The sequence below is a fragment of the Lithobates pipiens genome, unplaced genomic scaffold (genome assembly GCF_037356315.1).
Source record: "Lithobates pipiens isolate NorthernLeopardFrog02 unplaced genomic scaffold, aLitPip1_a1.2 Scaffold_18, whole genome shotgun sequence".
NCBI lineage: Eukaryota > Metazoa > Chordata > Amphibia > Anura > Ranidae > Lithobates > Lithobates pipiens.
The window spans coordinates 500,064,132-500,136,220 of record NW_027507758.1 but is presented as its reverse complement, the minus strand read 5'-3'; the positions used below and the strand labels follow the sequence as shown (position 1 = coordinate 500,136,220).

At 44.8% G+C, this 72,089-nt stretch overlaps 1 protein-coding gene across 1 annotated transcript; it reads right to left on the bottom strand.

Moving 5' to 3' along the window:
* Nucleotides 1-43,995: 43,995 nt before the first annotated feature.
* LOC143988799 (F-box only protein 25-like) lies at nucleotides 43,996-70,212 on the bottom strand (the record flags this gene model as incomplete). The annotated part of the gene is given in 3 exon segments (XM_077488662.1): nucleotides 43,996-50,004; nucleotides 63,282-63,308; nucleotides 70,069-70,212. Coding segments are annotated over 3 exon segments (261 nt in total), but the record flags the coding sequence as incomplete, so codon positions are not given.
* Nucleotides 70,213-72,089: the final 1,877 nt, after the last annotated feature.

Sequence of the window (72,089 nt, the reverse complement as noted above, 5' to 3'; positions counted from 1 at the left end):
CTGAAGTGCACCGCTAAGGTAGTGGACCTTAGGACTGACTGCTGTGGATTGTACCCAGGGAGATTCAGGAAGCAGGTCTACTGGATCACTAACACAGATCCCAGTGGGAGCTAGAGCATAGATTCCCCAGGGCACGGAGTCTAAGAGCCAGCAGGTGTTCACCAGAGCCTCCAGTGGCGAGGATGTACTGCGCTGCAGTCTGGCTACAGGTCGCTGCCCCTAGGGTCTCACAGCTCACGCTCACGGTAGACTACAGGAGAAGAAAACAGCAGGCTGGAACAACAAGGATCGTAAAGGGATAAGGCAGAGGTCAGGGCAACTAGCAGACAGGAACAACAGAGTACACACCAAAGGTTCAGGGTCACAGGCAGACAGGGATAGTTGGGGACATGCCAAAAGGTGAAGGTCACAAGCAGACAGGAATAGTCGAGAACACGCCAAGGTCAGTAACAGAGACAAACGTAGAGCACACGGCAAACAGGAAGCCAAACACACAGTGAATACACAATGGTTGATCAGCCCTGCTGGCTTGCAGTGCTCAGATTAATATAGGGTTCCCTGATAGGGCCTGGGGTGGAACCATGCTTAGAGGAGAGGTTATGAAAACCACCAGGTGAAAGTGGCTGGCCTCTTAAGAAACACATGGAGAGGGTAGGCTGACAGACACACATCACTGCATAACCATGACACCAGGACTTTGTAGCAGTATCATGTTGCCAGTTTAAGAATCTTCTGCAGAGCGGCCGCCTCATAGTACCTATGCATGGAGGGGACTCCCAAGCCCCCAAACCTCTTTGGACGTTGCAGTGTGCGAAAGGCCAAGCGGGGCACCCCATCCTGCCATATAAACTTTATGAAAAGGCTGTTGAAAGCTGAGAAGAAATATCTGGGATGCGCTATAGGCACCATCTGAAGATAGAACAGAATTCTTGGCAGTATATTCATTTTCAGGATACTGACTTGGCCCATCCACAAAAAAGTGGTGCGATCCCATTGTGAGAGGTCTGCTTTAATCTTGTTAAGTAAGGGGGTGAAGTTACATGTATATAGTTGTGCATACTTGCCTGGAAGGTAAATACTTTAAGGACGAACAGCACCATGTAAAGGAAAAGGATGTTTGTAGTTAGGAGCGCATCGCACGGGGAATAGCAAGGGGGAGGATCTCTGATTTACTGTAATTAATTTTAAAATTGAAGAGAGAGTGGAATCTCCATAATTCCACCATAATATTAGGAAGGGAGATCAGTGGATCCGTGACGTAAAACGTTATCGGAGTATGCCGAAAGTTTGTGTTCCGTCGGCCCCACCATGAGCCCCTTAATGTCAGGGTTGGATCGTATCATATTAAGTAGCGATTCCAGGGTGAGGGCAAACATCAGGGGGGACAGAAGGCACCCCTGTATTTTCCTGTTCCTTATAGGGAAGGGGTCAGTGAGCTTCCCGTTTACTTTAACCCAGGGTTCTGGGGAATTGTATAGGGAGCCTATCCACCTAAGCATGTTATGCCCCAGACCTAATATAGACAGCACTGCCTGGCGATAAGCCTAGTCTATCCTATCGAAAGCTTTTTCAGCATCTGTGGATAACAAGAGACAGGGTGAACTGGGCCGCCGCAGGTCCGCCCAGTGAATCAGTTGAATAGCCTGATTGGAGTTATCCCTGGCCTCCCTTCCCATTATAAATCCCATTTGATCTGGGTGAATTACCGTTGGTAAAAAGGGGTTTAAGTCGATTAGCCAAGAGCTTCGCTAATATTTTGATGTCAGTATTCAATAACGAGATCGGCCTATAGCTGCTGGGAACGGATGGATCCTTCCCATCCTTCGGGAGGACTGCAATATGTGCTAGCAGTGCCTCCTTTGGAACGGAAGTGCCGACGCCAGGGCATTAAAGTATGCGCACATGCGATCAGACAAAGGGATGAAAATTTTTGGTAATATGCATTAGTGAACCCATCCGGGCCAGGACTCTTTCATAATGGAAGGTCTTTAATAACTGCTTCAATCTCCATTACAGCCACAGGCCGATCAAGCTGTTCGCTAAGTTGTGCCGATATTTGGGGGGCTAGCGTTTCTTCTAAATATTGTGATATACATTCTGCTTTCTGCAAGGGCATGTAGCCCGGTAGTGTGGCATGGAGCTGGTAAAGTTGGGCATAGTATTCTCTGAATGTGTCTGTGATTTTGGAGGATAGTCCTGTTGGGGAGCCTGCGGTGGTTATTAATTTATGGACGTGGCCGGACGTGCGTTGTCGTTTAAGGGCCCTAGCCAGAAGTCTACCGCATTTATTGCCAAACTCATAAAATTTATGAGAGACATACCTCAGTCTATCTTGAGTCCGCATTTCTAGCAAATTGGACAGCTTTTCCCTAAGGGACAAAAGCTCCTCATACTTTTGGGGAGTCATTTGGCGTTTATGTTCAAGCTCTGCGAAGCGTAGCTGGGTCAGTAGGGACTGAAGTTCCCCACTGCATGCCTTTTTGAGTCTAGATCCCTGGGAAATAAGTTTGCCCGAATCACGGCCTTATGTCCCTCCCATACAGATGCCATCCCTGTCTCTCCCGGCATGTTCTCTTTAAAATATAGAGAAATGGTATCTGAGACCTGCTGTTGTGCAGCTGCATCATCCAGCAGGTTTTCGTTTAACCGCCACGTCCAATGACGGACATCTGGGGAAAAGGGAGCTAGGGAGAAGGAGATGGGTGCATGGGCGGAGATTTCAGCATTCCGATTGAGGCACTGGAGAGCGACTCTAAAAAGCATTGATCCACCAATGGGAGATCCATCCGCGTATACAAGTTATGCGTGGCAGAATAGTAGCTAAAGTCTTTTACGGTTGGGTGGAGCACTCTCCAGCAGTCGACCAGATGATTAGCATGTAGGGTCTTGCGGAATCGTTTGAGAAAGGAGAACGAATGTGTTGAATGACCGGAGAAGGTGTCCATCTGTGGGTCGGGGCAGACATTACAGTTTCCCCCCCACCACTAGTCTCCCTTCGCGAAAAGTGGATAGCGCATCTAAGAGCTTTTGTAGAAACTCTAGTTGACTGGAGTTAGGAGCATAAAGCGCCACAAGTGTGAGCTTACGGTCGAACAGAGTGCATTTCAGAAAGACAAATCTGCCGTTGGGATCTGCATAGTGGTCCAGGGGAATCAAAGGACAATCGTATACGAATATTAACCCTGCAGCTCCTGTTTTCCACATCAAGTTGGTCTAACAGAGAGTCAATACGTTGATCTTTCACAGTGAAGTGTGTCTGTAAGGCTTGTAAGGTGGGCGGGCGTGGGGAGGGCTAAGATGTGGGACCTTAGATCCCCATCCCCGAGGGTCATCTGTGATCCCTTATGCTCAGGGGACATGCGGGGGGGGGGATCTGGGGGCTGCAGGAGGGATGGATGGCCATTTACATGGGAGCCCTGGGGCGGCCTGTGGAATGTATCATTCTGGCTCTCCCTGTCACCATGTCAGCCTGGGCTGCTGAAGGGGCTCCCCTGGGAATCCGGTGAGGAGGGTGGAGGAGGTGATGGAGGCGGATGGTGCGGTAAGTGGATTGGGGATGCCGCGGCCTGAGAGCACTCACCCGGCACCATCTTGGATTTGGCTTTGTGCTGGATCAGAGTCGGGGGGGAGTCCTCTGGGGCTGCGGGGATTGCTTCCTCCACCCTGGCATCTCGTGTGGGTCTCGTCCTAGGGCTGTATGCTGCTGTATGCAGCGCTGTGTGAAGTGGGTCAGATGGAGCTCAGCTCACACACGTCTGCTTTCTTCCATGCTGTGGCCACGCCCACCACACTTAAGGATTTGTTCTTATGTAGCCCTTACCCTCGTAGGAGCCACTGGATATGATGGGTTCTCTGCTCTGCAATGACTCTTCAAACTGCTCACTTCCCACTGACACAACTGTTTGTAAGTTGGAGGCTGCTTACACCTGTGTAACTTAAGCCTACTACAACAGTACACAAAAAATATGCCACAAGCAACTGGATAGTAGATTAAAAGGATGTATTATGGCAAGGTGGTTAAACAATGCATGAATTAGTAACACATTTAATAGGGTGCTGTGCTAAATAATGTGAAAAATTACCCATAAGATGGCCATCAACTGGAATGCAGCATTGCAAAACCAAATTTTATATAATACAAGCTGTGTTAAAAGTAGCATCAGAAGCTAACCAAAAATAAATGTCCTTGAATGCACTTTGTGCATACAGCCCTTTAAATGGTGGGTGTATGCATTCCTGAGAAGGGGTACTCCTGGAGGTGGCTACAATGAACCTGGTGCCTAATTGTCAGTAGAGTTGGCTATCATGGGGGCCCTTCTGTAAGGTAGTGCACGTGAAGTTGTCCCTATAAGTGTGTGCTATAGAGGGCTGATGGGCTGCTAAGTAAGAAGCTGTTTCTATTGCATTAACTGTGCATAGCAAGGAATTAAGCTTTGCAGTTCCACCCACCACTCCTGAAATGCAAAAGATCCGGTCCCATCAGCTTGGTGGTCAGTTGTCTCTGACATCTTAGCCCTCATGATCAGACTCTCATTGGCAGTAGGCAGTGATCCAGCAATCGGTCTCCCCAACACTGGTCCCAAGACACAGCGACTCTCTGTTTCTCAGTCTCTCAGCTCTCGGGATGCTCAGAACACACTCTGAAGTGGGTTCCTACACTCTGGTTCCCATGCTGCTCTTTCTCCTCTAGCTGTCCCTCTGGTGGAGTGCTGGCGGGTCCAAACAGAAGGTCTGTACACTCTGGAGTAAATTGCCTGGGAAAAGTTCTGTCTCTTCTCCTTTGCTACTGGGTATTAAAGCCTGCAGCCTATCTAGTTGCATTGTGCAGCACTTTTAGGGGAATGTCATGTCCCATGATCATCCTCCAGCCTTCCCTGATTGGTCCACTGCTGCTTTTACATGTCGGGAGGGGGGGAGCAGGGGATTTCACACAGAGCCACTCCTGCAGCACAACTGGTGGCTGTGAGAGCAGAACACAGCCAGCTCTCTGATCCTTAGCACAACCCGCTCCTCCACACAGCTGACAGCACACCCCATGGGGGGAGGGCAGCATAAAAAACATAGCCAGCAGGTAGTACCCTACTACACAGTTTTTGCACATGGGAACGCCACTCAGTATGTATTAACTGAGCCAGGAAAACAAGCCTAGCAGCCATGATGCATTGGGGTCTAATTTTGTTCTGATTTATGTAAGATTATTATTATTATATAGGATTTATATAGCTCTAACAGTTTGCGCATGTCTGCGTATGGGAAATCCAGTCAGTATGTCATAAGTGAACCAAGAAAACAAGCCTAGCAGTCATATGCATTGGGGTCTTCCCTTATTCTGACTAATGTAATACTGTTCCTGTATTAGACTGGCATTATTCTTGTATCTGCTGTATTCAAGTAAGATGTGTTTTTATAATGAATATTTTGAACAATATGTCTTTGGCTTAGACTGGAAACCTAAATCTATTAACAGGTCTTCTTTTCCTCTAGGATTTGATTCACACCCTTATTTGTGGTTAGAGATATGTAGTTATTGCTTTTGGCAAAACTGGCACATAGTGTTCTATTGTTGAGCTATAACTGGAAGAACTGTGGTTGGTCGTACCCACTGGCATATGACAGCTACTGAAATGTGCTAAGGCTTGGCAGGTGTACGACAAGAACTCTGCTCATCACTATGGTTACTTCAAAAGAGAGACACTTATAGTCTTGGAAATGGTCCATGGTTTGGTTTTCCATGATGTACACAGAATAGTATGTACTTAGAAACAATAATATACACACAGTATCCTATAGTGGAGTTGAAATTATTGTAACTAGTAATTAAAGAACATAAAGTGGACCTATTATCTAATATAGCAGGGGTGGACATACAATTGTGCAGGCCCTTGGTGGCCCAGAAGCCCTTTTATTCTAGTTGTGGGTCCCCTTTCCACTGTCACTTTTATGTGAGTAGTGATGAATTCTAGGGCAGGTGAGAAGAAAAATCATTCTTCATGATGCTCTAACTATGGTCCTGTAATATTCAGGTGGTGTTTTGCACCAATGACTTCCTTCACTGCCTGCCTGACAAGCACTGAGATTCGTACAATTCTTTTCACATTTTCTCTCAATACCATCTGGCCTGTTTAATAAAGGGTGTGTACAATGTCTGACTCGAGCTGTAAATTTTTGGACTGTCAAAAAGTTTATGATATCACAAAGGCAACTCTTCACCTTTATCTATCTACTGATATATACAGTGGGGCAAAAAAGTATTTAGTCAGCCACCAATTGTGCAAGTTCTCCCACTTAAAGAGGAGGTCCGTTTAAAAAAAAAAAAAAGTCAGCAGCTGCAAACACTGCAGCTGCTGACTTAATAAACACACTCACCTGTCCAGGGCGCCCGCGATGTCGGCCGCCCGAGGCCGACCCGTCCCTCGGCTCTCGGGTCCCGGCGCCGCCATTTCCTCTAAGGGAAACAGGCAGAGGAGCTTTATGGCTTCACTGCCCGTTTCCTACTGCGCATGCGCGAGTCCCGCAGCTACTGTGCATGCGCGAGTCCCGCAGCGCTTTCTGAATGGGACGCGCTGTGTTCTGGAACACACAGTTCCCAGAACACAGCGCGACCCAGGGGCGGACTGACAACTCATGGGGCCCCCGGGCAATAGAAGATCATGGGGCCCCCTTGGTCTCCACACTCAAGTCAAACCTGCACAGGGAGACACTGGAGAGAGAACATACACACAGGGGGACACCAGAGGGAGAACGCACACACACACAGGGGGGGACACTGGAGGGAGAATGCACACAGGACACTTACACAGCACACAGGGGGACATGCACACAGGACATGCACACAGGGGGACATGGACACAGCACAGGGGACATGCACACAGGGGGACACACACAGCACAGGACATGCACACAGGACACTTACACAGCACAGGGGGACATGTACACAGGAGGACGTGCACACAGCACAGGGGGACATGCACACAGGGGGACACATGCACACAGCACAGGGGGACATGCACACGGGGACACGCACACAGCACAGGGGGACATGCACATAGGGGGGACATGTACATAGGACATGCACACAGCACAGGGGGACATGCACACAGGGGGACACACACAGCACAGGAGGACATGCACACAGGACACTTACACAGCACAGGGGGACATGCACACAGGGGGACACGCACACAGGACACTTACACAGCACAGGGGGGGATATGCACACAGGAGGGACATGCACACAGCACAGGGGGACATGCACACGGGGACATGCACACAGCACAGGGGGACATGCACACAGGGGGACACTCACACAGCACAGACGGACACGCACACAGGAGGGACACGCATACAGGAGGACATGCACACAGCACAGGAGGACATGCACACAGGACACGCACACAGGAGGACACGCACACAGGGGGACATGCACATAGGACACACACTTACACAGCACAGGACATGCACATAGGACACTTACACAGCACACAGGGGAACATGCACACAGCACAGGAGGACACAGCACAGGACATGCACACAGGACACTTACACAGCACACAGGGGGACATGCACACGGGAGGACACGCACACGGGAGGACATGCACACAGGAGGGGACATGCACACAGGAGGACACGCACACGGGAGGACATGCACACAGGAGGGGACATGCACACAGGAGGACACCCGCACACAGCACAGGGGGACACTCGCACAGGCGGACACGCACACAGGAGGGACACGCACACAGCACAGGAGGACATGCACACAGGAGGACATGCACACAGGGGGACACGCACACAGGGGGACAGGAACACAGGGGGACACGCACACAGGGGGACACACACACAGGACACACACTTACACAGCACAGGACATTTACACAGCACACAGGGGGACATGCACACAGGACATGCACACAGCACAGGTGGACATGCACATAGGGGGACATGCACACAGCACAGGGGGACATGCACACAGCACAGGGGACATGCACACATCACAGGAGGACATGCACACAGCACAGGAGGACATTCACACAGCACAGGAGGACATGCACACAGGAGGACACGCACACAGGGGGACACGCACACAGGGGGACACGCACACAGGGGGACATGCACACAGGACACACACTTACACAGCACAGAACATGCACACAGGACACTTACACAGCACACAGGGGGACATGCACACAGCACAGGAGGACATGCACACAGCACAGGGGGACATGCACACAGCACAGCGGGACATGCACACAGGACACACACTTACACAGCACAGGACATGCACACAGGACACTTACACAGCACACAGGGGGAATCGCACACAGCACAGGACATGCACACGGGAGGACACGCACACGGGAGGACACGCACACAGCACAGGAGGACATGCACACATGACACTTACACAGCACAGGGGGACATGCACACAGGACACTTACACAGCACAGGGGGGCATGTACACAGGAGGACGTGCACACAGCACAGGGGGACATGCACACAGGGGGACACATGCACACAGCACAGGGGGACACTCACACAGCACAGACAGACACGCACACATGACACACACTTACACAGCACAGGACATGCACACAGGACACTTACACAGCACACAGGGGGAATCGCACACAGCACAGGACATGCACACAGGAGGACATGCACACATGGGGACACGCACACGGGAGGACACGCACACGGGAGGACACGCACACGGGAGGACACGCACACGGGAGGACACGCACACAGGGGGACATGCACACAGGACACACACTTACACAGCACACAGGGGGACATGCACACAGAGGGACATGCACACAGGGGGACATGCACACAGGGGGACATGCACACAGCACAGGTGGACATGCACATAGGGGGACATGCACACAGGACATGCACACAGCACAGGGGGACATGCACACAGCACAGGAGGACATGCACACAGGACACTTACACAGCACAGGGGGACATGCACACAGGACACTTACACAGCACAGGGGGACATGTACACAGGAGGACGTGCACACAGCACAGGGGGACATGCACACAGGAGGGACATGCACACAGGGGGACACATACACACAGGGGGACACGTACACACAGCACAGGGGGACACTCACACAGCACAGACGGACACGCACACAGGAGGGACATGCACACAGGGGGACATGCACACAGGACACACACTTACACAGCACAGGACATGCACACAGGACACTTACACAGCACACAGGGGGACATGCACACAGGACACACACTTACACAGTACAGGACATGCACACAGGACACTTACACAGCACACAGGGGGACATGCACACAGCACAGGAGGACACGCACACAGGAGGACATGCACACAGCACAGGGGGACATGCAGACAGGACACACACTTACACAGCACAGGACATGCACACAGGACATGCACACAGCACACAGGGGGAATCGCACACAGCACAGGACATGCACACAGGAGGACATGCACACAGGGGGACATGCACACGGGAGAGGACACGCACACCGGACACACACTTACACAGCACACAGGGGGACATGCACACAGCACAGGTGGACATGCACATAGGGGGACATGCACACAGGACATGCACACAGCACAGGGGGACATGCACACAGCACAGGAGGACATGCACACAGCACAGGGGGACATGCACACAGGACATGCACACAGCACAGGGGGACATGCACACAGCACAGGGGGACATGCACACAGGACATGCACACAGCACAGGGGGACATGCACACAGGACATGCACACAGCACAGGGGGACATGCACACAGCACAGGGGGACATGCACACAGCACAGGGGGACATGCACACAGGGGGATACACACAGCACAGGACATGCACACAGCCAGGAGGACACTGTGGGATGGAGGGACCCGGGGCCCATGCATGACACTGTGGGATGGAGGGACCCGGGGCCCATGCATCTGTCTGTACCCCCCCCCCCCCCCCATCACGTGTGGCGGCCCCCTGGTGTCTCGGCTTCACTCACCGAGTCACTGGATGCTTGCTGAGCCTGAGTCCTGAGACGCTTCTAACAGCGCGCTGCTCCCCGCCGGCCCCTCCACTCTTTTCGTCGGTCCCAGGTCAGGTGATGTCACGATGCATACAGTACAAGCACCTGGCCTGGGATGGACGGGGGAAGGAGGGGCCGGCGGGGATCAGCGCACAGTTAGCATCGGCATGTAATTCAGCCGCTGTTAGCATCGGCATGTAATTCAGCCGAGTCCGGGCCCCTAATGTCCGCGGGCCCTCGGGCGGCGCCCGAGTGACCGACTGGTCAGTCCGCCCCTGGCGCGACCTATTACCCAGAAGACGCCGCGACGAAGAGAGAAGACAGAAGATCTCGGCGGAGGAGGAAGAGGAAGATTAGGAGAAAGTGCCTAGCAACAGGCATTTCTGGTAAGTAAAAAAAAAAAAAAAATTTCATTTTTTTTTTTCTTTTTTTTCAGGGTGGCCCTCCACTTTAAAAAGATAAGAGAGGCCTGTAATTGTCATCATAAGAATACCTCAACTATAAGAGAGCTAAAATGTGGAAACAAATCCAGACAATCACACTGTCTGATTTTTGAAAGAATTTATTTGCAAATTATGGTGGAAAATAAGTATTTTGTCAATATCAAAAGTTAATCTCAATACTTTGTTATATATCCTTTGTTGGCAATGACAGAGGTCAAAAGTTTTCTGTAAGTCTTCACAAGGTTATCACACACTGTTACTGGTATGTTGGCCCATTCCTCCATGCAGATCTCCTCTAGAGCAGTGATGTTTTGGGGCTGTCACGCTGGGCAACACAGACTTTCAACTGCCTTCAAAGGTTTTCTATGGGGTTGAGATCTGGAGACTGGCAAGGCCACTCCAGGACCTTGAAATGCTTCTTATGAAGCCACTCCATTGCCCGGGCGGTGTGTTTGGGATCATTGTCATGCTGAAAGACCCAGCCACATTTCATCTTCAATGCCCTTGCTGATGGGAGGAGGTTTGCACTCAAAATCTCATGATACATGGCCCCATTCATTCTGTCATGTACATGGATCAGTCATCCTGTTTTCTTTGCAGAGAAACAGCCCCAAAGCATGATGTTGCCACCCCCATGCTTCACAGTAGGTATGGTGTTCTTTGGTTGCAACTCAGCATTCTCTCTCCTCCAAACACGACAAGTTTTGTTTCTACTAAACAGTTCTACTTTGGTTTCATCTGGCCATATGGCATTGTCCCAATCCTCTTCTGGATCATCCAAATGCTCTCTAGCAAACCTCCGACGGGCCTGGACATGTACTGGCTTAAGCAGGGGGGCACGTCTGGCACTGCAGGATCTGCGTCCCTGGCGACGTAGTGTGTTACTGATGCTAGCCTTTGTAACGTTGGTCCCAGTTCTCTGCAGGTCATTCACTAGGTCCCCCCGGTATATATACCTGTGTATACATAGTTACCAATACCCTCTGTATATAGGGTGTAGTAGGCTGTTCCAAATATCTTGGAGAACTAACTACATATCTTTCGTGGATGTAGGTTGCCTCAAATCCTTCGGTCTCTTCATGTAATCCCAGAAAGAATTGACAATGTTGAGATCAGGGCTCCCTGTGGGCTGTGGGGCTGCAATATAAATTGGGGGCCAACCACACGCCTGCCTGATAGTATAAGATGCTATAACAGACAAAGGGGACAAAGATCTGGTGAGTGGGGACCTGAGTGGGCGAGCACTGAAGTCACTGGATTTTCTGAACAAGCACTAAAGTCACTTTTTAACCTGATTTCGCTATCCACTTCATACTTTCTGAGACCTGTTATACACTGACTGAGCACTTAATTTATGTATTTTTTTCATATAGATTTTTTAAGCTATTTTGGGATACAATAATAGCTGAAGGTGCATTATTTTGCACATGATTTTGCACTTGCCTGCACATTGCACTTTCTGAACCCTGGAGAACTGTCTTTTTGCACATAATTTGAGACCTCAGATCTCATATTTACACAAAAATGCAATAAAAATAAAAAAAGACGTTTGAAAAAAAAAGTCCCTTTAAATGCTATGGGCGAAAGTGAAGTTTTGACGTCGCTTCTGCTCTGCAATGGTATGGAGCCGGGCAAGAGTCATCTTCCCCTCACTCAGCTCCATAACACAGAGGGGACAGGATCTGATCGCCTCCGCCAGCCCTGGTATGCGGCGGAGGGCACCAGAGCGTGGTGGGAGGGGGGCCCCCCTCCCGCCACTGCTAAAAGTGAACTCACGGCGAATCAGCCGCTGAGACCACTTTTATCTGACAGCGGACCACCCACTGAAGAAGTGGATACCGGGGTTACTGCAGCTAGTTGCTGCCATAACAACGATACTCCACTTTAAAATGCAGCCATATAATGAGGGAGGGCAGTCCGTAACTGGTTAAAGTGATTGTAAAGTTAAAATGTTTTTTTAAATTATAAACATGTCATACTTACCTGCTCTGTGCAATGGTTTTGCACCATGCAGCCCCGAGCCTCCTTTTCGGGGGTTTCCTTCTGTGTTTCTGGCTCCTATTGCCTTCAGAGTGCCCCCCATAGTAAGCCGCTTCCTATAGAGTCACCCATGTGGGCTCAATCTTTAGCGCCAATGTGTGCTTCTGTTGACACATGCACTATGGCATGGCCCCACCCCTCTGGCTCCCTCCTCACAGACTGAGATCGACAGTAGCAGCAGTCAATGGCTTCGCTGCATCTGAGTCCAGTGAGGAGAGAGCAGCACTGCTGCTCTCAGGCACAGTGCTGGATCGAAATTGGGGTAAATATATGGGGGGGGGGGAGCTGGTCACAGAAGTTTTTTTTTACCTTAATGCATAGATTGGATTAAGGTAAAAAAACAGATTTTACAATTACTTTAAATCACTTCCTTCTCCTGCCCAGAGTAGAGTGCAGAGGCTCGGTAGTAAGTGCCACATAGTTCAGACATCAGTAGTAAGTGATGCGGAGTTCAGACAGCAGTAGTAAGTGACACAGAGTTCAGACATTAGCAGAAAGCGATGCAGAGTACATCATTTAGAAGTAAATGACTCCGTAGTAAGTGACCCAGAGTAGAGGTCAGTGGTAGGTGACGCAGAGTCCATTAGTGACGCAGATTTCTTAGGTCAGTAGTAAGTGATGCAGAGTACAGAAGTCAGAAGTGAGTCAGAGGGTAGTAGTAAGCGATGCAGATGGCAGGGGTCAATTGCAAGTGAACCAGAGCACAGGGGTAGGTAGTAAGTGATGTAGAGGGCAGGGGTCATTTGTAAGTGAACCAGAGCACAGGGGTCAGTAGTAAGTGATGCAGATGGCAGGAGTCAGTAGTAAGTGATGCAGAGTTCAGGGGTCAGTTTTAACTGAACCGAAGTACAGGCGTCAGTAGTAAGTGGCAAAGTTCAGAGGTCAGTAATAAGTGATGTAGCATTCAGGGGGTCAGTAATAAGTGATGCAGCATTTAGGGGGTCAGTAATAAGTGATGCAGCATTCAGGGGGTCAGTAATACGTGATGCAGCATTCAGGGGGTCAGTAATAAGTGATGCAGAGATTAGTAGTAAGTGACGCAGAGGACATAGGTCAGCAGTGACACACAGTTCAGAGGACAGTAGTAAGGAGAGTCAGTATATAACCACCAAGATGACCAAAATTTAGGCTAGGGCTAACTCCTGCTTTTGGCAGGGTCCTAACACATGTTTAGCTATTGTCCTGGATTCCATCTGTTCTTCTGGAACATAAACTGTTGTTGTGACACAGCCTGGGTGCTGGGGAGCATGTCCTCCACAAGCACAGCCATGTAGTGGGGGAGCACTTACAATGTTTACCGATTCCTTCTTGGCATAGGTTGCTTCCCTTAGACTCACTGATGCACTATGGGCACCGAATCCTCCCTTGTGCGTCATACAGATGGACCATCAGAAGGCCCTCACTTGACCTAACCGGCACCACCAGTAGCCCTTTCCGTACTTCCATACCTTACAGCAATGGATCCTAAAGCAGCCACACCCAGCATAGGTTTTAGCATCTGAAGATGTTCCACACAGTGGAAGTATTTTAACTCTTTTACTGAAATTATGTTGGCTTAAATATATTCAGCCTTCCAGTCATCCCATTGGTGATGGCACATTCCTTAGTTGCAAACAGATAAATAACAGCAGAGATGAGAGCCCAATTAAGGAGCTGTCCATACCATTAGGAATTTTGCCAACGTCATCTACATCCCATGTTTAAAGGATGTGAGTAGTCCTAGTCCCAACAGTTCTGCACCTCTCCTTCCTTACTTCCCCAAGGGGAAGCTCCTAAAAGCTATAGCCTCAAAGATAACAACTTTGCATGCCTTGGCCTATGGATAGCTTCCAATGACCAACTCTCCCTAGGTAGACTCCCACCAGACTATTTATGCAGAGCCTGTTTACCAACTAGCATTAGGCAGGGCTAACACCTCCTCATTATAAATGGTACAACCCACTCACTATTCTGGGTAGCTGTAGTAGTTAAACTGCCTACTCTTCACTAGAGTATTTAAGGCCTTAAAGTGGAGGGCCACCCTGAAAAAAAAAATACATAAAAAATTAGAAAAAAATCTTTAAAAAAAAATGAAAAAAAAATTTTTTTTTTACTTACCATAAATGCCTGTTGTTAGGCACATCATCCTAATCTGCCTCTTCCTCCTCCGCGGAGATCTTCTTTCTTCTCTCCTCATCGCGTTGTCTTCTGGGTAATGGGTCGCGCTGTGTTCTGAGAACTGTGTGTCCCAGAACACAGCGCGTCCCATTCACAAAGCGCTGCGCGACTCGCGCATGCGCAGTAGGAAACGGGCAGTGAAGCCTTAGAAAGAGGGACAGGTCGGCCTCGGGGCAGCCGACATCGCGGGCGCCCTGGACAGGTAAGTAGGCTTATTAAGTCAGCAGCTGCAGTGTTTGCAGCTGCTGACTTTTAATTTTTATTTTTTTTAACCGGCCCTCCTCTTTAACTATTGCGATATTTAGTGGCCAATTTGTGGAACTACACCAGGCACTCCTGTGCATCTACAATCACACTTCAGGGCTGCTACTGTTAATAAAGTAAGAATATTAACCTGTAGACACAATCGGACATTACAACTACAAAATCTGTCAGATTTTTTCCGACTCATTTTGGCTCAAACTTGTCTTGCATACACATTGTCGCATAAAATTGTCGGAAAATCTGATCGTTCAGGACTATAAAGAGGGCAGTAGCCAATAGCTTTCGTCTCATAATTTATTCTCAGCATGCATGGCACTTTGTCCGTCGGAATTGTCTACACACGAACGGAATTTAAACGATTGGATTTTGTTGTCGGAAAATTTTAGATCCGGCTCTCAAACCTTGTGTGTGGGAAATTCCCGCGGAAAAAGTCAGATGGAGCCCACACACGATTGGATTTTCCAACAACAATATCCGATCGCACATTTTCTATCTCACTTGATCAAAAGCTAGTTATAAATTATTTTTATTTTCTATCTGCTAAGTATCTGAATAGCAGGTTCCTGTATTACTCTTCATAACAAAACTGGAGGATGTGCAGTGCCCTCTACTACTTTGTACTGTGATGTGAGTCCAGCTCAATGAATATGTTACAGGACAGGGAAGCATTGGGCTGGACTTATCAGCATGCTACCGGTCCAATCTCAGGCTGGGGTTGGTCCTGAACCACATGGTATTAGGGTTGCCACTTCATCCCTTTAAACCCAAACACATATGAATTACACAGATTCTGAGGCTAATTTCATGCAGATAAGGCACCAAGTGTGTTTAATTACCACCTTAATCAGTGACAGAACCTGTGTAATTAACCACTTCAGCCTCGGACCAATAAATACCTTAAGGACCAGAGGTCTTTTTCCAATTTTGCACTGCGCTGCTTTAACTGGTAATTGCGCGGTCATGCAATATTGCACCCAAACGAAATTTGCGTCCTTTTCTTCCCACAAATAGAGCTTTCTTTTGATGGTATTTGATTGCCTCTGCGATTTTTATTTTTTGCGATATAAATGGAAAAAGAGCGAAAATTTTGAAAAAAAATGATATTTTCTTCTTTTTGTTATAAGAAAAATCGAATAAACTAAATTTTAGTCATACATTGAGGGCAAAATTTATTCAGCCACATGTCTTTAGTAAAAAAAATGTCAATAAGCGTATATTTTTTGGTTTGCGCAAAAGTTATAGCGTCTACAAACTAGAGTACATTTTCTGGAATTTACACAGCTTTTAATTTATGACTGCCTATCTCAGTGTGTGTTGGGTTGTAAAGGGATGAGGTGGCGATTACGTGGTATAGCTTAGCTGTTCTACACTTGCAAGGAGGTCCAAGGACCATCAGTGATGTTTGGCAGGGACAGCTGGATCACAAGACTGGCTGGACAGAATTACAAATCCTTTGGCAGGTAATGCATTAAAGGGGTTGTAAAGGTAAATGTTTTTTCACCTTAATGCATTCTATGCATTAAGGTGAAAAAACATCTCACACTGCCGGCGCCCCCAGTCCCCCGTTTTACTTACCTGACCCCTCGAAAGTCCCACGCTCGCCCCCGCCGTCCTCTTCGCCGCTCAGCCTGGCCGCTGATTGGCTGGAGTGGATGGATTGAAAGCAGGGGAGCCGTTGGCTCGCACTGCTGTCAATCACATCCAATGATGCGGCGCTCCGGGGGGCGTGGCCGTGTGATACAGCGAGCGACTATAGCCGTCGGCTGTATCACAGGAGCGCGCCCACAGGTGCTTCTCACCATGCAAGGGAGCTCGCGTGAACATGAGAAGTACCTGCGGGAAGAAGCAGAGACAGCCGGCGAGGGACCCTAGAAGAGCAGGTTCGGGGCCACTCTGTGCAAAACGAGCTGCACAGTGGAGGTAAGTATAACATGTTTGTTATTTAAAAAAAATTACCTTACAATCCCTTTAAGGCAGTGCATTTAGCAACATGCTTTGCATTACATTTAATACATTTGCCTACCTTTACAAATGGCTCAGGTAGACTCACTGGCTACCAGAAAAAGAAGCATTACTAAGGAAAGAATACATCGGTGGCATGAGTTTTTTTCCTGATTTTTTTTTTGTTTGTTTTACAGATATTTCTGTAAATTCATCTGAGTGTTTACTGGTTATTGTGCTTCTTTCTGCCACCTATGGAGACAAAGAAATGTTCTCTTAGACATCGGCTGGAAATCACACAGATATGGCTATCAGAGGGACTACTGATGCATTACCAATTGATGTCCTTTCATCTGAAGCAAGCGGTCATCTTTTCCACATGCAGAGTGAAATAAAGGTCCAGCGCACCTTCGGTGTCATCCAGAGACTGACTCCAGGCTAGATAGTTTTACAGAGGCCATTAAGGTGCATCGCTGCAAAAAGCGTGTCCGTGTTCCTACCAGTTATTACACCCATAAAAAAAATCTATTTTTTTCCCTCATTATTTTCTTTGAGGTTTTCTATATACCGCCTGCATTGAGCATCCTTCAAGAAGAGGAAAGCTTTACCAAATGCTTGATGCTTATTGTTAAAAAATAACTTCAACACATATGTGGGCTCCTTGAGGTTAGGGACTGATATGAATGTGAAATGTACAGGGATAGGGACAATTGTAGACACTCACTCAGGTTGAACTGGATGGACTGGTGTCTTTATTCAACCTTACTATGTAACTATACATCAGTTTAAGATCAAATTTGGGTTCTGTGCCCTCCCTCCCATTGAGGCCCCCATAGCTGTATTTTATGCCTGATTTTTTTTTTTTTTTTTTACTTATCGTCTGGCCAGTAGTGTGATGTACAGGATCCTCCTCAGTCTTCTGGTTGTGGACAGTCCTAAATGATGCAGAGAGTAGCAATTATATGATAAAACCAGCACCACTCTTTGCACACTGAGTGCTCAGGGGGTAGGACCATGGCATCCTATACTCCTAGTGTTTCCTCTGTCTTCTCGGCTGAGTAATACTACATGTCAATTAACCTGAAAAACTAGGAAATCTTGGTGCAAAGACAAGGTCGTTTTGGAAACAGCTCCAAAATGAAGCGAGTATCGTTGGGAGAGCTGTTTTTTAATTTTTTTTTTACATTCAGGTATATATAGTTAGTTCAGAGCTGGGTTTTTATGCAGTCATGTCTTCACTAAAAGTCATGAAATGCAGCTTATGTAAGTACCTGATGTTCATTCAACATCAGCCTGCCCTGTACAGCAGAGCTCAGGCTGGAAGCACCGAGAGCCAATTAGGTGTGCTGGAGGCACATCTACAGATCAGGAATATGCAGCCAGGAGGAGAGAGCAGGGTCATCAGAGGGGTGAACTGGTATTATTACTTGCCTTTCCAATCAGAGGCTGGAGGCAGGTAGGTGACCAGGCTGTGTTGCTTAACTGCAGCCCTGAAAAGTCAGGTCACATGGCTGTGCTGTGTGGAAAAGAAATTGATACGATTTGGCAGCTAAAGGATCTTCAAAATATGAACTTCAACTGTGTATTTAGTTCTTTGCCTGGAATTCAGCTTTATCATAACTTTAACCACCTTAACCACTTCAGTCCTGGAAGGATTTACCCCCTTTCTGACCAGAGCACGTTTTGCGATTCGGCACTGTGTCGCTTTAACTGACAATTGCACGGTTGTGTGATGTTGCACCCAAACACAATGGCGCGCACGTGCCCACAATGCTGCTTCTTAAAGGGGACGTACCTGTATGCCCATTTGCGCAACCGTGTTATTGTGCCGATGTCCACTGGTCGGTAAGCGGTTAAAATTTCACTATGGCCAAAATAAAAATGACATATATGATGCAATCTGTCACTTAACACAGCAGTCTGTAACATAGTTTATTACCTGGTTATTCAGCCAGTAAGTCTGTTGTTTTTCAGCTTCCTTTAGCAGGACAAGCTGTCCAGCAAAGGTGGCAGTTAGAAGCATAAGATAAACCATTTACCATTGACAGGAGTGCTTACAATGGTTACATATTATTATTATTATTATTTTTTAAAACCTTTATCCCAAAAGGAAAAAAAAACAATTGCTGTAAGTTAGCTGGAGTTGGGCTTTATATTGTTAGTGACTAATGTAAATCTACAAGCCCATCCAACACCAACTTCTCTCCTGATTGAGAATGCTGTTACCCGAGGGTGGCTACAATTACTCATCCACTGCATATGTGGAGGAGCAACATAGCCACCCTCAGGTAGCAGCATTCTCTGTAAGACAGCAGATGAAAATAATGGATTTTGTTTTTGGATTTAGTTAAATTATAGACCAATCATTTCTTTGTCAGTGGCCAAATGTACAAAATCAGTAGGGGATCAAATACTTTTTTCCCTCACTGTAACCAACGAGGAATAGAAATTGTTGAAGAATCAACCTTTATCAAATGTATTAAAACAATAAAAAACAATAAAAAACAAACACTGAGACACTTAAAAAACTATAATAGCCATTATTCTAGTGATTGTTCAAAAAAAAAAAACAGTACAGTTAATTCAAAAGTCCAAAAGATTCAATGAAGTAAGCAAACTCCACCCTGCATGTTTCACCCAGTAGAGCATTCGGGCACCTTCTTATCAAGAACAGTGAAGGTATGGTCAATAGGACTGCAGAAAAAAACAGCCAACCACCGCTGGCAATAAGGGATCACAGCTCACATGCAATAAAGCTGCAAATCCTATAGGTATCCTCTTTGTTCAGCCATTTAGTAAGTCTGTGACCAAATTGTCTGATGACTTTACAATTCAGCACAATGCTCAAAGAATAATTCTTATTCCACGGAGAGCAGCAAACTAATATAATGCAGAAGATGGAAGCAGTTATGTGGAGGATCATGTAGGATCAAGAGCTTTACTACATACAAGAAATTTGTCAGAACAGGAAGGTCAGACTTTTATCTGAAATCAAACTCAATATTTCTAGAGGCCTTAGTTCTCCAGTCATCATAAAAAGAGGCCTTTAGTAATAAATATTTGTTTTTATCCTGCATTTGTGCGGTTTATTGACATTATTTGTCAGGAAAATGAAACTCACTGAAATATTTATCTGTCTGGCCTTGGCAGAACATGTGCACAAAACTCACTAACAACCACTGCTGAGCCAAAAATCACAATGTAATGTGTGCAAATGTCAGCTGGGATTTTCCAGGAAGCGGACCACTATATTTCCTTAATAATCAGATGGTGCGTAGCATGAAATGTCTAGAGGAGAAATGATTTTGACTAATACAGGCAGTTTTCCCCTTTGGGAGATGCCATATGGGTGATTTTAAGTACAACACTCCTCTTTACAGAAAAAGCTGCACGCAGAGTTTTTGAGAATTGATCAATCTACCCCCCTCCTGTGACAGCGATTCCCCTGTCGCAAATCAGGGAAGGAGAAGACGTGTATTGCTTTCCTGAATGTTGCATACGAAATCACCCACCTGGTATCTCTTTTAATTGAATAAATGATGTGAAGTGAGGGTTATGCCAATTCGACACATTTTTTTCTTAATATAATATCAGCAGGATAAAGGTCTTATTGACTCTATGGTGGTTTGGCAGTTATTTAAGTGAAACTCAACACAAAAAGTAAAACATTTATATCTTATAGGGAGCTTCTAGACATGTTAATTATGCATAACTACTACCCTGAAATCTTTAAATTTTCCCTGGAATTCCTCCTGAAAAAAAGACCTGTGCATGTCCTGACATATGACACCTCTTTCTGTGGCCTCGTAGCTGTATATCTGCAATGTGAGATAATTTAAGAACTCTTGCCTCTGATGCAATATCACTACTGTGCTGCTGGTCACTTTTCTTGCTGGAGAGGAAGATGTACCTGAGCACCTGCAGTGAAAGCATCTGCCTGCTTCTGCTTCCACCACCCCTCCTGATGCTTCTAGACCAGTGTTTCTCAACTCCAGTCCTCAAGGCGCCCCAACAGGTCATGTTTTCAGGATTTCCCTCAGATGAAATGGCTGTGGTAATTAGTAAGGCAGTGAAACTAATCAAATCACCTGTGCAAAATAATGGAGAGCATGAAAACATGACCTGTTGGGGCACCTTGAGGACTGGAGTTGAGAAACCCTGTTCTAGACCATTACCAAATTTCTGGATGAGACACTGAAAATAAAGTTAATGGGTAACTCCACTTTTGTTGAGAAAAAAACATTCCCCTCTGGGTGACCAATGTACAGTGCAAGGATTATAACAAACTTTGTTGCAGATTCCTACCTTTTGTTCTTCTGAAGAAGACCTTGTATGTTTCTCTGTGCCTCTGTTCTAAATAGGTCTAATGGGAGTGGTTTCATAATTAACTGCCAGGTGTGGAGCTACTGGGCACTAATGAGGAAATCTACTAGGCCTACATCACTTTAGACTGGTTTCTTTTGAAAGTAACTCTCCAAAAAATTAAAAATTTTTGTTGCAAGGGATGCCTGAAATCTGACTTGTATCTTAGGCAGACTTCTGGGAAAATTGGTGAGCCAATCACACGAGCAGGAAATGATGTTTCTGGGAAGTGGTCAGTACGCACTGTGTACAGAAAACTCCAGGTAGCCATATTGCAATGTATTCCCAGAATATTACTTTGGCTGCTTGATTACGAAATGATTAGTGTTCCCATTATATGAGCTATATTATTTTTTCTTTATTTGCTATTTTTTTTCTCCACGAAAGTGGAGTTACCCTTTAACTATACATATGCAGAAGCAGATTTACAGGACACAATCGCTGTGTTTAACCGCTTCCTGACCACCTCACGCCGATATACGTCGGCAGAAGGGCACATACAGGCAGAATCACGTGCCTGTACTTTGCCCTTTAAGAGGCGCTGGCTGCATGCTCGAGTGCCTGCGGGAAGTTCCGTGAGTCGGGTCGTGGGTCCCGCAGACACGATTGCCACGGGGATACTAGCAATCGCCTCATGGAGAGGAAGAACGGGGAGATGCTATAGTAAACAAGCATCTCCCCGTTCTGCCTAGCAACAAGTTACACTGATCTCTGCTCCCTGTGATTGGAGCAGAGATCAGTGATGTGCACAACACAGCCACGCCCCCAATGTTAGAAACACGCCCCTAGGACACACTTAACCCCTACACTGCCACCCCCTGGTTAACCCCTTCACTGCCAGTGTCATTTACACAGGAATCAGTGCATTTGCATAGCACTGATTGCTGTATAAATGACAATGGTCAGAAAAATGTGTCAACAATGTCCGATGTGTCCGCCATAATGTTGCAGTCAGGATAAAAATTGCTGATCGCTGCCATTTAAAAAAAAAAAAAGAAGAAAAATGCCATAAAATTCTCCCTATTTTGTAAACGCTGTAACTTTTGCGCAAAACAATCAATAACTGCTTATTGCAATTTTTTTACCACAAATATGCAGAAGAATACGTATCGGCCTAAACTGAGGAAAAAAATAGTTTTTTTTATATATTTTTGGGGGATATTTATCATAGCAAAATGTAAAAAATAATGCATTTGTTTCAAAATTGTTGCTCTTGTTTTGTTTTGTTTATTTGTTTATATTTGTTTGTTTGTTTAAAAATAAAAACTGCAGGGGTGATCAAATACCACCAAAAGAAAGCTCTATTTGTGGGAAAAAAGGGACGTTAATTTTGTTTGGGTGCCACGTTGCACAACCGTGCAATTGTCAGTTAAAGCGACGCAGTGCCGAATCGGAAAAAGTGCTCTGGTCAGGAAGGGGGGAAATTCTTCTGGGGCTGAAGTGATTAAAGCATCCACTGCGACAAAATGTATTATTACATTCTATTTTATACAGAAGATAAGAAAGGAGTTGATGTGAGATGTTATTAAAAACTAGTGAATAGAATAATGTTACATTTCATATGTCATCAGCTATGTCTAACAGTTCTGAAACTAAAACCTTGAGAAGGAAGGGGGAGAGAGAGAACTTCTAGGAAAGCTGTGTGTTAGTTTGTGTACGTAGGTGAAGGACACAGAGACAGTGCAACGTTAAAAGCAAGATGGAGTCTCTTGTGCTTAAAAGGGGTGCATCCTATGCATTAAGGTGAAAAAACACCTGCCAGTGGCTGTTTTACTTACCTGAGCCCTGAATTTTCCCACAGCGAGGACACGCTGTCCCTCTGCCCGGGGTTCTCGGCACTTGATTGGATAGATTGATAGCAGCGCAGCCATTGACTCCCGCTGCTGTCAATCAAATCCAATGACACGGGCGCCAGGGCTGAGTCATACATTCTGCGGCTATGGATGCCAAATGATGGACTCGGGAGCATGTCCGCAAGATAAACCCCCCCATCTACAAGTATGGAATTGTTCCATTAATAGTACATTTATTTTACAAGGTCTTATCTCTATATCCTAGAAGAGCAGTATGGACTGTTAAGCATACATCAGACACATATGATCGTGACATGGTCACATGGTCCCAGCTGCTGTCCTTGATCTGGATGCGATTCCTCACCTCAGCCCTGGGGGAGATCAATGTTCCTGTCCTTTGTATCCCCTGGACATAGGTTGGGCTTCACTTTTGGGCTGGATTGTAAGTTAGCCTCCCTTTATTTGAGAGATAGTTCTCCCTCTATAGGTTATCCCATATTTATAGATATCCTTAATTTAATTTCAGAGCAATTTTACTCCTGATGATTGGCATGAGCCATTAAACGTGTGTCGAGTATATATCCCAACTGATGCCCAGACAAGTTTGGCTCACCATTAGCAATTGCTTGTGTAGCACTGATATCCTTGTCTTCTGATGTGTATTAGCATTATAATGAAAGTCTATGGATGGTTCTATAGCTTAGTGTTTGGCGCCACCTAGCGGCCAAATACTGAAAGTGAACTTAAATGATATTTGGCTTTCAAGCATTGAACTATTTACAGGAAGTGACTGTCATTTACATTGGAGAGTTGATCCCTTTACCCAGGATGCTGAGTGACCTACCCATGGACACCATCTCTTGCATTGCATGCTGGGTAGGAGATAAAAAGACCCTGAACAGCCATTTTAGGGCTCTGGAGAACGCATGGCCTGTCTGTAAGGACTTGTGCAGAGGCCTCCCAGAGGAAGCGACCTATTGCCAGTGAAGAGCGCAACCCTGCTCGGTTGTGTGAGTGACCTGAAGTGCCAGCAACTCAGAGATCGGATTGAGAGTATCCAGAGACACTCGTTTGAGCATCGGAAGACCAGGTCCACCTGTCGGAACGGGACGGAGTGATGGAGCTGGCTGACGCAGAAGCAAGCTGCAACTACTGGATCAAAGTTACCATACCAAGGTTCCGATCCAGTTGGTGAGCAGGTTGTTACCCACCGTTTTCTAAACTTTGTACCTAGTCAGACTTATATACAGGCCTCGCTGGGATACTTAGTGCCACGGAGGAGGAGTATAGCAACTGACACTAGGCAGGAATAAGGCTGGAGTTACCAGTGCTAGCGAAGATCAGAAGATAAAGACTGAGTACTTTAAGTGAGGTCCCACACATAGCAACAAAAGTAGGGGGAGCTCATATATATATATATATATATATATATATATATATATATATATATATATATTGTTTGTAACTGTTTTACCAAAGTTCATTGTCCTGTCAATCTATGTTGGATGACAGTACAATTGTTGTAACCACCTATTTACAAATATATATATAGTAAAATATACTTTGGTTAAGCACCTCTTTGTGTGGAGTATTGTTTTCTCTCAACAGGTGGAGCCAGTGGATCCCGGGAGGACAATGCTGGTATATTGTGATATATTATATTGTACTGTATTGTATTGCACCACAGCTGTGTCAAGGGGACTGAGGCAAGTTAGTGGGGTTTTGTTACTAGAGTGCAGGCCTAAATCAAATCAGCCACTCCTTCGGGAGTGCTACACTTATGATTATTGGTTTTATGAATGGATGAGTGTGTCTATGTATTTGCATTGTTAACCATGTTGTATTCTATTCTGTATAATACCTGTATATTTAAAGAAGTGTATGTAAACAAGTGTATCGTAGGTTATTGTGTCCTGTATCCCAGACTGACACATTTCATGATGTGATTTTTATTATATAAATAAATGTAATGTGGGTAAAGAATTGGGTATATGGGCTGGTATGATATTATTATATATTTATATATATATATTCTTTTTTTTTTTGTGGTTGAACTGGATGGACTTGTGTCTTTTTTCAACCTGACTAACTATGTAACTATGTAATTAAAGTATTCATTCAGTGACATGCCTCAATTAGAGTACCATTTTCCTCTCTCTCCAAATGTTGTATATATATTAGGGATGGAGGCTTTGCCGCTGCTACAGATAGATTGTGTCGGGATGCATCACATTGTCACAAAGTGGCACATAATTGTGAAGTTGAAGGAAAATGATAAATGGTTTTCAATTTTTTTTACAAATAAATATCTGTAAAGTATGGCGTGCATTTGTATTCAGCCCCCTTTACTCTGATACCCCTAACTAAAATCTAGTGGAACCAATTGCATTTAAAAGTCGCCTAATTTGTAAACTGAGTCCACTTGTGTGTAATGTAATCTCAATATAAATATAGCTGTTCTGAAAAGATTATTGAACAAACAGCATCATGAAGGCCAAGGAACACACCAGACAGGTCAGGGATAAAGTTATGGAGAAGTTTGAAGCAGGGTTAGATTATAAAAAATATCCCAAGCTTTGAACATCTCACAAAACACTGTTCAATCCATCATCTAAAAATGGAAAGAGTATTTCACAACTGCAAACCTAACAAGACATAAACAAGACCCCCCACCTAAACTAACAGGCCAGGCACAGAGCGCATTCACCAGAGAAGCAAGCCCATGGTAACTCTGAAGGAGCTTCAGAGATCCACAGCTCAGGTGGTAGAATCTGTCCACAGGACAACTATTAGTCGTGCACTCCACAAATCTGGCCTTTATGGAAGAGTGTCAGGAAGAAAGCCATTGTTGAAAGAAAGCCATAAAAAGTACTGTTTGCAGTTTGCAATAAGCCATGTGGGGGACACAGCAAACATGAAATTTAACTTTTTGGTCCAAAAGCAAAACGCTATGTGTGGCGAAAAACTAACACTGTACATCATCCTGAACACACCATCCCACCGTGAAACATGATGGTGGCAGCATTATGTTGTGGGGATTCTTTTCTTCAGCTAGGACAGGGAAGCTGATTAGAGTTGATGGGAAGATGGATGGAGCCAGATACAGGGCAATTTTAAAAGAAAACCTGTTAGAGCAGAGGTCATCAACCCTGTCCTCAGGGCCCACTAACAGGCCAGGTTTTATGTATTACCTTGGGGAGATGCAGACTAGAATACTGCAATCACTGAGCAGCAAAGTATATCACCTGTGATGTATTTCAGTTATCTTGCAAACCTGGCCTGTTAGTGGGCCCTGAGGACAGGGTTGATGACCGCTGTGTTAGAGTCTGCAAAAGAACTGAGACTGGGGCAGAGGTTCACCTTTCAGCAGGACAGCAACCCTAAACATACAGCCAGAGCTACAAAGCATATTCTTGTGTTAGAATGGCCCAGTCAAATCAGGATAAGGAAAGACTCATCTGGAAAGCTGCCATGTAAAGACCAGCTCAAACAACAACAACATAGTGAGGAATCTAGATTGGTAATATGAGGTAAGAATAAGGAAAAAAAACAAAAAAAAACAACGACAAGCTAGTAAAAATGGGGTAAACTTTTCTGAGCATCACTGAAGAAACGATGTCCATCCTCCTAAGACACTAGTGAAAAAACTGGAGGCATGCTGGTAATAGGAGGAGTTATCTTTGGCTGGCCAATACTCCTGTAGGCAGCAGTATAACTTCACAGTACAGTGCCTTGAAGAAGTATTCATACCCCTTAGCTTAGGCTCCACCCTGTAAGGAAAGCCATCATCGGGTAATACTATCCTCAATGCAGAGTTCCTTCCCATCCAGCATCATTGGTAAAGCCAATATTTGCGTTTTAAACGCAATTGCTCAAAACAGGAAGATTTTGTAAGTGAGTTAAAAGCTTTGCAACAATGCCTTTTAAAAAGAGGATATAGCAAGACCTCATTGAAAAAAGCTCATCAGCAGGCCAATGGGCAAAATAGGAGCTCCCTAATACATAAATCTAAAATAAAAGCAGAAAACACCAACACAAGATTAATTACATGCTATTTTTCACAGGAAAGCCAGGTTTGGAAAATTATGAATACATTTTGGTATCTTTTAAGGGCAGATGAAACAGTTGTGAAACATATAAAAGAATATGCAGAAATTACTTTTAGGATGTCTGATGGTACTGCCCCATGTGTAAAATGCAACTTTTGTCAGTATATCTAGCAAGTACAACAGATTATGTTGCCTAATGGCAGGATTTACAGACCTCGCTTGTTTGCTAATTGACAAACGATAGGAAACATATTATATATGGATTGCCAATGTGGAATGTTCTACGTTGGAAACACCAAAAGGCAATTTTTTTCATAGAATTAGGGATCACGTGGGACTGGTTAATGCAAAGAAGTTTGAGAGCCCAGTAAGTTGCCAAGTGGGGCTATACCATCAATTTTATGCTACAAAGATGAAGTGAGCTTTGGAGTATATCCTCCTAAATGAGATGGGGAAAGGGGGGTGATGTAGATAAATTGTAGACATGTGCATTCGTTTTCGTCCAAATGCATTTTCAGGTATTTTCGTTTTTGTTTTGACAAACGATAACGAAAGCACAGAATCCGAAAAACGAAAGATCCGACATAAATAAATGCTTTATTTTCATTTTCCTTGTTACAACAGTTCAATATAGAATAGGAGATTTGACGTGACTCTGACAATAACAATCTGTGTCTATAGAACCTGTGGTCGAATGTGCCTAACCTTACCTATTAGTCCAAGATTATAAAGAGAAAATATTCGACAGAGAAAAAAGATTTGACAGAGAGAAAAGATTCTGCAAGTTACTGTCATACATTATTAAAATCGCTGCTCCCCGAAAAAACGTCAGTTTTTAAAACTTTTTTTTGCATTGATACATGTCCCCTGGGGCAGGACCCGGGCCCCCAAACACTTTTTAGGACAGTAACTTGCATATTAGCCTTTAAAATTAGCACTTTCGATTTTGAACGTTGGAGTCCCATAGACTTTAATAGGGTTCTAAAGTTCACAGGAAGTATGCTATATACTAGCTCCGTCGAATCTTCTTTATACATTCGACAGACACCATAAGCCTTCAAAGACAGATTCGACCGTAATTCATGTGGATTTTCAGACGAATGCAATTTTTGAACGAAAAACAAAATAAATAAAAACAAATTTCAGGAGTAACTAAATAAATAAATTTTTTGGACGAAAACGAAATTCCGGAACAAAATATTTTACTCTGCACATGTCTAATAAATTGCTTCTACAACGAGAAACAGCAATAGAAAATAGCAATAGCTAATGTGCATTTTAACCACCTTCAGACCGGACCATTTTGCTGGTAAATGACCAGAGGTCTTTTTACAATTTGGCACTGCGCTGCTTTAACTGGTAATTGCGCGGTCATGCAATGTTGTACCCAAACAAAATTTGCGTCCCTTTCTTCCCACAAATAGAGCTTTCTTTTGATGGTATTTGATTGCCTCTGCGATTTTTATTTTTTGCGATATAAACGTAAAAAGACCGCAAATTTTGAAAAAAAATGATATTTTCTACTTTTTGTTATTAGAAAAATCCAATAAACTCAATTTTAGTCATACATTTAGGCCAAAATGTATTCAGCCACATGTCTTTGGTAAAAAAAAAGTCAATAATTGTATATTTATTGGTTTGCGCAAAAGTTGTCACATCTACAAACTAAGGTACGTTTTCTGGAATTTACGCAGCTTTTAGTTTACGACTGCCTATCTCATTTCTTGAGGTGCTAAAATGGCAGGGCAGTACAAAACCCCCCCAAATGACCCCATTTTGGAAAGTAGACACCCTAAGGAAATTGATAAGTGGCATGTTGAGCCCATTGAATATTTTATTTTTTTGCCTCAAGCGATTGAATAATGACAAAAAATAATATTTTTTTTTTTTTTTTTACACAAAGTTGTCACTAAATGATATATTGCTCACACATGCTATGGGCACATGTGAAATGACACCCCAAAATAAATTCTGCTGCTTCTCCTGAGTACGGGGATACCACATATGTGGGACTTTTTGGGAGCCTAGCCGCGTACGGGGCCCCGAAAACCAAGCACCGCCTTCAGGCTTTCTAAGGGCGTAAATTTTTGATTTCACTTCTCACTACCTATTACAGTTTTGAAGGCCATAAAATGCCAAGATGGCACAAAACCCCCACAAATGACCCCATTTTAGAAAGTAGACACCCCAAGCTATTTGCTGAGAGGCATTTTGAGTCCATGGAATATTTTATATTTTGCCACAAGTTGCAGGAAAATTACAAACTTTAATTTTTTTTTATTTTTTTTTCACAAAGTTGTCACTAAATGATATATTGCTCACACATGCTATGGGCATATGTGAAATGACACCCCAAAATAAATTCTGTTGCTTCTCCTGAGTACGGGGATACCACATATGTGGGACTTTTTGGGAGCCTAGCCGCGTACGGGGCCCCGAAAACCAAGAACCGCCTTCAGGTTTTCTAAGGGCGTAAATATTTGACTTCACGCCTCACTACCTATTACAGTTTTGAAGGCCATAAAATGCCAAGATGGCACATAACCCCCACAAATGACCCCATTTTAGAAAGTAGACACCCCAAGCTATTTGCTGAGAGGCATGTTGAGTCCATGGAATATTTTATATTTTGCCACAAGTTGCGGGAAAATTACAAACTTTTTTTTTTTTTTCACAAAGTTGTCACTAAATGATATATTGCTCACGCATGCCATGGGCATATGTGAAATGACACCCCAAAATAAATTCTGCTGCTTCTCCTGAGTACAGGGATACCACATATGTGGGACTTTTTGGGAGCCTAGCCGCGTACGGGGCCCCGAAAACCAAGCACTGCCTTCAGGCTTTCTAAGGGCGTTACAGTTTTGAAGGCCATAAAATGCCAAGATGGCACAAACCCCCCCCCCCAAATGACCCCATTTTGGAAAGTAGACACCCCTAAATTTAGGGGTACACTAGTGAGACTAGGTAATAAATGGCGGGTGCCCTGAAACTATAAAAAAATAACTAACCAACCAGCGTCACCTGTAACAGTTATATGGTGATCACTGGTGAAAGGGTTAACTAGGGGGCAATCAGGGGGCTTTATGCGGTAGTATATGGGGGTCCCTGGCGCTATAAAAAGCTGCGGCGAACCTAAATACCTACCTGCCTAACTAGCGTCACCTGTGACACTAATACAGTGATCAGAAAAACGATCGCTTATTAGGCTGGGTTCACACTGGAGCGATGTGGGAACGCCACGAATGCGCGGCGGGTTCCCGCATCACATGCCTCCCGGCGGCAGTTCACACTGCCCTATGCGAACTGCTGGGAGTGTCAGTGAAATGTTAATGACACCCCCAGATCAGTTCGCATATCGCAGTGCGATCTGCAAACTCGGATCGCATGGTGTGAAAACCCATGCGATCCGATTCTGCTGCGGACCAAAAAAAGGGTCCCGTGCGAGTTTGCGGCGGGTGCGACACGAATTCAGCCATACTATCTGTATGGCTGAACTCGAATCGCACAGAGATCGGATGTGATTTGCACTGCAGTGCGGTGCGAATCACATCCGTTCTCATAAACCGCTGCAATGTGAACCCAGCCTTAGTGACACTGGTGACGGGGGGTGATCACGGGGTTAAACCTTTATTGGGGGGGTTAGGGGGGTACCTTAGAACTAAAGGGGGCTAACCCTAACTGCCCTAACAGTTATTACAGTCACAAATGACACCCGCCGGGTGATCAGGGGGTTAAACCTTTATTAGGTAATAAATGGCGGGTGCCCTGAAACTATAAAAAATAACTAACCAACCAGCGTCACCTGTAAGTTATATGGTGATCACTGGTGAAAGGGTTAACTAGGGGGAAATCAGGGGGCTTTATGCGGTAGTATATGGGGGTCCCTGGCGCTATAAAAAGCTGCGGCGAACCTAAATACCTACCTGCCTAACTAGCGTCACCTGTGACACTAATACAGCAATCAGAAAAATGATCGCTTATTAGGCTGGGTTCACACTGGAGCGATGCGGGAACACCATGAATCCGCGGCGGGTTCCCGCATCGCATGCCTCCCGGCGGCAGTTCACACTGCCCTATGCGAACTGCTGGGAGTGTCAGTGAAATGTTAATGACACCCCCAGATCAGTTCGCATATCGCAGTGCGATCTGCAAACTCGGATCGCATGGTGTGAACACCCATGCGATCCGATTCTGCTGCGGGCCAAAAAAAAGGGTCCCGTGCGAATTTGCGGCGGGTGCGGCGGGTGCGACACGAATTCAGCCATACTATCTGTATGGCTGAACTCGAATCGCAGAGATCGGATGTGATTTGCACTGCAGTGCGGTGCGAATCACATTCGTTCTCATAAACCGCTGCAATGTGAACCCAGCCTTAGTGACACTGGCGAGGGGGGGTGATCACGGGGTTAAACCTTTATTGGGGGGGTTAGGGGGGCACATTAGAACTAAAGGGGGCTAACCCTAACTGCCCTAACAGTTATTACAGTCACAAATGACACCAATGCAAAAAAAAAAAAGCAATTGGTGTCACTGTGACTGGGGGGGCAGGGGTAATTGGGGGGTGATCGGGGGGTAAAGGGGGGGTGTGAGTGTGCCTGGCATGTTCTACTGTGTAGTGTAGTGCTTGTGCAACTCACCGATGCTCTCTCCTCGGTGCCGGAACGAAAAATACCGACACGGAGGAGAGAATACATCACTTCCTCTCCTGTGTTTACATTACAGGAGAGGAAGTGATGTCACGGGACATTTTCATTCGTCGGGAGCGATCGCGAGGGGGTGGCCATGAATGAATGGCCGTCCCCTCGTCCGGGATCGCTCCCGAACGAATACCGACCGCCGCAGGCATCGGGCCCCCGACCCGCGGGCAGGCAAGGACGTACATGTAAGCCCTTATGCCTGCCCGTGCCATTCTGTCGACGTACATCGTCGTGCGGCGGTCGGCAAGTGGTTAAGTGTAGAAAATGTATAATTAAAGTTTCTGTAAAGTTCATCTGATGATTGTTCCCTTACTTTTCGATGTGACTGTGGGCTCCTGGGGGGTTCTTTTGGCACGTTATAGGTTCGGTGGAGTGGGTGGTCATACGGATGTCCGGGGCGCCACTCTAGGTACGCTGGTCCTTTGCCCCTGCTGGCAGTACCTCATATTTAGGTGGTGTCAATGCTGCTTTCCCTTTTCTTTTTCCTGCTATGGTCTTCCTCTTTTCACTGTAACTCTGCCTTTGTATGTTTATTGTTTCCCCTGGATAGCTCTAATATTGTCCCCTTTATTTGATTTCCCTATTCCCATTCATTTGCTCATGAGAATTGGGAATGGGTGTTCTAATGACCAATTCCAGCTGTGCATACCTTAAGACTGGCTGGGATGTGTTGGATACTAGCTTGCCGTTTGGTGGACTATTCTCACTGTACAGCCAGGGTGGTTGCACAATTGGTATTGGCATTTTCTGCTTGCAGTGTGGCATTTTAGAGGCGGGTGCTTAGTTGGCAGGCTGCTGTTGTCTAAGGAGGTTCTCTCTCTCTTGGGCAGATAGGGGAGATTGTTATTGGCGATGTTCCTCCCCTTGCTTTCTTTCGCTGGTCTAGTGTCAGCTCTGGATGGGAAGGCTCGATATAGTTGCGGGCTGTTTGTGAATGCGCAGGAGCCGCTGTAAGGGAATAGGGAGTTTCCAAAATGGCCATGGGGGTTCCTTGCATGCGCAGAATGCCACCGCCATTGGATCTGTGTGCCTCCTTCTCCCTCTAAATTAGAGACAGCTGGGATGAATTGGGGTCAGCCAATGGACATCCGCATCCTGGCAGTGATGTCAGACGCTGCCAGGATGGAGGGGATATTTAAAACCCTCAGGGTGGAGGTGGTGTTGCTGCGGCCACTCGCCCTGTCTGATACCTGTGGGAGTTCATTCTATGGATTTAAGTAAGTTGATTCATGAGAAGCTGAGTCCAGGCAGTTTTCTATACTTAACCTGTTTTGGTACTAATTTGATTATCATTGTTTACAGGGGTTATCCCCTTGGGAATGATTATCTGCTTGGATCTTCCCTGTCCTATTGGTATCAACGTGAGGTAGAGGAAAAGGAGTTTGTTCATTTCTGATGAAGGAATTGTTAAGGTAAAAGGAGCATATCAGATTATTTGCTTCAAAGGGGCTTAGACTGTGCGGATGGATTAGTTATGATGGTCTGTCTTTTTTCAGCTGGCTTAGTCCCCCTCAAGCTTGTTATTATCATTTAAAGTACCCATCAGCAGTATCAATCTCTTGATTTCCTGACCTCCAAATAAAAACAGGGTAGGTTAAGTTGGATCCTACAGGTATTCCTTGGTTGATCTAATTTAAATATAATTGCCATATTTGAATATAATTGTGCATGTTCCTGCAGGGTTTGATTGTAGGGGTTTATCCCCTCTATGGCACACTGATATTCTGCCGGACCACCTGATGGGCCTGAGAGTCCTCTGGGTCCTACCTACACTTGGGGGTAAGAGTGCAGTCATTGGATGACTTAATCACTACTGTATTTATGTAAATATATTTACAGGGGGTAGCGATGGGGACTAAGTGTGCCCCATCATATGCCAACCTGTACCTGGGGGGTGGGAGCGTGAGGTGTTTGCGTCTGACTGTTAATCAATGTACCTGCGCCACACTTTTTATGGTGGCGCAGGTACATCGATGACATACTAATTTATTGGACAAGGACGCCGGAACTTCTTGTGTCATTCATTGAGAGGCTAAACCTTAATAATTATAATTTATCATTTACACTTAATTGTCACGTTAATACTCTTTCTTTTCTAGATTTGACTATACGCATAGATTAAAATGGAGAAATAACCACCAACCTTTACCATAAGGACACAGGGGGTAATTCTCTGCTGCATTTCTTCAGTGCCCACCCCTCCAATCTAATTAAATCCATCCCTAAGGGACAATATTTGCGAGCCAAACGGAACTGCAGTAGCATAAAGGATTTTGAAGCAAAAGCCTCTTGCCTACAGAAGCACTTCTTGGATTGAGGTTACAGTAAGAAATCTCTAAAAAGGGCCTACAGCGATGCAAAAGATAATCCTCCAGACTTACTATTATTTCAAGGAAAAACTACAACACCCTCCGAGTCACAAGGCATATGACCCAACACATAGTATAATAATCAACATCAAGCTCTAAAATCCATTCTGAGCCTTTTTTTATGAGACGATCCATCTCTAAGCCATTTGTGGAATCAGAGCCACATCTAACATTTAAATGTAATCAATCTTTAAGAGACATTCTGGTGTCTAGTCATTTCTCCCTCCAGGAAAATAAAGATCCATGCGGGTCTCTTCCTCGCGGTACTTTTCAATGTGGAAATTGTGACTTGTAGATTCATCCAACCAGGGAAGAGTGTCGGCCTGCCCACAGGTGAGAACCTAACCATGTACCACTTTGTAAATTGTGACACCATCGGCATAGTATATTTACTTACAGGTGGCTGTGGAAGCCATTATTTGGGTAAAACAAAACTGAATTTTTGGAAAAACATTAAGGAACACATCACAGATATACACATAGGAATTATTGAAAACCCTATACCTAGACACTTTGCACAATTCCATAACTATAAGACAGATTCTTTAAAATTCCAGGTACTTGCCAGAATTCACCCCCAGCAAGAGGACCAAATAATTTTACAGGTAGAAGCAAAATGGATCTTTAACCACATGCCGCCCACCATATAGCAAAATGACGGCTGCAAACTGGTTTCAATATCCCGACCAGACGTCATATGATGTCTTCAGGATACTAAGCCGCTGCGCGCCCCTGAGGCATGTATCGCTGCGATCGTCTGTAGTCTGACACACCGCAACTATGAGCTTGGTAAAGAGTCTCTGACAGAGACTCTTTACCACATGATCAGCTGTGTCCAATCATGGCTGATCACGATGTAAACAGGAAGAGCCGGTGATCAGCCGTTCCTCTCTCGCGTCTGTCAGATGTGAGTAGAAGAGAGCCGATCAACTGCTCCTCTGACAGGGGGGTCTGTGCTGATCGATTATCAGCGCAGCCCCCCCTAAGGATGCCCACACTGGACCACCAGGGATGCTACTAGGACCACCAGTGATGTCACCATCAGGTATGCCACCCTAGATCACCGGAGATGCCAATCAATGCCCACAATGTATGCCAATCAGTGCCCATAATGGGCATCACTGCTTGGCAGGCATTGTTTGGCACTGATTGGCATCCATCAGCACCATACGTTACAGTACATCAGTGCCACCTATCAGTGCCCATCCATGCTTATCAGTGCTCACCAGTGCAACCTCTTCGGTACCCATCAGTGCCACCTTATCAGTGCCTGTAAGTGCAGCCTCATCAGTGCCCATCATTGAAATAGGAAACTTACTTATTTACATAGTTTTGTTACTGAAACAAAAAAACATTTTTTTTTCAAAATTTTTGGTCTTTTTTAAATGTACCAGAAAATAAAAATCCCACAGGTGATCAAATACTACCAAAAGAAAGCTCTACTTGTGGGAACAAAATGATAAAAATGTAGTTTGGATACAGTGTAGCATGACTGCGCAATTGTCATTCAAATTGCAACAGTGCTGAAAGCTGAAAATTGGTCTGGGCAGGAAGGTGTATAAGTGCCCCCTATTGAAGTAGTTAAATTAAAAGCTACCAAACCACTGGGGTTAAGCAACGGCATTAGTTATGCCCCTTTTCTCTAGACATCCGACTCCTATTGTGTGTAATAACTATAGTGAATAACCCCTTGTGGATTTTTTCTCTTCCTTTCTCCCTTTCCCCTTGTCGCCCCCCCCCCCCCTTTCTTCTTTGCCCTTTTCCCATTTACTTCTGCATCTATCCCATTTCTACTCTATCAAATGCACCTGTTTATATCTTAAAATTACATTGTCAATGAGACTCTGTGAAGGATGTATGATTATACATCCGTTACTATACACCAGGGGTCATCGACCCCCGGTCCGCGGCCCACTGCCGGGCCGTAGCGTCTTTGAAGCCGGGCCATGGCAGGCTGTAAAGGCACCGGTGGATCAGAGAGGAAAGCGGGCTGGCGAATAAGAGAAGCGGCTATCGAGCAGAGATGACATCTCTCTCTGCCCGCCTAGCATCCCCGCTCTTCCGCCATCACAGCATACAGAATGTCGGAGGTGCGATGGGGAGCAGAGAGATGACATCATCTCTCACTGCCCGCTCTGCATCTCTGCTCTCATTTAAGAAAGACCACTGAACCAGTGTCACCAATGCAGTGACAATCCTCAACTGGTGACAGGCAGGTGATGTGGCAAATGGTATTCTTCAACTGGTGGCAGGCAGCGTGGTAAATGGCATTCCTCAACTGGTGGCAGGCAGCATGGCAAGTGGCATTCCTCAACTGGTGGCAGGTAGCAAGGCAAGTGGCATTCCTCATCTGGTGGCAGGCAAGTGTGGCAAGTGGCATTCCTCATCTGGTGGCGCAGGCAGGTGACGTGGCAAGTGTCATTCCTCATCTGGTGGCACAGGCAGGTGATGTGGCAAATGGCATTCCTCAACTGGTGGCAGGCAGCGTGGCAAGTGGCATTCCTCAACTCAGGGCTCCCACTGATTCTGCATTATGGTGAGTTGAACTATTTCATTACAATGTAATATAAGGAATAATGCACTTCAATCATTCTGACACCATACCAATCATGGTGCCATGATGATTGAAGTACCAACAGCCAAACACCAGCTTTTGCCCGATAAATTGCGAGCAAAATTTGCCTACCCCCCCCCACGCGTGTGCGTACATCACCCCCAGTCCCTCGCCGGGCCTTGGCACAATTTTCTTCCACGCAGCCGGTCCCCGGTGACAAAAAGGTTGGGGACCACTGCTATACACAATGTATATATGTGTATATATGTGTCTGCATACACTGCATAAATGTCCAGCAGTAACTCATATGTAAAACTTGGACCAATTTAACTTGGGGTCATATACATTTTTGTCTCATTACAATGAATACTAAATTCTACTAAACTATTTTATATCATACTATAATACCAATTCAAATTATTTTATATATACGCATTATTCTTTCATTAATATTCTTTTCCACTTATTGTTATGTTTTTCTTTCTTTCTTTTTTATAGACTTCACGACACTTGATTTGGTCCAGTGGGCTTTTTCCTTGACAGTGTCTGTCCACTGCCTATGCGATCCAGAGGTCCCGCTAGGTGTAAATTCTCACGAGCAGGAATCCTCTTACAATTGGACATACTTGACACCTCCCACCAACGTTCCCCTGTACAGAATGTCTCCATTTGGGATTCTGATCTGGGGCAACTTCCGGGTTGCCCCACTTCCGTTTTTTCCTTTCCCCACTTCCGCCCTGTGGAACGCGTATAGCGCCCATTAAGCAAATCCGGTGTGCGTCATGTCCGGCGCCAAGCACACCAGGCTCCACCCTCTGCTTGCAGGAGCGGCTTTGGTTTTTTCAAGCTGATTTGCATCAGCTGGAGATACCACACGCACTTCTTCTACCTGTAAGCTGAGGCTATGGATCCCAGAGGCACATGCCTTTGGATGCAGCATGTGACTCATTTGGCCTTTCAGTGAACAGATGAGCCCTCCCCCATCCCCCTGGATCCCAAAAAACTCATCTGAATCCGCTATCCAGGTGACGCGGGTGGCCTCAGGGATCCCTCCCTCTTGCTCTCCCTTGTTGATCATGGCAGACTCCTGGATACATATCTATACTCCATTCTGTGCATTTCTCCATTCAGTGGTTCTCTCCCCCCCCCCCCCTGTTGTGTGGGGACGCTGGAAGGAAACAGGCATATCAAACAAAACAGGTAAGAATCCAGTTGCTGGACTTTAAAACATTCTTTATTCAGTTTCTGGCTTCGTTTTAAATAGAACATCCTCTCCGTTCCTCCCTCCTTGTTAGATCATATTGGGACCACTCTATACGTATGTAGCACTGACCCCCGAAGGAGCTGTTGATTTTTATTGGGCTTACCGTTACATTCTTTACCTTGTGTATGTCTAGGGGTTTCCCGAGGTTGATGGCCTAAATCAGGGATATGCAATTAGCGGATCTCCAGCTGTTGCAAAACTACAAGTCTCATCATGCCTCTGCCTCTGGGTGTCATGCTTATGGCTGTCAGAGTCTTGCTATGCCTCATGGGACTTGTAGTTCTGCAACAGCTGGAGGTCCACTAATTGCATATCCCTGGCCTAAAGGATTGTAGAAACTGACACTGGATCCGCTTTTGGGATTTTTATTTGCAAAATGGAGTAGACAAAACACAGTCTCTCAATGAGGGTTAGAGGGTTTTAGGTGGAAAGTTCAGGTACTCTTGGAACTTATTCAAAGTAGGTAGTCTCTCACTATAGCAATCCAGAGAATAGCCATTCACAACTGGATCCTCACTGCTACCAGATAGACCGCCTCTCACTAGGCCTAGCAGCCAATAGAGTGTTCAGATAAAGCGAAGCCTCTGCCACAGACTTGTTGTAGAACACTTGTAGTAAAGTCTCTGGCACAGACTTGTTGTAGAACACTTGTAGTAAGCTGAAGGGTGTAGACAAATTTAGAGAGACCTCATACGGTACCAGTATCTTGCAGCCGGTCCGGCGATACCGTATAAGTCTAGATTCACTTGGGGTCTTTCAACTAAGCCTCCAGGCTCCTTCCGAGAAGCCAGCCTTCCACATAGCCTTCTCCCGAGGAGTCCTCCCCTGGCTGCTTCTACAGTTGCTGGGCCTCGCCACAGATGAGATGGCACCAGACCACCTCCAAATCCTCCCTCCAGTTACTTTGCCTCGGGCTAGCCAGCCCCGAGACTCAGAATTGGATGGATCCACACCCCAGGCCATGAGAGCCATGTGGGCTGGTCAGAAGGACCAAACGGACAGAAAAATCCTCTGGACCGGAACCCAGAAGCATGTGACGTCAGTACCTTAAGTACCCTCTCCCAGAATACACAGCAGAATGATACGCCTACTGGGTTGGTTTCGAGAAGGAATGGCACTCAATGCGGCCAGCTGAACTGCGTTCTCACACTTGCCAGTGATGACAGCGCCACCTATGGCCAAGCAGAACACAGTGCAATCCAGCTAGACGGGTACTGAAACCATAATTTGGTATAATTAAACCCAAAACCAAACTGCGGTTCTAGGAACGTTAAATAGAGAAAAACACTCTTCAGAAGCCGGCGCTACGCATACATAACTGTGGAGATTTGAATATTTGGAGATAAGTTGATGCACCTTGTACTCATAGTTGTCCAGTGCCTCTTCTACAATACGTGCATTCCCTATCCTGGAGTTTTTGCAAGGTATGACCTTCGATTTAAATTTTTGATTCGCACATTTTACACCTACAAATACACCACCAGTATAAATATTGATGTTATATCACTATGTATGTCCAGGAGTTCTGCCCTGCCTGTCCTGGCAAGCATAGGGAGGCTATCCCCACGGGCTCCCAAGGCTTTTTCTTCCATTGGACCAAAGTGCCAATTTTTTTCAAGCCTTACAACTTTACAGGTAAATGAATCAATAACTACAAGATTACTTTTTCATTTGCTCCTTAGCATGCAACTTTATAATTTGAAAAGACCCCAAAAAATGTTTTCTTCTCTTTTTCTGGCTTGTCCCTGGTCTATAAGATACCGCTGGATATCAGAAAGGTCTATATGAATATTTATATATACTGTGAACATTTCACAAACCCCCATGCTAAAAATTTTGAAAACAATCTTTTATACGTTTTTTTATATTCAAGTGAAATGTATGTTTGTTAAAATTGACTTATAATTCTGTTAAAGCGGAGGTCCACCCTAAAGTGAACCTCCGCTCATCGGAACCCTCCCCCCCTCCGGCGCCACAATTGGCACCTTTCAGGGCGGAGGGGGGTGCAGATACCTGTACAGTACAGGTATTCTGCACCCACTTCCGGGATAGCTCTCTGCGGAAAGGGGCGTAGATTACGCCCCTTTCCGCAAGTGCCCGCCCCTTTCCGCAAGTGCCCCGCTGCCTGCTGGGAAACACACAGATCCCAGAGGCAGCGGGGACCATCCTTATTGCGCAGCGCGATTCGCGCATGCGCAGTAGGGAACCGGGAAATGAAGCCGAAAGGCTCCATTTCCTGATTCCCATACCCAAGATGGAGGCGGCAGCACCCGACAAGACGATCTAGAGATCGGCTTCGGGTGCCGACATCGCGGGCGCGCTGGACAGGTAAGTGTCACTATTTTAAAAGTCAGCAGCTGCAGTATTTGTAGCTGCTGGCTTTTTAAAAAAAAAAAAAAAAAAAAAAAAAAAAAACGCGGAGTCCCGGCGGACTCCCGCTTTAACGTTGTACTCTCAGTTTACTGCAATACCTCTAGTATCTCTGTGCTACTTCAAGGCCCTGACGAAGCTGGGGTTCACGCGAAACGCGTAGACCATACCCCTCTGATTCACTATACCAAGATCAGCACACCCTGGACCTATTTAACAGTAACTGTATCTGTGTAACTGTTATATGCTTTTAAATACATGAAAAATAAAGTTGAAATATGTATTTTTTACATCAATGGTATATTTTCTTATCTAACCCCTACAGAAGTACACACAAAGTCCCACTCCACATTACCTTTACTTTTGATTTATGTAAATATATGAATTGTAGATATGTAGACCCATATGGTCTTTATATATATTGATGTTTTTTTAGTATTTGTATGTCTATTAAAATGTGTTTTTGTTATTTTAATGATATTGTATATAAAAGGTCTTACAAGAGCTCCAGAAGAAGCCATGTGTATGGCGAAACACGTAGAGGAAACAAACCTTTGTACTGCGACCGCATGATTTTTATAAAATATTTTTTCACCTCTATATAGAGTTGTTTAATAAAATTATGAAATTGGTCAAAAGTTCAGGCAAAGCATCACATTTAGAACCACTAACAAACTACAGCTTACACTTTATAAGCAGGTACATAAAACAATTTTTTTTCCCCTTTTGGGATACCCATTTTGCATGGGTAAATAAAAGCTCAAATCACCCCTGCCAGCAGTAAGTGGTTTCTCTCATCCATATACACGCATACATTCTGAAGGAGAGTTTGTGCTGTGAAAAACACCAGACTAGCTAGCTGGATTACTAGATGAAAACCGAAGAGAGCGAGCCTAAAAAGCAAACTAATGCAGCCATCACATCTAAGAACTGGTAAACTGAAATACAATAAAAAGCGTGCTTTTGGGTTTAATACTGCTTTAAGGCAATGTGATGATACATCTTTATTTCTACAACTAGAACATATGTTAGTCCAGTGCAGTTCACAGACTTCAAATAAGACTGCACTCACACTTCTACCATAATGTTTTCTAGTATATAACAGAATATTTATATACCGCAGCATGTGGATATTAGACCAAGTACCACTAGACAAGTTTGTATTAATCAACCATTCCATCCAATAACAATTTATGATTAAACAATTCAAAATGATAAATCATTATGATCTTTTTTTATATCAGATTTATTATGCGCTAAAACAATACATGCTAGGATACTTTTGCTTTAACAAGCCAAAACCCCTCCAATAAAGGATAGTAGATGTAACCCGAGGGGTATATGCAGCACTGGAACCTCAATTATAGAACCAGAAGGATCACAAAGTTTTGAAAGTCACACTACTGTTTTATAATGCAGCACTGCCATCTACTGGCCAATTGTAGTGCTACAAACCTAGCATAGAATGTATTTTACTTATGATAGTTCAGTCATTGGGGTTGATTTACTAAAGGCAAATAAGTGCAGTTGCGCTAGATCTGAGGGGAAGCTCTGAAATGGTGGAAAGCTCTGCCGATTTCTATCATCCAGTTATGAGCAAGCAAAAATTTGGTTTTCTTATTTTTTCTTGCAGTGCACAGACAATTTGCCTTTAATAAATCCACCCCATTGTGTTTTTAGGATACAAGTCAACTCAGCAGCCCTGAGCAATTCTGTGACCTGCAATAAAAAAACCTGCCCAGTGTTCTAATTTTTTTAAGGCCATTGAGCCTTAGGGGCATTCTTAGCAAGAGTACTAATGCATCCAAGGTATTGTGGTTTGCACTAAGGCAGCCCATATAGGCTTTTTAATGCAGCAAAAAAGGTGCATGGCCTATTTGTTAGCGACGCAGTGCTTCATGGTACACAATAGCGAGTTACAATGCATTGTGGTGCATTGGGATAGGTGAATTGGAGTGCCATTGAATGAATGGCAATAAATAGCACTGCAGTGCACCAATGCTCATATGTTTCTGCAACACAAATGTTTAAATCTAGGTTAAAGAATGCAAAATGCTATGAATTACGACTTTGCACACAGCACTTTTTACAAATAGATCTGCATGGAGCACTTTGGGGAGCGGGAATAAGAAATTTGTATATCTGGACTGGAAATATATGGTGCATGAGCACAGAAGACACTGTGGAACTCACCCTAGCAGATCATTGCTATAAGTGTTTTCAAATTTTGCAACTTTCTTCTCATTGGCCTGCCTTTACCCAGGCTATCCCCCTTTAGTCTACCATGAACTCTACTGCCAGACTCATCCATGTCACTAACCGAATGCTGCTGCAGTCCCTCTCCGCTAATCCCTTTACTGGATTCTGCAAGCCCAATGTATAAAAATTAAAAACTACAACCAACCAACCACATACAAAGCCATATGCAACTTTACCCCCAGCTATAGCACAAACCTCATCTCAATATATCACCCAAAACCTCCCACTCCACTTCTCCCAAGACCTTCTGCTCTTTAAACTGCTCCAGGACTTTTACAGAGCCTCTCCCAGATGGTACTCCTTACCCAAATCTGTTAACCTATCTCCTATGCCCATCACTGCCACCTCATCAGCGTACATCAACGAAGGAGAAAAAGGAGGAGAAAAGGAGAAAAACTACCTGTTTGCAAAATTTTATAAAAAAATATATATATAATTTTTTTTTTATTAGTTTTTTTAATTAGTTTTTTGTTAAAAAATTAACAAAAAATAAAAACCGTGATTTGAGGTAATCAAATACCACCAAAAGAAAGCTATATTTGAGGGGGGAAAAAAAATGATAAAAATTTTATTTGGGTACAGTGTTGTATGACCGCACAATTGTCATTCTAAGTGCATCAGCGCTGAAAGCTGAAAATTGGTCTGGACAGGAGGGGGGTTTAAGTGCCCAGTAAGCAAGTGGTTAATATCCTTAAAGTTATTGTAAAGTCTAATTTTTTCCTATAAAAATAACACTTGCCTGCTCTGTTGCAGTGGATTTGCACAGAACAGCCCCAATCCTTCTCTTCTTGGGTCCCTCTTCTGTGCTCCTGGCCCCTCCCTCCCGTTCAGTGCCCCTACAGCAAGCAGCTTTCCATTTATTTTTTGAGAAAGCTTAATTGAACAAGCTGAGTGGCTATCATGCAGAGTTGCACCATATTTTGCACGCTCCAGTTTTAGTAAATTAACCCCAATGTGTTTCATAACCGCATTAGGAAAAATGGCTAAAACTTTTCTAGGCCTCGTTTCACAAAAGCACAAAGCATGAAGCTTTATCTTTATCGTTTTGAAAATCTAAATGTAAAAAAAAAATAAGTGGGGGGGAGGTGGTGAAGTATGAGATGGGAGTTTAGAAGGACTTACAATATACGGTGATGTTTTAATAAAATGGGTACTTGCCCTTCACACGTGCCCCATAACCTGTAGGCAATATCTGAAGCTCCGATGCAGTGATTTAATTGAACCTTGCAGGCAGGTCAACTACCATGTACGTGTGAGCCATTATTAATTAGACTAACGTAAATTAATAAGACAAGATTTATCTGGGCTCTGGCACGCTGCATACAATTGTTTGCAGAAGACCTTATTCACTTTACATAACCACTCTGAAATCAGCCAAAACACAGTAATTACACAAACATTTAAAATTAAGAATTATTTTATTAAAATTTTCCTTCAATTAGACAAAAATCATCAGACACAATGCATGTGCTTTACATTTCAAATATACGATAAAACATTTTACAAGCAGTTCTTTGCAATGACTTTTAGCAGGTAGTATCTTTCTACAATACATATTACCACTTCTTCAAATATGCAACAGCACAACTTTGAATTCAAATCACATTTTTTCACTTTTTTACTCTGAAAACAAGAATAGAGCACATTTTCTAAAATTATATTTTGAAAAAATAGAATAGTATACTAGTAATAGCATTAGAAAAGCAATGCCCTTTAGAACAAAGAATATGAAAATGATATTGGTCATCTACCGTGCATTTTAACGCTTGCCTCCAAGTTTGCCACTAGATGGCACTGATGAAAGCCATGAGTTAAAAATGCCAGAGAATCCGCCCCATATATTTTGCAATACCGACGTGCAATCTCATTTTCACTAGATTAAGCATTCACGGTTTACTGGGGCTAATGTAGACAGGCTTACAGCCTGCTGCTGTACGGTGGGTGACCTTCCAACATTTATATATGAAATCAATCTATCATACATTTTTCTCTGCACTTTGTGCAGAGCTACGGATTTTGTCACGTTTGACTTGTTGGGAAACATTTTATACAGGTTGCAATCATAGTCCCTGCCCCATTTTTTCATAGTCACGTCTGTTACAAAACACTGCGTCACAATGGCTCACATAGAGGGCGTATTTAGGATCAGTCAATCATACTTTCTACAGTTCATAGATCTGTCCAGATTTTTGTGAATTAACATATCAACTGTAAAACTACAAATTAAAAAGTGTCTAAATAGTAAAATATGTGCATTAAGTGTTATAAAAAGGTGCCACATTGTCTGAACAATTCAACTTGAAAATAATGCAAGTACAGCCCTAAGGCTAAAAGATTCAATGTAAATGCTTACAGTAGATCTAAACCCCAAGCAAAAATGGTATTGATGGGAAACAACTTTTTTTTTTTTTTTTTTTAAATGTATCGTTTTCCTCTTTTTGGTCCATGAAGTCAATGTTGCTTTTCTGTGAGGTTACTGCTACATGTGGGTGCACGTTGTCCCCTAATGATACTGTGGGGCTGACTCTTCTTCAGGTTCAGAGTATGGATGCAGGCTGAATGTGTAGGTGTCACATCAGTCTACAGTTAACAGGAGGGAGAGCAGTCAATGGTGACAACGCTGGTCCCCCATATATGTACAGTGAATAAGCGTTGTCACTTTAAGACAGGAAGGCAGCCTGCACACTGAGGGATTGGTAAGCTGCAATATATTACATTTTTGTTTTTCATTTTGGAAGAACCAAACAGTCTATGCAGATCAGAGAAGACTTCACTGACCACTGCAAAGAGATGCATGTTAAAAAAAGAAAAAAAACAAAACAAAACACGAGTTGAATTAAAAAACGAGGTAGCGGGGCTGGGGGGGGTGGTTCGGCCAGCCACAGCGTGATCCCTTTTGGGGCGGCAGGACTCCCCCCCCCCGGCTAAACCCACCTCCAGGCATGGGACATTGACCGAAGGTCATCTGGTGCCCATTTGCTTTTGGGCCCTGCTATCCTTTTATTAAGTCTGGTCATGTAATCACATCTTCCTAACCTTAACCTGGTTATTGGCTTGTTCTATTATATTGTTACGATGTCTTCTCATTCACATGATGTCTATCGTTTTCATAGGGGCGATGAGCCCCATTATATTGATGTATTTCCATGTACTGTTACTCTTTATTCGAAATAATAAAAATCTACTGAAACGAAAAACGAGGTAACCACTTTGCATCATTTCCTTATATATAGGAGGCTCAGCTCCTGACAAAACCAGTGGAGAAATGGCCGAGGAACCTTATACTTTCCAACAGAAAATATATATAAAAATAAAAATAAAAATAATAATAAACTTAGTTCCTACACAGTAAAAGATACATATTTTATAAAACTATAGTCTGTTTTTACCATGTGGCAATTTAACACACAAACATATAGCTAAGCAGAAATCTTCCCCAAGTGAAAATTATTTTATAAAGTTTTGCAAGCTAAAAAATAAAAAATTAAAATAATAATCCATCAGATGTGCAAAAATATATATATATATATATTTTTTTTTTTTTACACAATGTGTACTTGTATATATTTATTCCTTTAATATATATGATAAAGTACTTATCTGAGTCATCCTCAGATAAATTAAATAAAGCTACTCAAAAAAAGGGGTGGATTTAAGCATGATTGCACAATTATAATAATTTAAAGTGGATCTATTAACAATTTTAAAAGTCCGCATGAGTAAATCCCTGACATGACAATATACAGAAACAGTAAAAAAAAAAAAAAAAAATAAAAAAAAAAGCTAAAAATGAATGGAAGATGTGGTTTCTTCGTTTCCCCTTCCTCAGTGACCCATTTAGTTTTACGGCGGATCACAAGGTAGGGGCCATCAGGGGTCTAATCAGTAGGAGGCTATGAAAGTTGTTTTGTCATTGGCCAGTCACAGTGTGAGAGGCAGAAGAAACACTGAGCTGTGCAGGTGGGATGGATTCTTACAATGGCTGGTCCCAGGTGGAGAGGGAGCAGTAGAGGGCTGAGCTTTGTATGACCTGTTTATACAGACAAGAATAAAAAAAGGTCCACTGAAAGGGCACTGGATCATCTATGGGCCAGCATTAAAGTCCTCACCCTAAACAAAATTCACTTGCCCTTCTGGGGAAAAAAAAGATGAAGACATTGTCATGGTGGGTACTGCGATTTCTTGTTAAGTCTACTTTAAAGCTGGCCCCATATGGATCAAAATTTGGCTGGTTCAGCAAGGGCCGCTGAATTTTCCATCCATGCATGGTCGTACAGAAGTCTCACTACCCTATTGGCCTTTCACTGCTCGATCACTGCTGCAGGATACAGTTGGCTGCGCTGACAAAATCTCCCCACTGCCATAATACAATAGCTCAGCAGGAAGGATCTCTTATACACATCGAATGTGTGGATGGAGGAAACAAGTAATTTTTTTTATTTAATCCATTGAAAAAAAGACTTCTGTGGGCTGCTCAACACTGGTATTTAAATCCTTGTATAAATTCATGACTGCTTCTCTTTAAGTGCAATTGCTAGCAGCAAGGTTTTGTATTGCAGAAGAGACTCTGATAGTCTTTATCTGTAACAAAAGTTTCCTACCTACCTTCCTACCTGGCTGATTGAACATTTTGCATGTTCGCCATCTCAGCCAAAATGAATTAACTCCCATACACCCGGGCTGGCCAATCAAGATGGCTGAAGACCTAAACTCAGAAAAAGACAAGGTAAAGGGCAACAAAGGAGCTTGCAGACTTTGTATCCTTGGGGCAGAGATAATGAATGCTTTAATGTAAAAAAAAAAAAAAAAAAAAAAAAAACAACAACTCTGTAATAGACCATGAGTGATAAGCAGGCACATTGAGGTTAGGGCGATTCCAGTAGTACATTTTGTCTGTCTATGGTGTTACATCATGTGTGAACACACTACCCATCAAAATATGGCAAAAAAAAAAAAATGAATCTCCATGTTGGAAGTTACACAGGTTTAATGATGTCATCCCCTCGCTTTACAAGACAGGCTTGAATAGGTCATCATGAGCGGTTATATTCTCCTTGTAACTCAAATCATGGGGATGGGGGGGGGGTTCTGCAGTGGAGAACAGCACTGAATGAAAGTATTGAGGGGCCTGGGCTATAAAAAGGTTGGTAACTTTTCCTTAAGTTGGCAAAGTCAAAAGAGTCTGCTTAAAAAAAAATAAAAAAACTGTGATGCTTAGTCTCTAATCAGCTTCAGACTTTCAGAAGCAGAGACTGTACTTATTTTAGAGACTTACAAAAGAGGACCCTTGTTGAGAACTACAAAAGCGACTGTAGTTAGACTCTAAGTGTAGAAGACTTAGCCTCCTTGTCTGAGCCCCATTAGGAAAATTTTTACCTGAACAAGAAAGAATGGGGATGGTTGTCACTGGAACAGAAGTCACAGACAGCTGGATAGTATATCCCCAAGTTTTACTGGCTTCTGTCATTTTAAAAGAACTGGCTCCTCTCAGGCTATAGGACTACAGAGTGGTTATGTACACTAGGGGTGCTTTTTGAAGAGTGAGGACTACTTAAATTTGTTAACTGGTCATGGGCCACAATGAACTATGGCGTTTTACTGCCCCCAAACCATGAATGTAAATGAGCCCTTGCTGTCCTAAACCATCTAATAAGGCTGTTTTCACACTGATGCACCCACACCCGAGACTTACCTGCAGGTAAGCTGCACTGAGTCATAGATTTCTATTACATATTGCGGGTGTAGTGCACTTTCAGAGAGCGTACCAAACCTGCAAGATATAATAGAAGCATATGGTTCAGTGCAACTAACCCACAGGAAAGCCTCAGGTGCATTGTGCTGCACCCTCAGATCTGTGTGAAAGCAGCCTAATAACCCTTTATTATGCCAACAAGCCCACTGCAAAAGTGCAGTGTGATGTTTAATACATTGACCTTTTCCTCTCCTAGCTTCTGCTGGCATCACTCTCCAGGCTGCTAGAAAGGTCCTAGGTGAGGTGCACTTTAGATCACTCCTCCTAGGACAGGAGCCAGGGCTACAGAGGAAGCAATAGGCTTATGCGGCGCCTGCATCCGCTGTGGCTGCCTCCATTAACGGCACTGGCTCTATACACTCTGATGCCCTGTGATGGCAGGTAGGCAACCCGTTGATCGCGATCTGGGCTTGCCGACGCACCATTGAAGAGCAAGGGCATGTGCTTCCCTGGTTTGAGGTTGCGGGCCACATCAGAGGGCTTCACGGGCCAAGCATTCCCGGTGTAGACCCTAATTTTGGGGAGGGATTTAGGGAAACACAAAATCGCCATACTTGCCCACTCAGGGTTGCCCATTCCAAAGCCTGTAAGCATGACATGGAAGTGTGTCAGTGGCTGCTCTGCTTTAACTTACATGGGCAACTGCACCCAGAGCCCACAGATATTTAGTAGGGGAAACAAAAGGATTTGGATATACAGAGCCTTGGAAATCATTAGGTAAAAAATTTAGCAGCATCTATAATTAGTACAAATCTAAATTAAGTTTTCTTTTTTTTTATTAATCTAGGTAGCAAAACATACCACTGCCTTTTGACTAAAGGAAAAAATAAATAAATAATAATAATAAAAAAAAAAAAAAAAAAAAAACACATGCGTGGTTCTATTAGGTGCCTGCCAAGTAGTGCAGAAAAGGCTCCTTATAGCAGAAGATTAAAAAACAATTCATGGTAAATCTCAGCATTCTACTCTAATGGGCAGTAATTGATCACTGTGTGTTGTGCCCCCTGTTGCTGAAAAAAAGATCAGGTGCGGTTTTTGGTGCGCTGGGGTACGATGGCAACACGTTCAACTCAACATAAGTCAGTGTGCATGTGTTAAAGCACCACAGGTTTAACCTGCCCACATTCCCCCAAAGAGTATCAGCTTTGATTATAGTGTTCAGCATCCCTTCTAAAAGTGCTATACCTGGAGTAACCTGGAGCAGCTCATGATTCCCCTGATAAATATATTCGCCCTGAATACCAAGATTTAATAATAAAAAGTGCACATAAGTAAAATCAAGGTGTGCAATATTATTCTGGAACTCTTTAAGTCTGTAGTACCATATAGTATATACAGTACAAAACCATCTATTATATTTATATGCACACTATTTAGTGTAAAGAAACAGGGAATACAACAAAACAATAACAGTAAGTTTCAGATAAAACAAAATTTGGTCTTCTCACCTGTACCATGGTCCAGCAGAGATACATTTTCCATAAACATTTAAACTACCAGCACAAGTCCTTTTAAAATAACCTACATCATTCATACACAAATTACTAACAGAACAATGAACTCCATTTAGAACTGGAAAAGGTCAATAAAGTGCTGTGGAGAGACCGGCGTAAGACATCTACTGGGATCGTTAGCAGTGCAAGGATGTCCAGAGTCCTGACAGGAGAAAGAAAACCATAAAAATCCCATAAATGAACTGCTGCTGTCCCTTACATAAAAAAAATAAAATTAAAATTAAAATAAATAAATGTATACTAATATATATATATATATATATATATATATCTATATCTCACACACAAACATACATACACTCATAGAAATGGAGGGTCTAGAATTTTTATCATAGGTGTATTTTAAATGCTAAAGACAAAATATCAACCAAAAATCCAGAAAAAAAAAGCAAAATACAAATGTTGTAAATTCCGTTGCAGTTCAGTGAGTAAGCTAAGTATTTGATCCCCAACCAAAACATGACTTGGTACTTTGTAGAGAAACCCTTGTTGGCAAGCACGGAGGTAAGATTTTTCTGGTAGTTAGTGACAAGGTTTGCACAAATCTCAGGAGGGACTTTGGTACACTTTTTTTTTTTTTACAGATCTTCTCTAAATCCTTAAGGTTTCTTGGCTGTCACTTGGCAACTCGAAGTTTCAGCTCCCTCCATACATTTTCTATAGGATTAAGGTCTGGAGACTGGCTAGGCCACTCCATGACCTTATTGCACTTCTTCTTGAGCCACACTTTTGTTGCCTTGGCGGTATGTCACAGCGCCGCTCCCCCCTATGGGAGATCGGGAGACGACGGACCGCAGTGTCCGTCGTCACCCGATCCGATAACGGATGGAAAAATAGCTTTTTCCTCCATCACACTTTTTCGGATGGGAGCGGGACGGATGTCAGCGGACATGTCACCGCTGACATCCGACGCTCCATAGAGCTCTACGGAGCATCCGTTCAGGTGAAAAACTGACAGGCGGACCTGAATGGATAGTCCATGTGAAAGGGGCCTAAGACAAAGTAGAGTACTGAACTGAACTGGCCAGCAACGAGTGCAGATCTAAATCCCATAGAGCATCTGTGCAGAGATCTCAAAAACAGCAGTTGAGAAAAGGAACCCTTCCAATCTGAGACCTGGAGCAGTTGGCAAAAGAAGAGTGGTCCAAAATTCCAGTAGAGAGGTATACAACTAATTGATGGTTACAGAAAGCAATTGATTTCAGGTTTTTTCCAAAGTGTGTGATACCAAATACCAAAAATTGAGGGTGCCAATAATTTTGTGCAGTCCATTTTTGGTGTTGTGCTTGGAATGTGTCAGATTTGACTTTGTTTCTCCACTTTATGTCATACCAACAAAAACAAATTAAAGAAACATTTGTAATTGCAACATTTTTCTGGACAAAGTGGAGCATTATCTGAAAAATATTTGAATATAAAAATGTATATTCCTTCTATTTATATCAGCCTTTCACAACTTTTATACCTAAATTTCAGGTCTCCGGGACACTAAAAACGTTTGTGCTTCTAGATTCTAACCATTCCCCATTTCTTTATAGATTCCAATTTATGCAGCACTGATTATTAAAGCAAACACACATGCAAACTATAAAAGGTGTCAATCTGCTACTAAAGAATTGCAACCTCTGTAGAGACCTTCCTAGGATTCCACAGATCACTGGCTAAGAAAAGCAGATTTAAAAATATACAGAAAATGAAATGACTCTTCAACTAATATTTTCTCTGATTCTATTGTTTTGCATGAAGGTCCCCAACAAAAAATCTTCCCATGCTGGATTTATGTCTTTCTGAGCCAGTAATGAGCAGTCTGCATAATCAGCAGTAACAGTGGGTTAGGGCAAAGCCATGTACCATGCTTGGTACACCTATGGGCCTTTACACTGAAATTGATATGTATTTTATATTAATTATTTATTTTGTTACATTGGTAGAAATAAAGAACCCCCTGAAGAAGTCTGTGACCAGTTCGAAGTCGAAATGCATTGCGGTATTTCCCTATATTAAGTGGTTTTGTTATAACATGTAAAGAGAATCTGGGAACCCATAAGGAGAGATCTTTGTTTGAATGGAGATACATTTTTCCTAGGATTGCAAATTTAGCATTATTGTAAAAAACTTGCGGATCTTTATTGCCACACCAAAGCTCATATTTTAATCCTATTATGTTTATTTATTGTGATATGTGTCACCTATAAGCAATAAACATATTTTGGAGAAAAAAATTCAATTGACGTCTCTCAATTAGCTGCTAAAAAAATCCCACGGGGAACATTTTCATATTTTCTTTCGTAAAGATTTCAGGGATGTGCAGCGCTTTTTTTGAAACCCAATAAAATGTTCAAATTTTGTCCTAGGGCAAACCCATGTACCATGCTTGGTACACCTATGGCCTTTACACTGAAATATTTTTTTTTTTTTTTTCCATAAAGATTTTATTGAAAAGTGTAACAGTTTACAGGAACAGGTCAACATAAGTGAACAGGTACACGTCAAGAGGCCAAACACACCAAGGAAATAATGCACGGTGGGGGAGCAGCCAACAGGGACCTCCCAACGGTACTAAGCAGAAGAATAGGCTTGAATACTGTTCCAATCACTATATCAGTACTACATCAAGTTTAATTATGATGGCTTCACAGCCGCGGGAGGGGGACAGCTCGGGTGGCTACCTGCGCCCACCCGAGAAACCCCAGGGAGAACAAAGGGTATAGGGTAAGGGCAAAGGTAAGTGTCGAGAGAAAAAAGAAAAAGGGAGACCTGAGAGAAGAGGTGTCAACAGGGGAGGGGTCTTGGGGAAAGAAGAGGAGGGGGGGGAGGGAGCAAAGAAGTGAGAGAGAAAGACGGAAATGGGTGGGGGGAGAGGAGAAAGGGAAGGAGAGGGGGGAAAGTGAGGGAGGAGGGAAGGAGAGAGGAAGGGGGTGTGTGGGGTGTGCGGCCTCCCGCCCCAGGGGGGGGCTCAGGGGAAGTAATAGACGGTTGGTAGAGAATCAGGTGGAGGTCAGCCTTCAGCCAGGAGGAACATGTTGTTTATACTCAGGAGTAGTTGTGAAATGAGACCAACAGGCCCACGTGAAGGAGTATTTCTCGAATCTCTCTTGGGAGATGTGGATCAGCTCCTCCATGCCAGCAATCCTGGAGATAGTCGAAAACCATTCGGCCAATGAAGGGGCACGCGTAGACCGCCAGTGTCTGGGAACACACAACCTGGCAGCATTGACCATATGCATGGCCAGGGATTTCAAGTAGGTTCTCCGAGAAAGGGAGGTGTGATGGAGGAGGAATTGTGCCGGAGTGTAATCAAGATCAAGAGTAGTAACGGCTAGGATGAGTCTGTGGACTTCCCTCCAGAAGGGTTGGATGATCGGACACGTCCACCAAATGTGGAGCATTGTCCCAATATCAGCGTTGCATCTCCAGCAGACATTCGGGGTGGAGGGGGAGAACTTATGAAGGCGGGAGGGGGTCCTGTACCATCTGGTTAAAATTTTGTAACCATTCTCCTGTATGGCTACATTCAGCGAGCCTTTATGAGTATATTCATGGACTCTAGTCCATTCCGACGGTGTTAGAGGAGTCGGTAGATCCCTATGCCAGGAGGATTGAGAGGGGGAAAGGGTCGGGGCAGCCGGGTCCGCGATGAGGGTATACAGGAGGGAGACAAGGTGTTTTTGGGGTATCTTACGGTTGCATAAGTCTTCAAACGGGGTGAGTGGTCGTATCCACTCCTTCAAAGGGGCCCGGGTGGAAAGAAAATGGTGAACCTGGCGGTACGTCCAAAACGAGAAGGAGGAGGCGTTCGGGAGGCTACGAAGGGCGTCCAAGGAGAGAACTTTGCCCCCCTGGAAAAAATGAAGGGCCAGGACGTCCTCAAAAGGCCAGACCTGTCGAAGAAAGCTGGGTGAGTAACCAGGGGGGAAGTCAGGGTTGAATCTCAGTGTGGTTAAGGGGCCCGGGGACGGCGCAATAGGTACGGAGGCAGAAATTTTTCTGCATAGCATCAGGGAAGTGTGGATAAACGGGTGTGTTGCGAGGGAAAGGGGCCATTGTTTTGGGAGCAACCAGGGGAGGAGGTGAATGGGGACTGTGGAGAAGGCATCTTCTAGAGATACCCACAGTTTGTCAAGAGAGTGGATATGCCAGTCCGCTACCCTGGTAAGGTGGCAGGCGACGTAATACTTGTATAGGTCTGGAAGGGCGATCCCCCCTTTGGATTTGGGGAGGGTGAGCCTGGAATATTTGATCCTCGGGGGGGAGTCTCTCCACAAAAAGGACGAGCAGACCTTCCGGTAGGAGGAAAAGAAACTACAGGGCAGGGCCATAGGGATGGTCTGGAACAGGTATAAAAAGCGGGGCAAGATGATCATTTTAATTAAGGCCGCTCGCCCGAACCAAGACACGTTAAGGTGGATCCAGTCCTTAAGATAGGTTTGGGTGTGGGTCAGGACCGTGTGGAAGTTAAGGGAGTAAAGGTCAGAAAGGAGGCGAGGAATTTTGATGCCTAGGTATGAGATAGCGGTGTGTTCCCAATGGAAGGGAAATGCTGCCTGGCAATGGGATACTTCCCGGGGGGGTAGGGAGACATTTAGGGCTTGGGATTTGGAGTAGTTGATCTTAAGGTTGGAGATCTTACCAAAAACTTCTAGATCCTGCAGCAGTGATGGAAGAGAAGTGCGCGGCGCAGTCAGAGAGAGCAAGATGTCGTCCGCAAAGGCCGAAACCTTGAGCTCCCTCTCCTTAATCGAGATCCCCCTAATATCCGGGTTCGTTCTGAGTTTATTCAAAAGTGGCTCCAGAGTGAGGATGTATATCAGTGGTGAGAGGGGGCAGCCCTGACGAGTGCCGTTGCTGATAGGGAAGGCGTCCGATAGGTGGCCGTTGACTCTCACCGCTGCAGTAGGGCCCGCGTATAAGGTCATTATAGAAGCTAGCATGCGGTCGCCCAGGCCCACCGCTGTTAAGACTGCACGCATGTAGTCCCAGGCCACTCTATCGAACGCCTTCTCGGCGTCGAGGGAGAGGAAGAAACCAGGGGTTTTGGAAGAAGTGAGCCAATGGTGAAGGTTCAAGGCGCGGATAGTGTTGTCCCGAGCCTCCCTTCCCGGGACGAACCCCACCTGGTCATTGGGGATTAGGCTGGGGATCAAGGGGAGCAATCTGTTGGCTAAAATTTTGGCATAAAGTTTGATGTCAACATTTAACAGTGAGATTGGCCTATAGTTTGCTGGCAAGAGGGGATCCTTGCCCTCCTTGGGTATCACAGTTATGTGAGCCTTTAACATTTGATCTGACTTCACCTGGGGGTCCGCGAGGGCATTGAAGGTGAGAAGAAGGTGCGGGGAGAGGGTGTCTAGGAAAGATTTGTAGTACTGGAGGGAAAAACCATCTGGCCCCGGGCTTTTGCCAACCTTCATCTGCTTCAGTGCAGTATCCAGTTCCAGGGAGGAAAATCGTGCCTCCAGAGATTGAGCACACAGGGGAGAGATAGGGCTGGGGCTATGTGACGCGAGAAAATCTGCGATAAGAGCGTCCCGGGCCGCTCTTGCGGTCTGAGAGAGGGGAGAAGGGTGAAGGTTATAAAGTTTGGTGTAGAAGTTTTCGAATTCCTTCGCAATATCCTCATTTTTAGTAAGTAAGGATCCCGAGGGATGTCGCAGGCTATGGACAGAGGGAGATAATTTAGCTGATTGGACCGACCGAGCCAGGAGACGGCCACATTTGTTGCCGTGTTCGTAAAAGACCCTTTGGCCTAAGACATAACGTCTTTTAGTGCGTTTGCCCAGCTCATCTGTGAGCAGAGTGCGAGTGTGTATCAGCTCATTGAGGGTAGCTTGGGCCTGAGATAATTTGTGGGACGTTTCCAACGTCTTCAGCTTAGTCAAAAGGGAGTTCACGCGCTCCTGGTGTAGTTTTTTGGCTTGGGAAGATAGGGCCAGCAGTTCCCCTCTAATTACACATTTATGGGCCTCCCAGAGAGAAACCGGGGAAGCAACGGACCCCGAATTCTCCTGGAAGAACAGTCGTATGCTCGAGCGAATACGCTCCAGGGCGAGGGAATCTTTAAGCAAGGACGGGTTGAAGCGCCAGGTTTTAGTTTTGGGGCAAGAATCGGGGAGGGAGAGCGTGACGGTGATAGGGTGATGGTCAGAGAGAAACATGGGCTCAATGGATGAGTGTTGAAGGAGAGGGAGGTCCCTCTGGGACAAGAAGAAAAAATCAATTCTGGAATATTTTTGGTGGGGAGCCGAGTAGAAGGTGTAGTCTTTGGAGGAGGGGTGAAGCGTACGCCAGGCGTCGTGAAGTGATAAAGCTTGGAGCTGCGCTTTAATCTGGCGGAGGGCTCTGTAAGTCAGCGAGGATGTCCCAGTGGACGTATCAAGAAGAGGGTTCAGAGGGACATTAAAGTCTCCCGCTAAAAGAAGCAGCCCACTCTGGAAGGAGGATAAGAGGGTACAGATCGTGCGGAAAAAGGTTACCTGGTGTTCGTTAGGGCAATAGATGTTGGCTAAAGTAATCGGTGTAGAAGCGTAGGTGCCCTTAAGGAAGACATACCTGCCCTCCGGGTCTATCAGGGAGTCGGAGAGATGAAAGTTAGCGTGCCTGGAGACAAGGACGGACACACCCTTCGTTTTTGCTGCAGGATTGGTGGCATGGAAGGCCGTCTTATATACGTGGTTCGAGAGTTTAGGTATAGCGTCAGAGCGGAAGTGCGTCTCCTGTAAGAAAACAAAGTGTGCTTTAAACTTGGTCAATGAGGATAAAACTTGAGATCTTTTTTCCGGTAGGTTGAGTCCCTTAACGTTAAGGGAAACACATTTCAGTTGCAGGGGAACGCTATTCGCGGATGAAGGCTGCATCCTGAGGGGTTGGGCAGGTGGAAAAGGTTTGTGCCGGGAATACCGGAATAGAGGCTTATAGAGGGGGACGTGGGGCAGGAGACCACAGACCCCGGGGCAAGGGAAGGAGAGAAAGGGGAAAGGGGCGGAGAAGCAGAGATGAAGAGAGAGAGGACAGGGAGTTAGGGAAAGGTAGGAAAGGGAAGGGACGGGCAGGGGATCAGGGGGGAAGAAAAGGACAAAAAAAAGACCAGAGGTAGAATTAGACCAGCTATCTACCTAGAGGGACGGGTGGTGAAATCTGGTGTGTCAGCCTAGTCTAGGAGAGACTGCTGTGCGGGAACAGTGGGGTAGACGAGAGAAACATGACGTTTGCGAACCAGGGAATCTAGGTGAGTATGAAAGGGGTCCCGCCCATTTGTATTGGGGAGGGACCAGGCGTATAGGGGAGCCTACCAACAATAAAGGGGAATAGGAGAAAAAGGGGGAAGGAGGGTCTACTGTTAGGTATTAGCGACTATACAGAGAGTAATAGAACGTGACGGAGCCGTGGCTGGAGGTGAAAGAGGCATGTCATGGGTCTCAAATCCTAGAAAGTGGAGTAAGGATGCACAAATAACATAACAACTTAACAGATAAAAAAGAAACAATATTAACATCAGTATAATAGCCTAAGACTGATAAGCCAGAGAGAAGTCTCGGTCGAGTACCTACCCCATATGAGGCGGGGGTTGGGGGGGAAAGGAGGGTAAGGGGGGGGGGAGGTGGGGGAGGACGGAGGGGAGGACGGGGAGGAGGGCGGGAGGGGGGTAGGGGTTTGAGGGGGGGAAGTAGGGAGGGGGAAGGAAGGAGAGGTAGGGGAAGGGAGGGGGAGGGCAGCAAGTATAAAACAGAGAGATCCAAAGAAAAAGAGGGTTTTCAAAACCTCTCCCCCCCCCTCCCCCCACCCACACATCCAAGCAATGATACATAGTACCCGGTATAGGGGGGGCAAGCGTAGTAAGCCAAAGTCCGTGTCCGTCTCTTACTCTTCCAGATGAGAAAGGAGTCTGCAATTAGAGAATTTGGAGCCGGGAGGGAAGCAAACCTCGGGGGTTAGAGGTAAAATCAAGGTACAGTAGAAAAAAGGGGGGGGGGTCTCACATGCATAGGTGAATCCCCGCAGAGCAGGATTATTTCACAGAGGAAAGTCGATGGATTCCAAGAGTCCGGACGGCAGCAGGGGACGTGGGATCCTTGTCGAGGCGAGAAGTCCCATTTCTGGAGTGAGGAGTGTTGAGAAAGGTAGGTGAGAGGTGGCCAGGGAGACACCTGCGGGCCATGCAGGGCGCAATGGAGCTTGGTGGATGGAAGCCAAAAGCAGTCGGTTAAGGGAGCACGGGGAAGGAAGGAGAGAGGGCGAGGTGGACAAAGGTGAGTCTCGGGGGAAGGGCAGGAGGGAAGCGGGGCAGGGTACTCACTCAGAACGTAGAACGAACGGCTGAAATCTCTCTTAGTCCTCCAGGGCTTCGCCTCGTGCTAGCGAAGGTGAGAGGCTTCGTTGGCGCAGTTCCCGTCGGAGAGGACGGTCGTTAGGAGACCTCGGATCCAGGCGGCGATGTCTCGAACGTTGACGCGCGGCTTTCGGTGAAGGATTGAGAGACACAGGACGCCAGGGCTCCGTCGGAAAAAAGGTCGAATACCAGTCCGGGAGTTCGATGAGTGGCAGGTCAAGTTGGTCGCAGAAGGCTGGGAGATCCTCTGGGGTGCGAAGAAGTGCAGAGCGCCCTCTGGCTGAGGCTGAGAGGCCAAAAGGGAATCTCCAGCGGTACTGGATGTTTCTAGAGCGGAGGGCCTCCAGTAACGGACGGAGCGCTTTCCTGTTCTGGAGAGTGATCTGTGAGAGATCCTGGAAGAGCTTCACATCTGCCCCGTTGTACACAATACGCCCCTTCATGCGAGCTTTTCGAAGAATTTCCTCTTTCAAAGGGTAGTTGACAATGGCACAGATGATGTCTCTGGGTGGCTCAGAGTCTCTGGGTGGGGGGGCGAAGGGCCCGATGAGCCCTTTCCATGTCGATAGGGGAATCAGCGGGGCGCTCCATGAGATCATTAAATATGGCGCATAGGGTCGGCTGAATGGCGTCTGGCTCGATGCTTTCGGGGACACCCCGGACCCGTATGTTATGCCTCCGACCGCGGTTGTCCAGGTCCTCGACGTGTCTGTGGAGTTCGAAGACTTGAGAAAGCTGGGAGTCATACGCGGATTGCACTTGGCGGATGGCCGCCGCGTGGGTCTGAGTAGTCTGCTCCACGTTGTCCATGCGGCGGGCAACTGCCAGTAGGTCCGTCTTGAGGTCCGCGATCGCTGCAGTCACCGTGCACTTAATGTCCTGGGCGACTTTCTCCAGATCAAGGAGGCTCGGGGGTTGGGAACCCCCAGGTCCAGGTATGGACGCCCCGGGCATGTGGGCAGGTGAGGATCCGTCAGGTGAGGCCGGGGATTGGGCCTGTGAAGGCTCGAGGGCCTGGTAGCGCTGCGACCGGAATATGTCCGGGATGTGCCTCCCCTGAGCGGTCTTGGGCTTCTTAGGGGTGCGGGAGGTGGACGAGCTCCTGGTAGACCTGTTCATAGCAGGGAAAGGAGGTAGGCTCCCGTGTAAGCAGGCAAAGTATTCCCGGGACGCAGGAGCTCACTCGTTAGGCATCCATCACGGTCTCTGTCCAGGCCACGCCCCCTACACTGAAATATTACATTAAGGGCGGCCAACATTTTCATTGGGGAGAAAGACAAGTTAAACATAACATGCATGCATGCAGTTAATATGCTACCGTTTAAAAAAGGTAACAGATGGGATTAAAGAATGACTCTAGGCAACAAAGTAGAATAAGCTGCCACTTTACCCAAGGCAAAATCTGCTCTAGGGCTTTTGGTTTATCTACTATCTCTGGGCATACAGAGGCAAGGGGCATGAAAAGTGTAGTTAAAAGGACCAGTGAGGAATTGGGGGGGAAGGATGTAAGTGGAAGGCAATAAAGGGTGATAACTAGGCCACAAGACCCTCCAAAAATAGAGAAGAATACATGGACTGGGTAGGAAGAACCCCACAGCATTTCCAAAGCAGCTCCTGAGTAGGCATGAGCTTCGGGCAAACCCAGCCTGTTCAAGGTTTGCAGTTCGGGGGGAACTAAAGAAGTAGTTTGGCCACCAAAATTCTTAAAGCACAGCAGGGTCTCTGAACCTCCGTTAGCTGGTTGGATGTGCCAATAATGATGCTTTGTTATGCCCCCTCACTATAAAAAGATATTTCACATTGGTCTGCTTCCTGGAATAAGATCTAGACATCGGACAGCTAGACACATTATCTTTGCCCAGGCGAGGTTTCAAGAAGTGCATCCATTTAAAAAGAAAAATTTTAAATTTTAAAAAGAAAAATTCTAAGAGCTGAAGAGGAATGGGGAGGACACAGAACAGAGGAAGTGCTATTTGTAGGTGAAGTCCTGCTTTAAAAGTTGACTTTTGTTTCAGGGTGTCTTTATTCATTTTGGGGATTTATTGGTTGGTGGAAAGGGCCGTTTTTATAGGTTTTTTTTCCCCCTGAAAGGCCAAAAAAAAAAAAGAAGAATAAGAGCAGACTTGTTTCAAGGGTGGTATTTTGCAGGTTTCTTTTGGGGGTTTATTGATTTTTACTTTATGTTGATGGGGCCTTTTTAACTTTGATGCTCAAAAACACAGCATTGACTTGTTACTGACCATCTGTTCTTGAAAAAAAATAAAATGAAGTGCAAGAACAGTGTGCACCTAAATTACTTCACGTTAGATCATTCACATTGAACATATCTCCTTTTCCCCCAGATAATAATTAAAGAATATGTAAACCCAACATTTCATATTCCTGATATGTGCCCGCTGTACCATGTACTTGTATGAAAAAGCATTCTGTTCTCTTTGTATTGCTGCCTTTATGTGAAATCCCTGGTGTTCCTGCCAGTCCCCTTGCTTTCCCATTTAAAACAAAAACAAAAAAAAAAAAAAAAACAAAAAAAAAAAAAAAACACTGACATGGGCATTAGAGCACAGCGTGGTCAGTTCTCTAGTTGCGCTGGGAACTCAGCCTGCTCTCCTACAATGACCAGGCTTGTTCTTACACTGCCCTCCCTGCACAGCACTGGGAAGATCAGTGGGCTGCTGCTTCTCCTCCCCCAATGCTTATGCAGCCAAGAACAGAGGGAAAGTGATCGCATATATTTTTTTAATTTTATTTTTGATAAATAAAATAAAGTAGCTATAATTTTTTTTCTATCTATATGCAAATGTCCCTTTCATGCCCATTTTTGTAACTTTTTTTTGTTTACACAGTATGAGGGTTTACAATCACTATAAATTGAAAAACGGTTAGGTCCATTATTCCAGGTTAGATTTCTATTGGTCAATTTTAAACTGCTCTCTGATCACCTACAGTCTCCTAATTTTGGTGGTAGAATCCCTTTGTATCCAATAAATGTGTGTAAAATGTATATTTAAAATTGGCCAGTAGCAGGAATGTTTTAAACTTCTGTGCCATCTGACTCATTCATGGCGAAAAAAAAAAAAAAACCTCCAAAAAGAGCAAAAATCGGACCATATAGAATTAATGGGGTTTGGCACCAAATTCAATGTTTTTACATTTTAGGCAAGATTCGGCTAGCCCCATGTGACCTGAACACAGACAAATTGGTGACAATACATGAAAATGAGATTCCATCATGTAAACAATATACAAACATGCATATGGAAACTAATCTTTTTTTTTTTTTATTACAGGCAAAACTAGCAAACCAATAGGCTTCGTGACTGAAAAAAACATTTGTAATTAAAGTGACTGAAAAGCCAAAACTTTATTTTTCACATTTGTGCAGAATATTTAAGGGTTAGAACCCTTAGAATGGGTTATGAAAAACATTGTCTCTAGTACAGAAATGGGGGGGGGGGGGGGGGGAAGACTGTTCCAGCGACAACTATGTAAGTGGGGATATCACCTTGCTCTGGAGATTTCCTGTAACTTTCAGCTATGTTTCTGGCATAGGCAGTGAGAATAAATCTCTCTAAAAGCTATGTTGCGAAACATCCTCTCATTGGAATTTAGAAGGGAATATAGAAACAAAATGCTCCAATAACGTGCACCAAACAACGTCCTGTGTGACAAAATGTGTAGGGTGGAGCAGTTTGCTAACATTGCTTTTTCGTGATCCCCGAAGAGCGGGTGTTTGTATGCTATTGGAACATTTTGTTTCCATATCTCCATCTAAATTCCAATTAGAGGATATTTGGTGGAGAACTACCATAAATGCACTGTCCCCTGGGGAGATTGTATGAAGCCATTCCCGATGACACATAATTAGATGATTTGGTTCTGTGCCGTTTAGACCCTTCTAGAGAGTTAGAAGGTCATTTACAGTGGGTAAGTGTGTACTTTTTCTACAAGAGGTGGTGGTTTTTCACAAGGTTGATGGATACTCAATAGGTTTGTGAAGCCTTAAGAAGAATTCTCTATCACTTATGTGGACTCTTATGGTGTAATATTTTGAATTTTTTTTTGGTGCATAATAATTGAATATAATATAATTTATCGATTTTGATAGTGCGGCTCAGAAATGAATGAATGATTTAGCACACTGTGTCAAATATCTCACGATTGAGTTGCTGCTTTACACATCATTGAATTTCTTTTTGCATATTTTACATTACACAACTGCAGTTTTTGCAAGAATTTTATCATTCATTATTTTTGTTTGCTTTCATTTTACAGCCATAGACCTTTTTGGTGGGTTCTCTGCAATTTTAACTTTGTCTCCTTAAAATCCTGCATTTTTTGTCAACTGCATATGTATTCATTTGAAGCGGTTCCTGACCATATGAATACTGAATTTCTTTATCGTTGGTTCAACGTTCTTGTTGATCTCCACCCGATTTATTCTCCTCAGTCACATGGAGACCCACCTCCATGACTAAACCCCATAGGCGGAGTGAAACATGTGGGGGAAAGTGACATGGACGAGCCACGCTGAGGCTGCTCTCATTACCATAACTATTGGGATCTGACTGTGTGTAGCATTTGAGGCTACTTCCTTTCTCTATATTGAATAGAACACGCCAGAGCAGGCTCCTTCCCAGCCCGCACCCCAAGTGCCACCGGACTTGAGACATACTGGAACCTGGAGTGGCACCCCTAATTTTCTGGAGTGTGGATATTACATTATTGGAAGAATTCCACTTGAACCACTGCCCAAGCTTAAAAAAAACAAAAAAATTTTTGGCCTTACATACACTTAGAACTGGAGAATAAAATGTGTTGTAGACTACAGTAATCAGATGACACTGAGAAAAATAGCAATGTGGCATTTCTGGATGAGCAGCTCCATCTTTGCTCTGATACGTTGCTCATATCAAGATCATTCTCTCCCCTTTATGCTTGAAAATTAGGTTACAGAGTGAAAAGGAGAAGCTTGCTGGTTGCTAGGAGCACCTCAGATAGTAATCAGTTCAGAAACTTTCACTCATATGGCCTTAAACATATATGGAACATACACACCATGAGATATCCCAATAGAAACATGCACCAAATACCTTAAATATAAGAGCTAGCTGACAGTCCTTTACACATAAAGAAGAAGACAAGCAGAAGAGGAACAATGAGAACCTTCATATTATAATTATCATGCTATCATAAATTATAAGACTGTAATAGATTACCACTCAAGATCAGAGGATGGCTAAATAATTAGCAATAGTACTGATGACATGATCTGCATGGCATTTGTATGTTCTCTTCAGAATACAATTGGATGGACAATTGATTTGATAGACTTTTAGGAGGTCCACAATAACACTACTACAGAATAAACACTTTACACTAAGCTTTGCTGGTCGCCAAGCAGAACACAGCACATCAGGGAAAACACAACACACACATACATACATACATAAAAAATTTATTATGAAGGAGGAGAGGAGGATAGGTCAGTTGTTGCATAGAGAAAGAAGAAAGAAAAACAGGACAAACAGCTTATTCTCCCTTAGCCCTGTGGGCTCTTTACTGGCTGCTGAATACAGTGTGAGTTACAGCAACGCACTCAGCATGTGTAAAAAGTAAAATGCAAATGAACCGATTTATCCTATCAATTTTAGGTTACTGTTGCCATTATTACATGCTAGCACTAGAATAAAACACCTATTTTTGCACCTATCAATATGACCATAACTCCTAATGTTCTTTGTTTGCAATCAAATCCATTGTCCCTCTGTCCTCTCAATTGTCCATCTTGGTCTGATGAATAGATCTCTATAATTAGATGTATTTTCTAAATGTTAAGAATGTACTATTAATAAAATCAGAAACTTCCATCTCAGTTCAGAGCCAGAAGTGGGAGTGGGTACCTGTCTAAACCAGGTACCCGCTTACCCTCCCCCCCCCAAACATGCCATGTGGCAGTGGAAATGGGGGGGGGGGGTGGGGAATAGACAAGTGAAGCTTCCCCTTTTTAGTGAAGCTTCGCTTTAAGCTAGGTCAAAACTTGATCAGTGGGTAGCTTTGCCAACAGTTTCCCCTTTGTCAAACCCCTAAAGAAAAATCGAATAAGCCAGGCGCAAAACTGTCCATTCAGGAGGTAGCTGCTATTAGGGTATTTTAACAGCCAGCAGGGCTGACTGTCAAAATGCAAGACCTGCAGCATGATAACCCATCCCAACAAGCTGTGTAGAGATTTTTACCGTTTCGCCTACATAAATCTATGTGTGTGTCCAGCTTTAGTATAAGCTCTGAAGAGACCTTTATATTAGGTGAGCTGTCTGACATTCATTTTTTTTCTCTCGCTTTCTCTGGTTCTGGGTAAAATTGCTTATTGTTTTAGGGAACCTATTAGGGACACCCTGATAGCTAGGAACTGGCCTTTTGTTTGTTTTATGTGATTGACTTGCTGTACAAAGCCCTTTGCATTAAAACTGTTTGTTGCGGACTTGCTGATTTCCCCCCCCCCCCCCCCCCCCCCCCAATATACCTGTATTGAAATTTCCTTCAATAAAATCTAACAATAATGGTAATATATTTTCATATAACAATTGAAATAAACCATGTAGTAAAATACAACAAGACATCAAAAGTAACTACCCAGCAGAGATAACTGGATGGATTGGCTGTGGAGGGTTCCTAAAAATGAAGGAGTTGGAACAAAAGAGGGGGAGGGTAGGGGAGGTTAGGGTGGTACACCAATTATAAAATGAGAGAGAAAGAGAATGAGAGACTAGGGCTTGACTGAAGTCCTGAGGGTATAGGGAGAGCCCCATAGTATGAGAATTTTTTTTTTTTTTTTTTTTTTTAATTTAGGAGTTCCTCTTGAGATAATGTTGATTTCATGAAGGCCTGCCACCTGGAGTAGAAGTGTGCATTGGATGCTTCGTGTTTGAGGCTGGTGTTGAGTTTGTCTTTGTGCAATAAGTGTAAAAGTTCCAGTTCGATTTGTGACATCTTTGGACACCATTTTTTTTAAAATGGCTCTTCTGGTGATTAGGAGACAGATCAGACCCAGTCCTTGTATGGTGGGTGGGTGTTGGGGGACCATGGCAGTAGTTGATTGTTCCAGTACCCAAAGATTAGGGAGGTAGTTGCAGCAGGGTTATATCAAAATATATAGGAGATTACTTGATCCCAAAAGGTGGAGATGAAGGAGCATGCCCAGAAATCAGCGAGTTAGGGATGGTCTTGGCTTGGTGGCACAGGGGCAGTTGGCGGTGCCCTGGTTGCTTTTATCCGAGAGGAGGGGTATATAGGCACGGTGAAGAATTTTTAGGTTGGGTTTCTCTCCATGATTCGTTGGGGGATCAGTTGTTGGATTTTTTTGTATCCTAGTAAAGTTTATCTACTATTTTGGTATCAGGAAAGTCTCTACCCCAGTTTTCTGCTGATGAGGATGCGATCGTAGGAGTGGTCTTTTGCAGGAGAGGTTTGTAGGCGTCAGAGATTGTATAGGAGTCATCTTGGAGCAGTAGTCTGTAATGGTCACTTTAAATCTCTTGCGTTCCTCTCTGCACGAGTTCCGTATAAAGCCGACACATTGCCCAAAGTGGAAAGCATGAGATTGGGTAGGGAGAAGGTTTCAGCGATGACTGAAAAGTTATGGGGGCGCCCTGTTTCCACACTGCATAGAGCAGAGAAATTTTGTGAGGCCTTTTTGTTGCCATATGGAAAAAAGGTTTCTGCTCCATTCCCATTAGAAAAGCTTGCGTTTCCCTTCATGTCCAGGCAACCTCCCGATCCAGGGTGAGAGTTTTAGGCTTTTTCTTCTCTCCAGGCTATGGCTGTGTCCCGTAGGAGAAGGTTATGTTATAAAGGGTGAGGGAATAGATTTCCATTTGCAGTGAAGAAAGGCCACCAAGGAGTAGGGGTGACATCTTCCCAGGAGCGAGAGGGGCAGATCCATCCAGTTTCCCAATTCTTGAGATTTTTTTTGACGGGGGGGGGGGGGGGGGGGAGGGGTAGTTGAGGTGGTAAATAGAGGAGGGTAACTTCCCTATTTGATGCCTAGGTAGGTTATGTGTGATTTGGCTACTGTGAAAGGTGAATGGTGAGCCCAGGGAGGGTTGGAGAGGGTGCCTATGGGGGAGGAATTTGCTTTTGCTATGGTTTATGAGTTGACCCAAACACAATCTAAATTTATTGAATACTGTTTTAATAGTGGACATGTCCGAGGAGGGATTAGCTAAGAATATGAGAAGATCGTCTGCGAAAAGTGATGTGCGTAGTACGTTTGCCTGAATACCGATTCCATGTAGTGGGCCTTTTGAGTTAAGTACCGAGATAGGGGTTCTAGCGCAATATAAAAAAGGAGTGGGGGATAGGGGCATCCTTGTCTCGTGCCCTTGTGGAATTCATCCGAGAGGAGGCCAGCGGCCACCAGTCTGGCCGCAGGGGAAGCGTACATAGCGTTTACGCGATATTGAAGGGACCAGTGAACCCTATTTTAGACATGGCGATTGAGAGCCATTTGAAACTAACTCTGTTGAAAGCCTTCTCTGCGTCCAGAGTGATGATAGCATAGTCTCCCCCCTGGGTTGCATTTAGCATGTTGTAGGACCATCATTACTTTTTGGTGATGTTTAAAGTGGCTGTTCTCCATTTCACAAAGCCTGATTGAGTGGGGTGTATCGCAGAGGGAACGATGGTGGCTACAATTTTAGAGAGTATTTTAACGTCCAGGTTTAGGAGTGATATGGGTCGGTAGGAACCCGGTTCTTGGGGGGTCTTTGCCCTTCTTTGAAAGCAATTGGATGATGGCCTGATTCCCCTTAGGTAGGTAGCCTGACCATATACCACTGTAAACCTTGAGAAGGTTTCTGCTATCTTTTATAAAATTCCCTTGTAAACCCACCAGGGCCCAGGGCTCTAGAGGGAGCTAGACTGTGAATAGTTTTAGATATATTTCAGATAGAGAGGTGGGTGCATTTAGGGCCTCAAGTTGGGAGGGGGTGACCGTGGTATACATATTCTATTGAGGAAGGATTGTACAATTGTTTTGTTTAAGGGGTCCTAAGCTATAATGATGAATAGTATTGTAGCATGACTGTTGATTTCCCGTTGTGAGGATTTTATAGTGCCTAAGGTGTCTCATAAGGAGGAGACATGGGTTGGGCGGAAAGGGCCTATGCAAAGCCTTGCTAGCAATTTGCCTACTTTGTTGCAAAATTTGTGAAGCGTGGTGTCCATATGGGCCCTTTTTGTCAGTTCGAGTGTGTCTGCCCAGTTGTCAAAATCACTTATTGCTGCCTGCCATTAATTTGTGTTTTCAGGGGAGTCCACCTTATATAGAAAGCTTTGTGCCAATCAAAGTCTGGTACTAGCCATCTTATAGTTTGCTAAAGGTATTTTTTTATTTTTTTTTAAAGAAAGAAGCAGCATAGGAAATGATCCTGCCTCTAGGGAAGGCCTTGCCAGCTTCCCAGAGAGGTTTGGGTTGTCAGTGTGTAATGAGTTGGCTATTGAAATTGCTGTCCATGCTTTCTCCTTGTATTGTTGGAAATCAGAGTTGTTTTGGAGATAAGATGGAAAATTACATATTTTGGGGTTGGGGTTGAAGTTTTGGGTGGTTCTTGAGGACATTTGGGGGTGGATCTGTCATCTGTTGGGTGAAGGGGGGTGTTTAAGTCCTCCCCCAACTATATGTGGGATGTGTGGGTTGCATAGTAGCCAGGTGGAGAATTGTTTACCAGGGCTATTGGGGGCATATATATTGGAAATCACTAGATCCCTGTTTCCTAGGTGAATGTGTGGAGAGGAAATTACCCCGACTATCGGTGTCTATGGATATGACTTCACAGGGGAGGTTTTTGTGAATCAAAATGAGAAACCCTGCTTTGCGACTGATTGTATTTGAGCCTTTTTTTTTTTTTTTTTTTGAGGGTCTGAAGCATTTTGGAGTGTCTTTTCTCTGGCTTTTTTGGTTCAGGGGAGATTATTTGGGGTGACCCTGGACAAGGAATTGGAGTGTGAGTCAGCGTGAAGTGTACACAGGAAGGCTTCTGCTTCAGAGGGGGCCTTGAGGCGGAGAATTGCAGGGAAAGCTAAACTAAATTTCACCAGTCGCTGGTGGAGTTCTGTGCATATGTGTTGAAAGGCTTTCCTTTTCTTGGGAGACTTCGATGGAGTAGTCTGCAAAAATAAGAACTTTGATTCCGTCTATTTGAAGGCCTCTGGACTGTGTGAATGGGCTCTGGACAGGATGATGGCCTTGTCTGAGTAGTTTAGGTTTTTAGCGATGATCGGGCGGGGAGGTTTGTGGTCGGAGGTGAAGGCTCCCAGGTGGTGGGCATGTTCTACCATGCAGGGGCCTGGAAGGCCTAAAGCTTCTGGATGCGTCTAGTGCAGAATTCAGTGATGGCTGATGTTTGTAGGGATTCTGGGATGCCCACGAATCGCAAATTCGCATTCTTTTTCCAAATCATCCAGTTTTTGGAGTACATACTGGTTTGTTTTGTCCTGTGCCTGCTCTGTGGTCTATGCCTGGTATAATTCTTCCTCCACATTGGAGAGGCGGTGTTCAACCTTGTTGAGCCTGGTGGCTTGTTTTCCCATTTGTTGCTTAATCTGCTTCACCCCTGCATTCCCTGCCTTCTCCACTAAAGGCAGTTATCATGGGGGACAGAAGTGCTGCTACCGTCTGAGCTATACGCTCTGTGCTGCTGTCTCCCTGGTAGGAGGAGGGATAGGCACGGTGGGAAAGAGGGAGAAGCTGTGCCAGTCACTTACCTCCACTGTCCGGCGCATCAGTGCCGTGATCTGTCAAGGCCTAGACCGGGGCTTCGATTTGCGGCTGGGATGTCAGGGCTGTCTGTGATTGCGGCTGTTTTTTTTCAGCAAACCGCCCCATGGGTGTGTGGGGGTCGTCAACCGAGGGGGCTGTGGAGGGTCAGGCAGGTATTTTTATGCCGATTTGAGGGTTGTGCTGTGTGGGAGCTGAGGAGAGATGCAGCTACGCCTTGTGGCACCAGAACCAGAATTGACTTGTCAATTTAAAGTGCAGAAAAAAATGTTGCTGGGAGTTCCATCTTGTGCATGGATTATTGCTGCTGACACCATTTGAGTCTGTCTCCCTTGCAACATATTTTTATATACATACATACATACATACATACATACACACACACACACACACACAATACTGTATATCAGATGGTTCATTTCAAAATTCCACATTAAAGCGGTAGTAAACGCTAGATGTTTTTTTTTTTGTACCTTGCAAGGTAAAGGCATAATGTGCTAGTATGCATTGCGTACTAACACATTATGCTAAACGTACCTTAAAACAAAGCCATTCCACCGCTCAGATGTTAGAGCTGCAGGTGCTCTCATCTTCACCTGTCTTCCTTCTGGGTTCACAGACTCTGGCTGTGTGACTGGCCTGAGCCGTGATGACATCACTCCCGCATATGCTTGTATGATGGTGGTACTTGTGGTTATAAGATGTTCAAGCACAGTATTGTAGCATCTGAGTTATCCGTTAAACAGAATAGCATCTTAAATCTCACTCCAAAACACCAAACATGTAAAAATCATAAGCCATTTGTATTGTATTTTGGCCAGAATATCTTAACACACCACCAGCTTGAAAAGCCCTCAAGTCTGGCGAGCCCAATCCTGAACTCTTTCCGACGTATGAAAAAAAGTTTCACTTTATAAAGATATATGAGCTTAGTCCCTGACCACATCAAGCAGGACGTGTACTGTATCAGGGTGTAATTTGGGCCTGAGCTCAGGTCACTCATATATATTTGTGTAAAGTACCAACTGTGTGTTGTACTTTGTGAGAATCCCAAAGTACAAAACACATTTTGTTACAATGAAAATGGCTATGAAATCTTTTACCTTCCAAAAAAGAATGCTGCAGTGACGACACAAGTGCAGTGTATCTCCATATTCTTCCCTTTTTGGATAGAACTTTTGGAGTCTGAAGAACATCTGTTTCCAGTCAACGACACCTTTTTCTGTCAAGATCAAGTGTTTGTGAAACTAGAAAAAAGGACAAAAGTTGAAAGTAAAAAACAACATATCGCTTTATAAAGAAAAATGCATACATTTACCACAAGTAATATTGACAGATGTAATGAAAGCAACTTGGCTAACAATAAATGACATGGTCATATTTAATAACTTAATAGCTTCAAAAAATAAATATGTAAATGTTTTATAACCTCACCGCCCCCCCCCCCCCAAATAAATAAATAAAATACATTAAAAGAACAAAAACTAAAAAAACGCACACAACAAAATTAACAGAAACGCTGCACTTCTTCCTGGAGGAGTGGAGGACCTGAACTGTGTGTACACATCCGATATTCAGTCTGCTATTGGTTTTCTAGTTAAGTCTGGTAAACACAGGGTGAATATCGGCCAGTTCAACAGAAACTGGCCAACATTTGACCAGTGTGTTCATAAGGCTGGCTTCAGTCGAACGGGCATGATGGAAAACCAGCATCCGAACGGCACTTGCAGCCAATGGCTGGGAGCGATGACCAGTGTTTTCTAGTGGTGGTGGTGGTGGGGGGCAGCCCCCTGGCAAAACACATAGCTCAACGGCGGAGATCGCTGTACTACTATCACATAAGGATCTCCAACCAAGCTCTTCAGTTTTTGGACCAGGCATTGGGTGTGAGCGTTTTTTTTACCACCCACATTTTGGTGTGAGCTGCAAAATGATCATGTCACCATGATCACAATAGTATATAGAAAAGAGGGCGATGCAAGACTGCTGAACATGCTTCTTCAATATAACATTTTAACAATCACTGGGAAATAAAGCATACTGTGATGGTAGTCTGTTACCCTAGAACAAGCACTGTCACGAGCCATACAATCTCTCTAATGACCAGAGAGTCCTCATGCAGGAATAAGTGTTTTTCGGCTGCTAGCGGGGTGCTTTTAACCAGGGCTGGTGCAAGGATTTTTGACACCCTAGGCGAAACCTAATTTTGCCGCCCCCCTCACAGCCTCACCAGCGACCATCAAATGCAGCCTCGCCAGCGACCATCAAATGCATCCTCGCCAGCGCCCATTAAATGCAACCTCGCCAGCGACCATTAAATGCAGCCTCGCCAGCGACCATTAAATACAGCCTTGCCAGTGACCATTAAATGCAACCTCGCCAGCGACCATTAAATACAGCCTCGCCAGCGACCATTAAATACAGCCTTGCCAGTGACCATCAAATGCAGCTTCGCCTGCGACCATCAAATGCACCTCGCCAACGACCATCAAATGCAGCCTCGCCAGCGACCATCAAATGCAGCCTCGCCAGCGACCATCAAATACAGCCATGCCAGCGACCATCAAATACAGCCTTGCCAGCGACCATCAAATACAGCCTTGCCAGCGACCATCAAATACAGCCTCGCCAGCGACCATCAAGTGCAGCCGGGGGGGGGGGGGGGGGGGCAGATCAGTCAATATAATACATATACACATTTTAAAACTACATTTCATTGTCATCACATATACAATCTCATTAACTCAACAGTTTTTACTTAGCACACCAGTAACACCTGTTCCTCACTTGCAGTTGCACCAACTCTGCTGTACTGCCTGTGTACCTGCCTGCTGCTGTTCTGTGTCGGTGCAGTGCCTGATGCCTCTTCCAGTCCAGCCAGCCCAGGCTACATCTGTCCCCAAGCCCAGAGAGCCACTGCCACACTATGCTATATCCAATTCCCATCATGTACTCCGCTCCAGTAGTGATGGCCAGGAGAGTGTGGGGGGGAGCCAAGGGGGGCTGTGCTGCTGGCCTGGACACACAGGAAATAGACAGTGTTGCTGTGTGCTCCACGGTGGGACAGTCACATGACATGTCACAGACTGCTGATAGTGTCAGAGGGAGAGCGGAGAGGGAGAGG